The sequence below is a fragment of the Triticum urartu genome, chromosome 2A, assembly GCF_056163025.1.
Source record: "Triticum urartu cultivar PI428250 chromosome 2A, HENAU_Tu73, whole genome shotgun sequence".
NCBI classification, from domain to species: Eukaryota; Viridiplantae; Streptophyta; class Magnoliopsida; order Poales; family Poaceae; genus Triticum; species Triticum urartu.
The window spans coordinates 525,672,675-525,744,763 of NC_141874.1; the positions used below are offsets into that span (position 1 = coordinate 525,672,675).

The 72,089-nt window shown below is 48.7% G+C and overlaps 1 long non-coding RNA gene, 2 other non-coding genes and 2 pseudogenes across 3 annotated transcripts; 2 read left to right on the forward strand and 3 right to left on the reverse strand.

Annotated features, from left to right (window-relative positions):
• The first annotated feature begins 22,352 nt into the window (after nt 1-22,352).
• Nucleotides 22,353-37,262, forward strand: LOC147985732 (uncharacterized; annotated as a pseudogene).
• A 395-nt stretch (nt 37,263-37,657) lies between these two features.
• Nucleotides 37,658-37,804, reverse strand: LOC125541980 (small nucleolar RNA snoR2/U65). The gene has a single exon (XR_007297768.1). It is a non-coding gene; the product is annotated as a small nucleolar RNA snoR2/U65 (small nucleolar RNA).
• A 30-nt stretch (nt 37,805-37,834) lies between these two features.
• Nucleotides 37,835-37,981, reverse strand: LOC125541945 (small nucleolar RNA Z112; annotated as a pseudogene).
• Nucleotides 37,982-38,001: 20 nt separating this feature from the next.
• Nucleotides 38,002-38,095, reverse strand: LOC125541949 (small nucleolar RNA Z152/R70/R12). Its single transcript, XR_007297741.1, has one exon. It is a non-coding gene; the product is annotated as a small nucleolar RNA Z152/R70/R12 (small nucleolar RNA).
• Nucleotides 38,096-52,920: 14,825 nt separating this feature from the next.
• Nucleotides 52,921-54,044, forward strand: LOC147985733 (uncharacterized). The gene is made up of 4 exons (XR_015615145.1): nt 52,921-53,167; nt 53,288-53,377; nt 53,455-53,519; nt 53,597-54,044. It is a non-coding gene; the product is annotated as an uncharacterized LOC147985733 (long non-coding RNA).
• Nucleotides 54,045-72,089: the final 18,045 nt, after the last annotated feature.

A 72,089-nucleotide genomic window follows, 5' to 3' on the forward strand; every position in this document is an offset into this window, starting at 1 on the left:
CACCATGCGTCCTCTCGGACCATTGTGGCTAAAGCATACCGAGCAGGGTTTTACTGGCCAAGAGCAAATGAGATGGCAAAAGAGATAGTCGACAAGTGTGGAGGGTGCCAGTTCTACTCCAACATGTCACACAAGCCTGCATCAGCCCTGAAGACCATTCCACTCGTCTGGCCCTTTGTTGTCTGGGGACTAGACATGGTTGGTCCACTGAGAACAGGCAGAAGTGGTTTCACTCATGTGCTTGTGGCAGTCGACAAGTTTACCAAATGGATTGAAGCTAAGCCTATCAAGAATCTTGATGCTTGCACTGCTATCAGTTTCGTCAAAGGGCTAACATTCAGATATGGAGTCCCGCATAGCATCATCACTGACAATGGGTCAAACTTCGATTCGGACAAGTTCAGAGCTTTTTGCGCCTCTCAAGGCACTCGAGTCGACTACGCATCGGTCGCCCATCCCCAGTCGAATGGACAAGCTGAAAGAGAAAATGGTCTGATTCTCAAAGGACTAAAGCCTCGACTGATGCGTGATCTCAAGCATGCGGCAGGTGCTTGGGTCGACGAGCTTCCATCGGTTTTGTGGGGGCTGAGGACCACCCTGAACCGATCGACTGGAAGAACTCCATTCTTTCTGGTTTATGGAGCCGAAGCAGTTCTGCCAAGTGATCTTCTTCACAACGCGCCCCGAGTCAAGCTTTACACCGAAGATGAAGCAGAACAGGCCCGGCAAGACGCATTCGACCTCCTAGAAGAAGAGAGGGAGATGGCCATGATCAGATCGACCATCTCTCAGCAAGACTTGCGTCGATTCCACGCCCGGAATGTGAAGAGTCGAGCCTTCCAAGAAGGAGATTTGGTCCTCCGAGTGGATCAACAGAAACCACACAAGCTTGCTCCTACTTGGGAAGGCCCCTTCATCATCACCAGAGTCCTCCACAATGGAGCATATCACCTCTACAATGTTGATCACCAGATCGACGAGCCACGGGCTTGGAATGCGGAACTACTCTGCCCCTTTTACACTTAAGTTCTCCCTTGGACGAGATGTAATAAGAAAAAATTTCTGCAGTTCATTTTTACCAAAGACAAGAGCGTCCCAATAATTGCTGTCACTCTTGTTTGCATATGAAATCCCCCAGTGGGTGACTTAGCTGCGAATCCGTTTCGCCTAAGTTTGAAAAATCCTACCGAGTGGAGAGCAATCCTCCCACTCGGGGGCTTAGCTGCAGTCCAGTACTCGCCTAAGTTCTCCCACTTAGAGACTTAGCTGCAGTCAGGCACTCGCCTAAGTTTGAAAAAATCCTACCGAGTGGAGAGCAATCCTCCCACTCGGGGGCTTAGCTGCAGTCCAGTACTCGCCTAAGTTCTCCCACTTAGAGACTTAGCTGCAGTCAGGCACTCGCCTAAGTTTGAAAAAATCCTACCGAGTGGAGAGCAATCCTCCCACTCGGGGGCTTAGCTGCAGTCCAGTACTCGCCTAAGTTCTCCCACTTAGAGACTTAGCTGCAGTCAGGCACTCGCCTAAGTTTGAAAAAATCCTACCGAGTCGAGAGCAATCCTCCCATTCGGGGGCTTAGCTGCAGTCCAGTACTCGCCTAAGTTCTCCCACTTAGAGACTTAGCTGCAGTCGGGCACTCGCCTAAGTTTGAAAAAATCCTACCGAGTGGAGAGCAATCTTCCCACTCGGGGGCTTAGCTGCAGTCCAGTACTCGCCTAAGTTCTCCCACTTAGAGACTTAGCTGCAGTCAGGCACTCGCCTAAGTTTGAAAAAATCCTACCGAGTGGAGAGCAATCTTCCCACTCGGGGGCTTAGCTGCAGTCCAGTACTCGCCTAAGTTCTCCCACTTAGAGACTTACCTGCAGTCAGGCACTCGCCTAAGTTTGAAAAAATCCTACCGAGTGGAGAGCAATCCTCCCACTCAGGGGCTTAGCTGCAGGCCAGTACTCGCCTAAATTCTCCCACTTAGAGACTTAGCTGCAGTCAGGCAATCGCCTAAGTTTGAAAAAATCCTACCGAGTGGAGAGCAAACCTCCCACTCGGGGGCTTAGCTGTAGCCCAGTGCTCGCCTAAGTGTTTAAAAATCCTACCGAGTGGAGAGCAAACCTCCCACTCGGGGGCTTAGCTGCAGTCCAGTACTCGCCTAAGTTCTCTCACTTAGAGGCTTAGCTGCAGTCAGGCACTCGCCTAAGTTTGAAAAAATCCTACCGAGTGGAGAGCAATCCTCCCAATCGGGAGCTTAGCTGCAGCCCAGTGCTCGCCTAAGTGTTTAAAAATCCTACCGAATGGAGAGCAAACCTCCCACTCGGGGGCTTAGCTGCAGCCCAGCGCTCGCCTAAGTGTTTAAAAATCCTACCGAGTGGAGAGCAAACCTCCCACTCGGGGGGCTTAGCTGCAGCCCAGCGCTCGCCTAAGTGTTTAAAAATCCTATCGAGTGGAGAGCAAATCTCTCACTCGGAGGCTTAGCTGTAGCCCAGTGCTCGCCTAAGTACAAGACACAACCCAATCCGCGAGTCGACTGCTACCTTCCCCTTCGAAGATGCGCCGCAAATACAAGGTTATTCCGAGTGAAGATCAAGATCTACTCGATGAATCAAACCATTAAGATATTCAACGAGAAATCAAGATCAGATAAAGCCTAAAAGGTCCCAGACCTCAGATCAAAGTACTCAAGCCCTTGGCTCGGCGGAGTTTAACGGTTACAAATCCACTCAGCATTCTGAGGCAAATTTAAAGTGAAGCATAGAAGTTTTTCATTCCTCAGGAGGAGGACTGGAAGGGGCGACGAACTCGTCCAAGTCGATCCCGTCTGCAATACGAGTGGCAGCAGCAATAAAAGTCTCCATGAAGTCCTAAAAGTTGTGCTTCCTGGTATTGGCAACTTGGATGGCGGCTAGCTTTTCTTCTCGCGCCTCCTTGCAATGGACGCGGACCAGAGACAGTGCGACATCAGCACCACATCTAGCTGAAGATTTCTTCCATTCCGCCACTCGACCCGGGACTTCATTCAGTTGGACCATCAGGGACTCGAGGTTGTTCTGAAGTGTCGTTCCGGGCCAGAGTGATGTGTCGATCCGCAACATCGCAACCTTCAGCCGAGCAAGATAATCAACGACGCTGGTAACACGAGACTCCAGTCGGAGCACGTTCATAGCAGCCTCGTCCTTCACGAGAGAATTGGTGGGATCCAAGCCTGGCTCCACTCGACTGGTTTCCTCTTCGAAGCTCTGGCAGAATTCTGCAAACACGATTCAAGAATAAGACAGTGGCCGTACGCGGGCTCGGCAACTACAAGACAGCCGGGTTGGAATAATTACCTTCGAGCATGACGAACAACTTCTTGGCGAGTCCTCCGAGATAAGCCTCCAAGTCTTTTGCCTTCCCCGCCAGCTCACCCGCCTTGTCGTGCAGAGCCATCTTTTCTTTCTTCAGTCGACTGGCATCTCGATTAGCTGCCTCGAGAGCAGTTTTCAGTCTGGAGTTCTCCTGTTCAAGAGCTCCGACCGAAGCCAATTTCTCTTCCGCGAGCTTCGTTTTTCTCGAGGCCTCCTTCTGTGCCTCTGCAAGATCTTGATCCTTCTTCTTCAGAGCTTCCTCCAGTTTATCTGCGGAGCGTCGAGTGGAACCAACATCAAGAACGGACAAGAAAGAAAAGCCACTCGTTAAGAATGGAGAACCTCACCAGCCATACCTTTTGCTTCTTCTTGTGCCTTCTTCAAATTCTCCTGAGCAACCTTCAAGTTAAGGTTGAGCTGGATCTGCTGATTCTCCAACTCAGTATAGCGAGCTACAAGTTCGCAAGATTTCTGTAAAAAGAAAAATCAGTCGACAGACGTCCAAGATAAGTTGCTTCCAAGCAACTAAGAGACAATGATGACGTTTCTAAGACCACAGCCGAATCAAAAACATTCGACAGTAGTCTCGGGGACTACACCCAGTGGGTGCACTCAGCGTGCCCCCACTGGTTCGACCAAAAAAAACAAAGAGAAAGAGAGAAAAAGTCGACTGCCCGCAGTCGACCAGATACAGTTCCACTCGACCTGGCCTGACCAAACCGAGTGAAGAAATACAGCTACAGCAACACAATGTAAAGACTACAGTCGACTGCCAGCAGTCCACCGTAGTCTCGGGGACTACACCCAATGGGTGCACTTAGCGTGCCCCCACTCGTCCAAAGATTGGCAGACACACCCAGTGGGTGTACAGATACAGATACAAAAGATCTTCGGAAAAGAGACTCTTAAAACAGCATATCATAACAGACCAAGTGTTGAGTCGACTGACCTGGACGTTGCTCTGAAGAGCCGAACTCGCGTCATAGGCTGCTTGGCTGGCCTCCCGAGCCATCTTCACTTGCTCCATCATGATCCCCGCCTGACGTATAGCCTCTTTTGCAGCAGCCGCTTGGTCCTCAGGGACGGGGTATGCGGCAAAAAGCGAAGACGGATCCGCAGTTGACGACGAGGGCCGCACACTCGCCAGAGGAACGACGAAGGTCACAGAATCCTGAGTGGTGTCACCACCATCCCGAGCCACGGCCTCGGACGCCGGAGCGGATTGGGGGGTCTTGTCAGCCGACGTCCGCTTGTGCCTCCTCACTCTCAACGGACCGTTGTCGTCGTCATCCGGGAGATAGATAACATGAGGAGGGGCTGCAAGAGAAACATTCAATCAACCAGAGTTGCAATAAATGATCAGTCGACTCAAAGCAGAATGTCAGTAAATCGTACCAGGGTTGGAGGTAACAGCATCCTCCCTCTCTTGGTCGTCGTCCTTGGCGGAGACCTCAGAAGTAGCAGCGCTGCAAATCTCGAAAGTCAGTCAGTTGGCTCAATGAATCGACCAAGGATCTGTCCATGGTCGACGAAGGAAAGCAAGTTTTATTATTACCCGGAAATGGTAGGGACAGCTATCTTCATCTTGGGCAGAGCCTTGGGCGGCTTGGACAGTGTCGTGCATGGGTGCTTGGGGACCTTCCCAGTCGGCGTAGGAGAAGAGGTCCGAGGGCGTTTCGACGACTCCCCAACAGAAGCAGTCGCCTTGCCACGTTCCCGCGCTGGGTCGTGTGTGTGCTTGGACCGCCCCTCCGGGCGAGGGGGTTTGACCTCCTCCTCCTCCTCTTCGCTGGAGTCGACATTGTCGTCTCCCTCTCCTTCACCGTCGGACTCCCACTCACCTTGGTCGTCCCCACTCTCACCTCCGCTCGCCTCCCCTTCCTCAGTTGACTCCTGAGCCCCGTTGGGCGTCGAGTACATCTCGGTGGTCGCCTGGAAAACAATAGACAAGACGAAAGTCAATCGACCAACTCAAAGAAGACCAATGCAGAAAACAAGATTTCAGTCGGGAGCATAACACATACCTGGTCCACTTCATACGAGTTGTCGAGTGGAGTTACCCTCCTGGCTCCTCGGGGGTTGTCTTTGTTCCCCGTGATGCTCGACAGCCACCCCTCCAGCATCTCGTCGGTGACCTCCTCCGGGTGGATCCGAGTGGTGTCATCGAGACCCGAGTACAACCACATCGGGTGGTCACGGGCCTGGAGCGGTTGGATGCGCCTCTGGAGGAAGACCTCCAGCAGGTCCATCCCAGTCACACCCTCACGGACAAGCTCAACCACTCGACCGGCCAACACTTTGACTTGGGCCCTTTCCTCCGGCGTCACTTTCAGAGAAGCGGGTTTTTTAGCTCGGTCGAGGGAGAAAGGAGGAAGACCAGTCGACTGTCCTGGGGTCGCCTGGTCCTGACAGTAGAACCAGGTCGCCTGCCAACCACGGACTGACTCCGGGAAAGTAATGGATGGAAAACAGCTCTTCCCCCTCGTCTGGATCGCCAAGCCCCCGCACAACTGCATCACCTGCGTCCTCTCGTCACTCGACTTGGCCTTCTTGACCGATTGAGAACGGCAGGTAAAGATGTGCTTGAAAAGTCCCCGATGGGGGCGGCAACCCAAGAAAGCCTCACACATGGAAATGAAAGCGGCAAGGTATACAATGGAGTTGGGAGTAAAGTGGTGGAGCTGCGCTCCGAAGAAGTTCAAGAAGCTCCGGAAAAAAGGATGGGGCGGCAGAGAAAACCCTCGGTCGATGTGGGTGGCTAGGAGCACGCACTCACCGTCGCGGGGTTGAGGTTCGATCTCTCCCCCCGGAAGACGCGCGGCTTCGTGGGGAATGACTCCCCCCTCGACCATGTCGTCGAGATCCTCTTGCCGGAGCACCGACGGCATCCAGTCGCCCTGGATCCAACCTTTGGGCAGAGCGGTCCTGGAGGAAGATCCGCCCCGAGCAGACCTCTTCCCTTTCCCCTGCGCCGCCGCCTTCTTCGCGCGCTCCAGAGCGGAGGTCTTGCCCTTCGTCATCGTCGCCGGCGAAGTCTTGCACGGGCCTGCTGCGCTGGGGCGAGAACGGGGGTGGCGGAAGGACTTGCGAAGGAAGAGAGGAAGAAGAAAGGAGGAGAAGAGGGCGCACGGCTTGGAAACCACGAGCCGGCGATTTATAAGGGACCGCTCCCGAGTGGCTGACTGGTAGGCCCAAACTATCCAATCAAATCCTGCAGCGGATGCATGCGCAGTACGTGCCGAAAAAGGCGACGCGGGGATCGAGGAGCTTCCGCTTTATCGCTTCCGATTACTGCGGCCGCTCCCGTCCCGCGCGCTTCCCAAAATCCGAAATCCCACGACATCCGCGGGCTGCAGAACAACTTGTCAAAATGGAAGACCCCGCCGTGCCGACGCTCAGTATGTCACAAATAAAGAAATTCACTCGACGAAAGGCCTGGAATGGATCAACGCGACTGAAAAAGGTTGGCAACGTCATCCGTGACGATTGACCCAAAACGAGGCACTCACGTAGCCCAAAGAGCCAGTCGGAAAGTTCTCCAACTCTTTCCCCACTCAAAACCTCGATCCATTCGGGGGCTAATGATGAAGCTACGTACCTAGGGTAGGGGCACGGACCCGTCCAAAGAGCCCTACCCAAGGACGTCCCTAGAGGAAGTCACCTTTCAATCGACTTGAAGGTATCCCACTCGACGGATTCAAGACACTCGACCAAGAAGCTATCACTCGACCACGAAGCCAGCCACTCGACGGCCAGAAGACCTAAAGTCACTCCGCAGGCAAATGGTCGGCTATTGAGTAGTCTTTATGGTCATTGTAGCACTTTATTAGGGGCGTTACCAGTAACGCCCAACCTTAAATGTACCTTAAAACCTGCATTACTGTGGGCAGGAGAGGGCCGGCGAACTCTATATAAGCCACCCCCCTCCTCAGTATGAAGGGTTCGCACCCCTGTCATTCACACGCCAGTAATCCAGTCGACCGCCTCCGGGCATCGAGACATAGGGCTGTTACTTCCTCCGCGAAGGGCCTGAACTCGTACATCTTGGTGTGTTTACAACTTCCCAATAGCTGAGATCTAGCCTCTCCATACATACCCCCCTACATCACTATCAGAGTTAGAACCATGACAGTCACATCGGTGTCAAACGCATGAAGAAGCTCCATACAGATGGACTTTTGGAGTCCCTTGATTTGGAATAATTTGACACGTGTGAACCATGCCTCATGGGTAAAATGACCAAGACTCTGTTCTCCGGAACAATGGAGCGAGCAACCAACTTATTGGAAATTATACATACTGATTGCGGTTCAATGAGCGTTGAGGCTCGCGGTGGCTATCTTTATGTTCTCACTCTCACTGATGACTTAAGTAGATATGGGTATGTCTATTTGATGAAACACAAGTCTGAGACCTTTGAAAAGTTCAAGGAATTTCAGAATGAGGTAGAGAATCAACGTGACCGAAAGATAAAATTCTTACGATCAAATCGTGGGGGAGAATATCTAAGTCATGAATTTGGTACGCACTTAAGGAAATGTGGAATCATTTCACAACTCACGCCTCCTAGAACACCTCAGCGTAACGGTGTGTCCGAATGTCGTAATCGCACTCTATTGGATATGGTGCGATCTATGATGTCACTCACTGATTTACCGCTATCATTTTGGGGATACGCTCTAGACACAGCTACATTCACTTTAAATAGGGCATCGTCTAAATCCGTTGAGACGACACCATATGAATTATGGTTTGGGAAGAAACCTAAGCTCTCGTTTATAAAAGTTTGGGGATGCGATGCTTATGTCAAGAAACTTCAACCTGAAAAGCTCGAACCCAAGTCGGAAAAATGCATCTTCGTAGGATACCCTAAGGAAACCATTGGGTATACCTTCTATCTCAGATCTGAAGGCAAGATCTTTGTTGCCAAGAACGGGTCCTTTCTAGAGAAAGAGTTTCTCTCAAGAGAAGTAAGTGGGAGGAAAGTAGAACTCGATGAAGTAATGCCTCTTGAACCGGAAAGTAGCGCAGCTCAGGAAGATGTTCCTGTGGTGCCTGCATCGACTAGAGAGGAAGTTAATGATAATGATCAAGGTACTTCAGATCAAGTTTCTACTGAACTTCGAAGGTCCACAAGGACACGTTCCGCACCATAATGGTATGGCAACCCTGTCCTGGAAATCATGTTGTTAGACAACGGTGAACCTTCGAACTATGAAGAAGCAATGGCGGGTGTCGGTGTCAAAACCGGCGGATCTCGGGTAGGGGGTCCCGAACTGTGCTTCTAGGCCGGATGGTAACAGGAGGCAAGGGACACGAAGTTTTACCCAGGTTCGGGCCCTCTTGATGGAGGTAAAACCCTATGTCCTGCTTGATTAATATTGATGATATGGGTAGTACAAGAGTAGATCTACCACGAGATCGGAGAGGCTAAACCCTAGAAGCTAGCCTATGGTATGATTGTTTTTCTCTGTGTTGTCCTACGGACTAAAACCCTCCGGTTTATATAGACACCGGAGAGGGTTAGGGTTACACAAAATCGGTTACAATGGTAGGAGATCTATATATCCGTATCGCCAAGCTTGCCTTCCACGCCAAGGAAAGTCCCTTCCGGACATGGGACGAAGTCTTCAATCTTGTATCTTCATAGTCCAGGAGTCCGGCTGAAGGTATAGTCTCTGCAAAATAAGTTTCCACATATGGCCATAGAGAGAATAATATTTACACAAATCTAATATGCTGACGTATTCCGTAGTGCGACATCGCACCATGGCCAAGCCTTTATTCGAATCGTTTTATTATCCCACCTCAGCGCGTCATGCGAGGCGGTTTCCTTGGCACGTCCTGTTAAAGCAGAGATCGTGTCCCCTTATTCCGGGATTCTCATCAATACGGGCGTGGGTAACCCAACCGCTTCTAGGACTCCTAGACTATAGGCAAGTCCAAACGGCCACGGAGAGGACGCTTGATATTCACCCTCTTTATAAAGGGACAAGGCTTTTATTTTTTCCCTTCCATGCTCAATCGAATCCTTCCCCCACCTCAAGCTCAAACACCCAAAGTTCAGGTCAGGTGCTCCGAACCTTCAATCATGTCCGGATCTAGCCTTCAAGGCCGATGGGTGCCTTCCTCCGTCACGGAAGAAGACATCAAAAAGTTGAGGGAGGCCAGATATCTGACCGTCGAGGTTGTGCATCGGCTGCCTGCCCGAGGGCAGGCCATCCCCTCCCCCAAACCCAACAAGAGCGTCGTGTTCGTCTCCCACTTCCTCCGAGGTCTAGGCCTTGCTCTGGATCCTTTCGTCAGGGGTTTGATGTTTTATTACGGGCTAGACTTCCATGATCTAGCTCCGGACTCCTTTCTTCATATCACGACATTTATTGTCGTGTGTGAGGCCTTCCTCCGGGTTACCCCTCACTTTGGCTTGTGGCTCAAGACCTTTGAAGTAAAGCCGAAGATGATCGAGGGGCAACATGCAGCGTGTGGAGGTGCCTCAATATGCAAGATGACGGGAGCTCCATGGCCCAAAGGTTCCATTCCAGAGGTGTCTGAATTGTGGCAACAGGAGTGGTTCTACATCACGGCTCCTAGAAGTGCCAAGTGGGCGCCCGCCCCTGTTTTCCGCTCGGGCCCTCCACCACAACTGATGTCATGGATCAGCTGGGGTCTAGCCAAGGACGTGCCTATACTGCAAAGCCGCATTCGAGATCTCTTCAATGGAGATTTTAGTTTGGTGGCGGTAATACAAGTTATGCTGGTTCGTCAAGTCCAGCCTTGCAAACGCCGGCCCCTTCGCTTGTGGGAGTTCAATCCCGAGGGACCGCGTGTCATCCAAAATTTCCTCAGCCTGACGCACGAGGAGATGTACAAGTCATTCTTTGGACCTCAGGTAGAGTGTCCGGAAATCATCGAGGACGTGGGCCTGAGCAGTAACCGCGCCGCCGAACAGGTAAGGAATCTTCTGGCCGAACATACTATCTCTCATTTGTTACGAAGTTATTTCTGAGAGTTTGCTTTTTGACCAGGACTGGCTAACAAAGGCGAAGTTGATTCGGTGTTCGGCCCCCCTCCCTGAGGGTTTGGACAATCCGGTATTGGAAAAGATGCTCCAGGTTGCACCTTGCTTGGAGCCCTTGAAGGAAGATACTGGGAAGGATAATACGGGCGGACGTGGGCCCCCAATGCTGCCCATTCTAACCGAGGGAGCGAGCGTCTCCATGAAGGAAGACAACCGGAGGAGGAAAAGGACTGCGCCCGAGGATTCGGACGCCGAAGCTTCCAAACGGGAGAAGAAGTCTCCCATAGAGGGTCCTACATTGGGGGTGCTTTTGCCACACAAAGTCCGCGGGGGGATCAATTCCCCAGCGAGTCGTAAGTGACCCGAAATACTTTAATAGTACAGGTATGCCATATTTTTCTTCTGAGAAAATAACCACCGCATATATGTTTGCAGTTCGGGCCTTAGTCCCTCTCAAGTGAGCTCATCTTCGGGGGATCTTCTTCCAAAGATGATGGAGAGCGAAACGCCCCCTTTGGACTCCTCCGCTCCGGAAGCGGGTGACCCCGAAGTGTCATCGCGGAGGGCCTCTCCGGGTCTGGTGAGGCCAGAAGATAATCCCATTGACCCCCGAAGCTCCCAGTGTCCGGCTCCCGAAGAGAGCGGAAAAAGGAGTCCGGCACCGTCTGGTGTCCGATCAGATGTTCTGACTGAGTTGGTGGGGCGCGCGGCCATCTCAGATGAACACCGTGTGCTGATGAATACGGTGATGGAGAGAATCTCGTCCGCCGAAAGCGGATTGCATGAAGCTTTTATGAGTCTACTGACAGGCTTTGAGGTACATAAAATAATGTATGATAGTCCTGCACATGCTAGGTGTGCCCTGTGTAGATAGTAGCCCCTGAGACTCTGGTAGTCGTCGGAAACGACGATGAACAGAGGATCATATTCCCAGGTAATAGCCATACTGCCTCTATGTGCAGGTGATGGAAGCTCCGGTGGCTAGCCGGACTAGCGAGTTTGCCCATTTAAAACGGCAGTTGGATGCGGCAGATGCCGACATCGAGCTTGTTAACAAAAGGCTTGACGAGGCACAGGGTAAGTGTCATTATCTGGTAAACGCCACATAGTAAGAGCAGCATGATGCCAGTATCTTTAATATGTTGTGACTGCAGATGGAGCTGCCACTGTTGAAGCCTCGCGGGCAGAACTTGCCCGAGCCAAGGAACAAGCGAGGTTTAGTAATGCGGCTGCTTTGAAGGCGGCCGAAGAGTTGAAAACCAAGAAGGCCGCGCATGGTGAGAGCCGAGATAAGATGGCCAAGATGGCCATAGAATTAAAAGTCGTCGCCGACCATTGCCGGGTTCTTGAAAAGGAAAACCTAGCGAAGGCATCGGACCTTGAGAAGGCTGTTGCGATGAGAAAAGACATCCGCTCTGCTATGAGGGCGAAAAAGGAGGAGCTGCGGGAAGCCGGGGATATTGTAGCTGGGAAATCCTTTATGTTGCGGAGGAAGTTCGGAGATCCACGGTATGCCTCCCTGTATCGGCTGTGGAGTTCGGAGGATGTGTATATGGATTTGGCGGCGAGCGCTGCCGATGCGGCCAAGTACTTCCAGGGTCAGACGGATAGTGAAGTGGACCAGCTGTTTTGGACACAATTCCATTCTCCCGAGCGTCCGCTTTCATTGACTGACCAATTAGCCGAATGGGCCGAACTGAATAGGTTGTCCGTACTCGCCATGAGGTCTGTTGTGGATCAGCTATGGCCGGAAAGGCCAAAACTGAACAACTATTTCAGCTTGGTGCGGCAGCTCCTTGACATGGTGCCGCGCATTAATGCGATGAAGAGGTCGGCGTGCATAGAGGGCTCACGGATGGCCTTTGCCCGTGTTAAAGCATACTGGGCGGAGATGGATGCTACCACTGTTGCAGCGCGGGATTCGGCCATAGGTCGAATGGCTGCTGAGCACTACTTTGAAGAAGTTCTTGAGGGTGCTCGTTTGATAGAGACCCAGTGCTCAAAAATATTATGTTTGAGTGATATGTAATATCATTGTAAGCAAAATGCTTTTATAAATTTTTATATGGCTATTTTTATACTTTTGCCGGAAAGTAATATGATGCCTCCTGGGCGGCCATTTATGTATACATATGTATAACCTGAAAGATTGCGGCCGTCGGCTTCAACCCCACGCATATAATGTGGAGGTGCTCGCAAAAAACACGCGTTCACACTTAACCCAACGTCTTGGTCCTATTAAGGAGGTAATAGCGGAGTGAGCGAGGCAACCGGACTATAATGCTTTAGCACTTTCACTTAGCCATAGGAGTTTGACAGTGGGGCTACTAGATAGCCCCTGGTGGCTCCGCACTTTCCCGATCCCGGGGTGCGTACATGCCTGGCCGGAAACGGCCCTTCGTTAAGGCGGAGGAATTCTAACATTCCAATAGGTCATCGAGTGGTTGACCAGTCTCACGCTATATCATGACAGCCAGTTTTCGGCTTTCTCTACTGAGGTGCTCGTCCGGATGAACCAGGGCACAATCGCAGTAGTTCTCCTGGTGCTACCTTAGCCGGTAAAGCGTAACGTAAGGCACCAAAACACAGGAGCCAGGCAAACCCAACATTTGACCAAAGACAATGATTCGGAGCTGATGCATATAAGGCCAAACTCGCGACGCCGAACACTCCTTAAGGTATTCGGTCTTTGTGGTATAAATCAGGCCTAAATAATGGCCTTTGTAAGAAGCCCCTTGTGTCCAGGTACGTGCATTGTTCTGGCGTGTCACATGCCAAGACGTCAGTATCCTTCTCAACGGTGGATATGTATCAACAAGAGACAGTAAAAAAGGTTTACGCAGGGTCTTAATCTAAAAATAATCCTTGGAGCGGGTCCCTGCTGCACGTCTGCGCCTGTGTCTCCGTTGTGCCGTATCCTGGACGGGTGTAGCACGATGATCGTCTATAAAAGAGAGGAATTTAGGTGAAAAAGTTGTCGTGTAAAAAGATAGTTTTTAAAGAAACCATGTATAATTCAAGATGAGAAAAACTTGCCACTTGTCTGCGCGCGTTGAGCCCCTTGTATTGACAAATAGTGGTGTGACCACTTATTCGGTATAAATAGCGGCGCCGGACTTGATTAGTTGTGTCTGAGGTCTTGACGACCTATTGGATGCTTTCGCTGGTCCGGGCGCCTTTAGTGTGCGGCTGCCAGGGCAGCCGCACTCTCTTTGGTGCGCAGAGATCGCTTGATATTTCCGTTCACTGAAATGATGCCACGTGGACCGGGCATCTTGAGTGTGAGAGAGGCGTAGTGTGGTATTGCATTAAAGCGAGCGAAAGCTTCGCGTCCGAGCAGTGCTTGATAGCCACTTTGGAACGGAGCGATGTGGAAGGTTAAATGCTCGCGACGGAAGTTATCGGGGGAGCTGAATATAACTTGTAGTAGGAGGGAGCCCGTACAACGAGCCCCTGGGCCTGGCGTTACTCCTTTAAAGGTTGTATTGCTATGGCGAATTTTTGTTGGGTCTAACCCCATCCCGCGGATTGTATCCTGATATATTAGGTTTAGATTGCTGCCACCGTCCATCAAGACTCGTGTGAAGTGATATCCGCCAATTACTGGGTCTAATACCAGGGCAGCCCATCCTGCGCGTCAGATACTTGCTGAGTAATCGCGATGGTCGAAAGTGATCGGTTGAGACGACCAGTGGCAGGACTTCGCGGTGACAGGCACTTGGGTATATTTTCCTGGGAGTGCTGCGTTGTTTTTTCCCTTGATCACGTGTAACACGTTTACTGTTTTGACTTCTGGTGGAAATTCCTTTTGTTCCCCAGTGTCTTGCTTGGGAGGCTCGTCCTCGTCTACACTTGGTGTATCCTCCCCCTTGTGTACGGCGTTGAGCTTGCCGGACTGCTTGAAGACCCAACATTCTCTGTGGGTATGATTAGCAGGTTTACGAGGGGTACTATGGATCTAACATACTTGGTCTAGAATTTTGTTGAGGCTGGACAGTTCATCCCTGGTGCCATTAGAGGGCGGCTTTTGCTGACCTGGCTGAGAGCTTTTGAATCCGGTGTTTACTGCCGTGCCCTTCATGCTGTCTTCTTTATTCCGGCGTTTGTTATTGCTGTTGTGCGTGATTTCCCGTTTCCATCTCTAACTTCAGATATACTGGGGGTCGCTGGTGCTGCATCTGGCTAGCCAGCTGTCCTCACCCGCGCAAAAGCGGGTCATGAGGTTTGTTAATGCAGCCATCGTTCTCGGCTTATTTTGGCCGGGGTGTTTGGTGAGCCATTCGTCACAGACGCTATGCTTAAAAGCTGCCAAGGCTTCGGCGTCCGTACAGTCGACAATCTGATTCTTTTTAGTAAGAAACCTGTTCCAAAGCTTTTGGGCTGACTCTCCGGGCTGTTGAGTTATATGACTCAAATCGTCCGCATCCGGGGGTCGGACATAAGTCCCTTGAAAATTTGCCCGAAAGGTGTCTTCGAGCTCTTCCCAACTTCCAATGGAGCTTTCGGGGAGGCCTTTAAGCCAGTGATGAGCTGGCCCTTTGAGCTTGAGGGGTAAGTACTTGATGGCGTGGAGATCATCTCCTCGAGCCATATGGATATGACGGATGTAGTCCTCAATCCAGACCCCAGGGTCTGTTGTTCCATCGTATGTCTCTATGTTTACGGGTTTGAATCCCTTTGGAAATTCATGGTCCAGCACCTCATTGGTGAAACATAGGGGATGTGCGGCACCCCTGTGGCTGGGTGTACCGCGTTGTTCGGATGTTTGTTGTGTTGCATTGTATGCTGGGGCGCGCTTGTGTGATCTATAGATGGATCTTGTTGCGCCGTCCTTTGGGTGCGAGCCCTCGCATGGGTCGCGTGTTGTATTGTGAGTGGCGTTGTATGCCGCTCTGTGTTGGTAGAGGGGTCGTCTATCTAGCCAGGTGGCTGCTTTGATATTTGGTTATGGGGGGTCTGAGGCCTCCTCATCGAATTCAGGTAGCAGCTTCCGTTTTGGGTAGCTCTTGGAGGGGCGATTGTCGCCGTACCTCGCTGCTGTGTTGAGTATTTTACTCCATCTGATTTGGAGTGTGTCTTGCGCAGCCTTGAGCCTTTGCTTCTGCTTTTTAAGACTCCTCGCGGTGGCAACAAGACTTTTACCGGCGTTCTGCTGCTCCGGGTGCCTGTCCGGCGTTATGTCGTCCGGACCATTATCCTTGATAGAATTTGTTTGTACGGTTTGATTATCCGGATTGCCATTGTCCGGCAGCGGTTCGCCCTGCTCCAGCGCTGGGTCTATGTGATCGTTATTTCTGTCAAGGCGGGATTTGGGGTGGCGCTTGCGTCGCCGCTTTGACTGCTTCTCGAGGGAACAAGCCTTTGGTGCGTCCTTCCGCTCCTTGTCGTCATCTTTTGGTGCGTCCACCATGTATACGTCATATGATGAGGTGGCTTTCCAGGGCCCAACAGGCGCTGGTTCTTCATCGTCTCCTTCATCGGCGTCCATACCGTCGATGTCTTCGGAGTCAAAGTCGAGCATGTCGGTTAAATCGTCGACAGTGGCTACAAAGTGGGTTGTGGGTGGGCTTTGAATTTCTTCATCATCCGTATCCCAACCTTGCTGATCGTAGTCCGGCCAGGGCTCTCTTGATAAAGAGAGAGACTTTAGTGTCTTCAGAATATCGCTGAAAGGCGAGTGCTGAAAGATGTCCGCGGCAGTAAACTCCATGATCGGCGCCCGATCGGATTCGATTGGCAGGGGCACGGAGGGTTCGGAGTCCGGAGAGGAGTCCGGCTCCTTGGAGTCACGAGTCTCGCGGAGTGCGGGGCTGGTGTTCGGCTCGATCGCCGTCGGGATCGCAGCCCCCGAGGCAGCGGCCCACCACCCATCCTCGATCGGCGCAGTTGGCTCTGAATTAAGGGTCGAAGCCGATGCGGGTGCGGCCTCCAGGGCACTGTTCGGCGGCAGAGCTAGATCATGCTCGTCGTGACAATGCGGCGCGCTCGGCAGTGGCTCGGATCCGTCGAAGATCAAGTCCCCGCAGATGTCAGCCATGTAGTTTAAACTTCCAAATCTGACCTAACGGCCAGGGGCATAGCTTTCGATCTGCTCCAGATGGCCAAGTGAATTGGCCCACAGTGCGAAGCCGCCGAAGACGAAGATCTGTCCGAGGAGGAAGGTCTCACCCTGGACTGCATCGCTATTTATGATCGTAGGAGCCATCAAGCCTAACGGCGACGACACAGAGGAACTCTCAATGAAAGCACCAATGTCGGTGTCAAAACCGGCGGATCTCGGGTAGGGGGTCCCGAACTGTGCGTCTAGGCCGGATGGTAATAGGAGGCAAGGGACACGAAGTTTTACCCAGGTTCGGTCCCTCTTGATGGAGGTAAAACCCTACGTCCTGCTTGATTAATATTGATGATATGGGTAGTACAAGAGTAGATCTACCACGAGATCGGAGAGGCTAAACCCTAGAAGCTAGCCTATGGTATGATTGTTGTTCTCTGTGTTGTCCTACGGACTAAAACCCTCCGGTTTATATAGACACCGGAGAGGGTTAGGGTTACACAAAGTCGGTTACAATGGTAGGAGATCTATATATCCGTATCGCCAAGCTTGCCTTCCACGCCAAGGAAAGTCCCTTCCGGACATGGGACGAAGTCTTCAATCTTGTATCTTCATAGTCCAGGAGTCCGGCTGAAGGTATAGTCCGGCCATCCGGACACCCCCTAATCTAGGACTCCCTCAGTGGTCCCAGATTCCAACAAATGGCTTGAAACCATGCAATCCGAGATAGGATCCATGTATGAAAACAAAGTATGGACTTTGACAGACTTGCCCGATGATCGGCGAGCGATAGAGAATAAATGGATCTTTAAGAAGAAGACGGACGCGGATGGTAATGTTACCATCTATAAGGCTCGACTTGTCGCTAAGGGTTATCGACAAGTTCAAGGGGTTAACTACGATGAGACCTTCTCACCCGTAGCGAAGCTGAAGTCCGTCCGAATCATGTTAGCAATTGCCACATACTATGATTATGATATATGGCAAATGGACGTCAAAACGGCATTCCTTCACGGCTTTCTTAAGGAAGAATTGTATATGATGCAGCCATAAGGTTTTGTCGATCCTAAGAATGCTAACAAGGTATGCAAGCTCCAGCGCTCCATCTATGGGCTGGTGTAAGCATCTCGGAGCTGGAACATTCGCTTTAATGAAATGATCAAAGTGTTTGGGTTTATGCAGACTTATGGAGAAGCCTGCGTTTACAAGAAAGTGAGTGGGAGCTCTGTAGCATTTCTCATATTATATGTGGATGACATACTTTTGATGGGAAATGATATAGAACTTTTGGACAGTATTAAGGCCTACTTGAATAAGTGTTTTTCAATGAAGGACCTTGGAGAAGCTGCTTACATATTAGGCATCAAGATCTATAGAGATAGATCGAGACGCATCATAGGTCTTTCACAAAGCACATACCTTGATAAGATATTGAAGAAGTTCAATATGGATCAGTCCAAGAAGGGGTTCTTGCCTGTGTTGCAAGGTGTGAAATTGAGCTCAGCTCAATGTCCGACCACGGCAGAAGATAGAGAAAAGATGAGTGTCGTCCCCTATGCCTCAGCCATAGGGTCTATCATGTATGCCACGCTGTGTACCAGACCTGATGTAAAACTTGCCGTGAGTTTGGTAGGACGGTACCAAAGTAATCTCGACATGGAACACTGGACAGCGGTCAAGAACATCCTGAAGTACCTGAAAAGGACTAAGGATATGTTTCTCGTATATGGAGGTGACGAGGAGCTCGTCGTAAAGGGTTACGTCGACGCTAGCTTCGACACAAATCTGGATGACTCTAAGTCACAAACCAGATACGTGTATATTTTGGATGGTGGACAGCAAGCTGGTGCAGTTGCAAGCAAAGCATCATGGCGGGATCTACATGTGAAGCGGAGTACATGGCAGCCTCGGAGGCAGCGCATGAAGCAATCTGGATGAAGGAGTTCATCACCGACCTAGGAGTCGTACCCAATGTGTCGGGGCCGATTACTCTCTTCTGTGACAACACTGGAGCTATTGCCCTTGCCAAGGAGCCCATGTTTCACAAGAAGACCAGGCACATCAAGCGTCGCTTCAACTCCATTCGTGAAAATGTTCAAGATGGAGACATAGATATTTGCAAAGTACATATGGATCTGAATGTCGCAGATCCGTTGACTAAACCTCTTCTGCGAGCAAAACATGATCAACACCAGAACTCTATGGGTGTTCGATTCATCACAATGTAACTAGATTATTGATTCTAGTGCAAGTGCGAGACTGTTGGAAATATGCCCTAGAAGCAATAATAAAATGATTATTATTATATTTCCTTGTTCATGATAATTGTCTATTATTCATGCTATAATTGTGTTATCCGGAAATCATAATACATGTGTGAATACATAGACCATAACATGTCCCTAGTGAGCCTCTAGTTAACTAGATCATTGATCAATAGATAGTCATGGTTTCCTGACTATGGACATTGGATGTCATTGATAATGGGATCACATCATTAGGAGAATGATATGATGGACAAGACCCAATCCTAAGCATAGCACAAGATCGTGTAGTTCATTTGCTAGAGCTTTTCCAATGTCAAGTATCATTTCCTTAGACCATGAGATCGTGTAACTCTCGGATGCCGTAGGAGTGCTTTGGGTGTACCAAACGTCACAACGTAACTGGGTGACTATAAAGGTATACTACAGGTATCCCCGAAAGTATCTGTTGGGTTGACACGGATCGAGACTGGAATTTGTCACTCTATATGACGGAGAGGTATATCTGGGTCCACTCGGTAATGCATCATCATAAAGAGCTCAATGTGACCAAGTGTTTGGTCACGGGATCATGCATTACGGTACGAGTAAAGTGACATGCCGGTAACGAGACTAAACGAGGTATTGGGATACCGACGATCGAATCTCGGGCAAGTAACGTATCGATTGACAAAGGGAATTGAATCCGGGATTGATTGAATCCTCGACATCGTGGTTCATCCAATGAGATCATCGTGGAGCATGTGGGAGCCAACATGGGTATCCAGATCCCGCTGTTGGTTATTGACCGGAGAGTCATCTCGGTCATGTCTGCGTGTCTCCCGAACCCGTAGGGTCTACACACTTAAGGTTCGGTGACGCTAGGGTTATAGAGATATTAGTATGCGGTAACCCAAAAGTTGTTCGGAGTCCCGGATGAGATCCCGGACGTCACGAGGAGTTCCGAAATGGTCCGGAGGTGAAGATTTATATATAGGAAGTCCAGTTTCAGCCATCGGGAAAGTTTCGGGGGTAATCGGTATTGTACCGGGACCACCGGAAGGGTCCCGGGGTCCACCGGGTGGGGCCACCTATCCCGAAGGGCCCCATGGGCTGAAGTGGGAGGGGAACCAGCCCCTGGTGGGCTGGTGCGCCCCATGGGCCTCCCCCTGCGCCTAGGGTTGGAAACCCTAGGGGTGGGGGCGCCCCACCTGACTTGGGGGGCAAGTCCCCCCCTTGGCCGCCGCCCCCCCTTGGAGATTGCATCTCCTAGGGCCGGCGCCCCTCCTTAGGGGTCCTATATATAGTGGGGGGGAGGGAGGGCAGCCGTACCCAAGTCCCTGGCGCCTCCCTCTCCCCTCGTAACACCTCTCTCTCTCTCTTGTTGGAGCTTGGCGAAGCCCTGCCGAGATCACCGCTGCTTCCACCACCACGCCGTCGTGCTGCTGGATCTCCATCAACCTCTCCTTCCCCTTGCTGGATCAAGAAGGAGGAGACTTCTTCCCCAACCGTACGTGTGTTGAACGCGGAGGTGCCATCCGTTCGGCGCTTGGTCATCGGTGATTTGGATCGCGACGAGTACGACTCCATCAACCCCGTTCTCTTGAACGCTTCCGCTCGCGATCTACAAGGGTATGTAGATGCACTCCCCTATCCCTCGTTGCTAGATGACTCCATAGATTGATCTTGGTGATGCGTAGAAAATTTTAAGATTCTGCTACGTTCCCCAACAGCAAGGAGGGAGGCCGGACGGCCCTGTAGGGCGCGCTAGGAGGACGAGTCCTCCTCCTAGTAGGAGTAGGACTCCCCTCTTTCCTACTCCTACTAGGAGGGGGAAAGGAAGGGGGAGAAGGAGAAGGAAAGGGGGCGCCCCCTCTTCCTAGTCCAATTCGGACCAGAGGGGGAGGGGGCGCGCGGCCGGCCCTGGCCGGCCCCTCTCTCTCCACTAGGGCCCAACAAGGCCCATTAACCCCCGGCGGGTTCCGGTAACCCCTCTGGTAAAATGTAGGCTTCCAATATACCAATCTTTATGTCTCGACCATTTCGAGACTCCTCGTCATGTCCGTGATCATATCCGAGACTCCGAACTACCTTCGGAACATAAAAACATATAAACTCATAATACCGATCGTCACAGAACTTTAAGCGTGCGGACCCTACGGGTTCGAGAACTATGTAGACATGACCGAGACATGTCTCCGGTCAATTAACCAATAGCAGAACCTGGATGCTCATATTGGTTCCTACATATTCTACAAAGATCTTTATCGGTCAAACCGCATAACAACATACATTGTTCCCTTTGTCATCGGTATGTCACTTGCCCGAGATTCGATCGTCGGTATCTCAATACCTAGTTCAATCTCGTTACCGGCAAGTCTCTTTACTTGTTCCGTAATGCATCATCCCGCAACTAACTCATTAGTCACATTGCTTGCAAGGCTTATAGTGATGTGCATTACCGAGAGGGCCCAGAGATACCTCTCCGACAATCGGAGTGACAAATCCTATTCTTGAACTATGCCAACTCAATGATCACCATCGGAGACACCTGTAGAGCATCTTTATAATCACCCAGTTACGTTGTGACATTTTGTAGAGCACAAAGTGTTCTTCCGGTAGTCGGGAGTTGCATAATCTCATAGTCATAGGAACTTGTATAAGTCATGAAGAAAGCAATAGTAGTAAACTAAACGATCAAGTGCTAAGCTAACGGAATGGGTCATGTCAATCACATCATTCTCCTAATGATGTGATCCCATCGATCAAATGGCAACTCATGTCTATGGCTAGGAAACTCAACCATCTTTGATCAACGAGCTAGTCAAGTAGAGGCATACTAGTGACACTATGTTTGTCTATGTATTCACACATGTATTATGTTTCTGGTTAATACAATTCTAGCATGAATAATAAACATTTATCATGATATGAGGAAATAAATAATAACTTTATTATTGCCTCTAGGGCATATTTCCTTCACTAGCCATCCAAAAATGGTTCGTACTCGCCGTTCTCTGAAGCCGATCACTGCTGGGCAGGAGAATTTTGCTCCTGAGCATGCCATGAAGGATGACAACCAAGGCCCACAGATCAGCGCTGGTGGAAAGGGATAAATCTTGCTGACATGGAAAGAGGGTCGGGGGGAATACGACCTAGCTTTGCGTGAACACTACGGGCAATTATGGGGGCCTCTCAATCCTGATCCCCCTCCCATCCTTGTCTGGATTAGGAGAGACTTAAACCTAGCCCACTCGTTCGCCGCCGCCGACTGCCACCCGGCCTCGGGGGCGATCCCACCACCCTACTACACCCATCATCCTCAAAGGCATAGATCTGAAGCTGCATGAAGAAATCAGAATCATGGCGGAAGCGCAAGGGAGAGGATGTGGCCGCGAGAGGGGAGGAAACCCTAGAAACAACAAATAGGGAGGCCAAACATTAGGGGATCTTGGAGCTCCACCCCCAGGTAATTGGCCCAAGTTTGATTCTCAATATGGACCTCCCCCTCAATTTCAATTTGGCTTTGAATTCCCTGGAGGCCCCCCGGATCCCACCCCCATGGTATCCAAGTGGATACTTCCCTCCTCCATAGATGAACTAGTGGAGAGGTCCTCCTGGTTCTTGGGGTGGTAGACAGAATCCAGAAGCAGGTTCATCTGACAGGAAATTTGACAACCAACAACAGAAGGGGCAACTGGGGCGGAATCTTGGGAAGCAGGGCAATCAAGTTTTTGATCAGAAGCAGCAAAACTAAGTATAGGAGCAAGGATTCAGTACTTTTGTGGGTGGCAACCAACAGAAGAAGGGAAGAAACATGAACAAGGCAAAGCAACCTGTCAACAAGTTTGATGAGCTGAATGCTACAGAATATGCAGATGTCATCTGCAATAGTTATGAGGAGCCTGGACACCACAAGACCAACTGCCCCAAGCCACCTGCCTGTTACATCTGTAAAGTGGTGACACATAAGGTAGAGGACTACCCAGTGATAAAGAAGCCAAGGAACCCAACAAAATTTGTTGGCAGTGGAGCCCCCGGGCTTGAATATCACCAAATTGATGTCCCTGGTGTGAATGAACAACACACTGGAACTAAGAGGAATATAGGGATGGTCTTTATGGAATCAGGACATGTTACAAACAAGGAGCTGGCTCACAATTTCTCTCTGATTTACAAAACCAATTGGCCATGGCAGATGGGGGTGCTTGATGATTGGGCTTTCTTGGTAAAGTTTCCTCCTCACATCCCAGTAGAAAGTGTGGCCAGATGTCCTCTCTTTAGCCTGCCTGAGATAGAAGGAGTCACAGTGAATGTGGAAGTGTGGAAAGGAACCCTAGAACACCATAGTGAATTGCAGAAGGTTTGGCTTCAACTGGATGGGGTTGCACCAGCCTGGGCTGAGTGGGGAGTCTTGGAGCAGTTTGCATCTGTTTTGGGGACCCTGATTGATGTTGATTGGCAAGGAAACTTCAAATCATTCTTTGAGGTAGTCAAAATCAAGATGAAATGCAAGGATCATACAAAAATCCCCCCTGAAAGGCTGTTTGGCATAGGAGACAAACTGTTCAGGATTGGTATCATTGTAGAACCACCAGAAGAAGACCCAGAAATGGATGATCTGTTAGAAGATGAACTAACTAACAAAGCAAATGGCAACAAGCTGGAGAAATCCAAAAAGGAGGAAGAAAATACCAATAGAGAAAAGGGAAACATTGGAGGAGGATCCACTCCCTCCCTCCAAAGCAACAAATCTGCTAACAGCACCTCAAGCCAGAACTCCAAATAGAAAGTGTTTGACTATCTCAAGAAGCTACAAGACCCACGCAGTATGGAGCAGAGCTACAACATCCTGCAGGGGATGGAACTAGAAGAGGATGAGGATGAGATGGAAGACCTGCTAACTGAAGATGGTGAAGCTATAGCTGGAGATGAAGAAGAGGTGATTTTCAGTCCTCAGCTCAACACAGGAAATGCTTTCAACTCTCAGCCTTCACATGATGAGACAGTGGCGCAGCATGAGACCAAAGAAGGGAAAAGCAAATGGGGCCCAGTACAGGCATTCAAGAAGAGCAACAGGGTTGAAGTGGGGGGCGGATCCATGTTAGAAATTGTAGTCAATACAAAGAAAGTGCAGAATTTGGAAGTCTCGAAGAAAGACATTCAAGGTACCATTGTTAAAAACTCTTTTGAGCTCTTTAGTAACCCTAGTTTCCTTGAAGTAGCTGAGAAAATAGGGATAGAGATAGATACTAGCTACAATGTTCCTGTAGAAACTAGCTCTGGCAATTCTCTGCCTTTGTCTGAAGGACAAAATGCAGAAAAAACTAGTAAAAATAATTCTGAATTGCACAATGGTACTACTGATAAACAAAAGAGCAAGATAGATAATAAAAATAGTTTGTATCAAGTTGAGGAGAGGCCTGAAGGGCCCCCAGATATCACTAGCTTAATTGACTACCCTAGACTCACAAAAACCTCTTCGGCAAAGGGACCTGAAGGGCTCCTGAGGGAGTCCTGGATTAGGGGGTGTCCGGATGGCTGGACTATACCTTTAGCCAGACTCTTGGACTATGAAGATACAAGATTGAAGACTCCGTCCCGTGTCCGAAAGGGACTTTCCTTGGCGTGGAAGGCAAGCTTGGCGATACGGATATGAAGATCTACCATTGTAACCGACTCTATGTAACCCTAACCCTATCCGGTGTCTATATAAACCGGAGGGTTTTAGTCCGTAGGACAACATACACATCAACAATCATACCATAGGCTAGCTTCTAGGGTTTAGCCTCCTCGATCTCGTGGTAGATCTACTCTTGTACTACCCATATCATCAATATTAATCAAGCAGGACATAGAGTTTTACCTCCATCGAGAGGGCCCGAACCTGGGAAAATCTTCGTGTCCCTTGCCTCCTGTTACCATCCGGCCTAGACGCACAGTTCGGGACCCCCTACCCGAGATCCGCCGGTTTTGACACCGACATTGGTGCTTTCGTTGAGAGTTCCTATGTGTCGTCGCCGTCAGGCTCGATGGCTCCGACGATCATCGATAGCGATGCAGTCCAGGGTAAGACCTTCCTCCCCAGACAGATCTTCGTCTTCGGCGGCTTCACACTGCGGGCCAATTCGCTTGGCCATCTGGAGCAGATCGAAAGCTACGCCCCTGGCCATCAGGTCAGATTTGGAAGTTTAAACTACACGGATGACATCCGCGGGGACTTGATCTTCGACGGATTCAAGCCACTACCGAGCGCGTCGCACTGTCACGACGAGCATGATCTAGCTCTGCCGCCAAACAGTGCCCTGGAGGCCGCATCTGCATCGGCTCCGATCCTTAATTCAGAGCCAATTGCGCCGATCGAGGATGGGCGATTGGACGCCACCTCGGGGGCTGCAACCCCAACGGCGATTGAGCCAAACACCAGCCCCGTACTCTGCGAGACTCGTGACTCCAAGGAGCCGGGCTCCTCTCCGGATTCTGAGCCCCCCGCGCCCCTGCCGATCGAATCCGATTGGGCGCCAACCATGGAGTTCACTGCCGTGGACATCTTTCAGCACTCGCCTTTTGGCGATATCCTGAAGTCATTGAAGTCTCTCTCTTTATCAGGAGAGCCCTGGCCGGACTACAGTCAGCAAGGTTGGGGTACGGACGATGAAGAAATTCAAAGCCCACCCACCACCCACTTTGTAGCCACTGTCGACAACTTAACCGACATGCTCAACTTCGACTCCTACGATATCGACGGTATGGACGCCGATGAAGGAGATGATGAAGAACCAACGCCTACCAGGCCCTGGAAAGCCACCTCGTCATATGACATATACATGGTGGACACCCCAAAAGAGGGAGATGGCGATGAAACAGCGGAGGATGACCCCTCCAAGAAACAGCCTAAGCGCCGGCGTCAGCGGCGCCGCTCAAAATCCCGCCAAAACAAACAAGGTGATTCCAGCACGGGAGATAATAATACTTCGGAAAGCGCCAAAGAAAACCCCCTCCAGCAAGATTTAGAGCAGGAGGATGGAGAAACCAGCCCTCATGAGAGAGCGGTAGAAAGATAGGTCGAGGACGATAATTATATGCCTCCCTCCGAAGACGAGGCAAGCCTCGACGACGACGAATTCGTCGTGCCAGAGGATCCCGTCGAGGAAAAGTGTTTTCAACGCAGGCTTATGGCCACGGCAAGAAGCCTCAAGAAAAAACAGCAACATCTTAGGGCTGATCAAGATTTGCTAGTCGACAGATGGACTGAAGTCCTTGCGGCCGAAGAGCATAAACTCGAACGCCCCTCCAAGAGCTACCCAAAGCGCAGGTTGCTACCCCAATTAGAGGAGGAATCACTTGATGCGGCCGACCGACCAGCTCGTGGTCGCGACAGAGAGGCCTCTCGGACCTCCACTCAAGCCGCACCCCGTACCAAGGCACGGGAATATGGCCGGACTTACGAGACATGTTGGAGGATAGGGCAAGGCAAACAAGATCGATCTACGGATCGCGTGGGCGCCCCACGGCTCGAGACGGTAACCGTCACGCCGGCCACAAATTTGGCGGGGCCGAACACAGTAGACAAGGCTCATTGGAGCTACGTCACGATATAGCCCAGTACAGAGGCGCCGCACACCCACTCTGCTTTACAGACGAAATAATGGATCATCAAATCCCCGAGGGTTTCAAACCCGTAAACATCGAATCATATGATGGCACAACAGATCCTGCGGTATGGATCGAGGATTATCTCCTTCATATCCACATGGCCCGCGGCGATGATTTCCACGCCATCAAATACCTCCCACTCAAGCTTAAAGGACCAGCTCGGCATTGGCTTAACAGCTTGCCAACAGGATCAATCAGTTGTTGGGAGGACCTGGAAGCCGCATTCCTCGACAATTTCCAGGGCACTTACGTGCGACCCCCAGACGCCGATGACCTAAGTCACGTAATTCAGCAGCCAGAGGAATCGGCCAGGCAATTCTGGACACGGTTCCTAACAAAGAAAAATCAAATAGTCGACTATCTGGACGCTGAGGCCCTAGCAGCCTTCAAACACAATATCCGTGACGCGTGGCTGGCCCGGCACCTTGGACGGGAAAAGCCGAAATCTATGGCAGCACTCACGACACTCATGACCCGCTTTTGCATGGGAGAAGACAGCTGGCTTGCTCATAGCAACAATATGACCAAGAACCCTGGTAATTCGGACACCAGGGACAATAGTGGCAGGTCGCATCGTAATAAGTAGAAGTGCCGCATGAACGGTGACAATGCTGAGGATATGGCAGTTAATGCCGGATTCAGAGGCTCTAAATCCGGTCAGCGGAAAAAGCCATTCAAAAGGAATCCTAGGGGCCCGTCCAGTTTGGACCGTATACTCGACCGCTTGTGCCAGATACATGGCACCCCCGAAAAGCCGGCCAATCACACCAACAGGGATTGTTGGGTGTTCAAGCAGGCAGGCAAGTTAAATGCCGAAAATGAAGACAAGGGGCTACATAGCGATGACGACGAGGAGCCCCGGCCGCCAAACAACAGTGGACAGAAGGGTTTCCCCCCACAAGTGCAGACGGTGAACATGATATACGCAACCCACGTCCCCAAAAGGGAGCGGAAGCGTGCGTTAAGGGACGTATACGCGGTAGAGCCAGTCGCCCCAAAGTTCAACCCATGGTCCTCTTGCCCGAACACCTTTGATCGAAGGGACCATCCCACTAGCATCCGTCATGGCGGATTCGCCGCATTGGTCCTAGACCCAATTATTGACGGATTTCATCTCACTAGAGTCCTTATGGACGGCGGCAGCAGCCTAAACCTGCTTTACTAGGATACAGTGCGGAAAATGGGCATAGATCCCTCGAGGATTAAGCCCACCAAAACGACCTTTAAAGGCGTAATACCAGGTGTAGAGGCCAACTGTACAGGGTCAGTCACACTTGAAGTGGTCTTCCGATCTCCGGATAATTTCCGAAGCGAGGAGTTAATCTTCGACATAGTCCCATTCCGTAGTGGCTATCACGCACTGCTCGGGCGAACCGCATTCGCTAAGTTCAATGCGGTACCGCATTACGCATACCTTAAGCTCAAGATGCCAGGCCCTCGAGGAGTAATTACGGTCAATGGAAACACCGAACGCTCCCTCCGAACGGAGGAGCACACGGCGGCCCTTGCAGCGGAAGTTCAAAGCAGCCTCTCCAGGCAGTTCTCCAGTCCGGCCACTAAACGACCGGACGTCGTCAAGCGCGCCCGGAGTAACCTACAACAAGACCGCCTGGCACGATCCGAGCAGGCGTAGCAATGCGGCCCCAACCCCAACCCTCGCAAAAAGGCGACGCTAGTACTTCGCGTACATAACTACGCTCTAGAGATACCATGGGCACAGGGGGAGGGGCACCATCACGGCACGCCCAAAACACGGCTTAAACCGTACCAGGGGCTGCCGATTTTTTAATTTTCTCTTACTTTCAGGACTTCATCCTTCGGAAGGCCTGTTCGGCAGTTCAATTGCTGCACAAATGATGCAAGAACCAGGGAAGCAGACAAGCCACGCCGCACTATGGAACTCCCAGGTGGTCTCTATCACGAGCAGAATACCCGTTTCGCATACTATTCCGCAGCTTGCCCCTGGAACGAACATGTTAACTAGTCCAACCTTCCACTTATAGAATTACTTGTATCGTTCTGCCTTGATTGCACACCTTCTTAATAAACAATGCATAGCTTTCGTCTATTTTTGCATTACCTTTTTTCTTTATATATGTTCCTTAACGACATGTTGCACCCGTACACATTGGTATGGCCAAAATACGCCAGGGGCTTTAGTACCCCTCAATATGGTGTGAGAAGTCCGAACACTTTAACAAGTGCGGCACCCCGAACTTATAGCATTATATGCATCGGCTCCGAATCATGTCTTGGGTCAATAGTTGGGTTTGCCCGGCTCCTATGTTTTGGTGCCTTACGTTCCGCTATATCGGCTAAGGTAGCACTAGGAGAACCACTGCGATTGTGCCCCGGTTGAGCTGGGCGAGCACCTCAGTGGAGAAAGCTAAAACTGACTATCATGATGAAGCGAGAGCTGGTCGCTGTTCGAGAGGTTTTTTCGAGTCCCTAAAGACTTATGCCGCTTAGGGCGAGGAGCCGGCTCTGTCCGGCCAAGGCGTGGATAGCGCCCCGAATTCGGTCTTCCGAATACCAGGGGCTTCGCTGAAATTTAAAATTATAGAATTCTATGGCTAAGTGAGAGTGTTCACGCATTATAGTACGATTGCCTTGTTCGTTGGGCTGAGCGCCTCCCACGAAGGACCCAAACATGGGAAAAGGAGCGCTCAGGTTTATCCCCTAACACCCCAGCACTAGCGGCACGGGGGCAGAAGCCGACGACTCGCCATCTCTCAGAATTGATAAACAGCCGCACAGAAGGTAATATTTTAAATTCTAACAGCATTGCTTAGCGCATACAAACAATTTTTCAGCGCACAGGACAAAACGAGCAAGTTTCACTCAAAAATCACATCCCTAGAACATTCATCCGCCACAAGGCGGGCACCCTTCAGAACATCCTTCTAGTAATTCTCGGGCTTGTGATGCTCTTTCCCCGGCGGTGGCCCGTCCTTCACAAGCTTCTCAGCATCCAGCTTGCCCCAGTGCACCTTAGCACGGGCAAGGGCCCTACGGGCACCCTCAATGCAGACGGAGCGCTTGATGACTTCGAGCCTTGGACATGCCTCCTCCAGCCGCCGCACCAGCCCGAAATAGCTCCCAGGCAGAGCCCCTCCAGGCCACAGCCGAACAGTGAGGCCCTTCATGGCCTGTTCGGCCGCCTTGTGGAGCTCGACTAGTTGCTTCAGCTGGTCGCTCAGGGGCACGGGGTGTCTGGCCTCAGCGTACTAAGACCAGAACACCTTCTCCATCGAGCTGCCCTCCTCGGCTCGGTAGAATACGGCAGCATCAGATACACTCCGGGGAAGATCTGCAAATGCTCCTGGAGAGCTCTGGATTCGGGTAAGTAACAAGTAACTCACGTTTATGTGTTTGCTTTGCATAAAGAATGCCTTACCTGCCGCTATCTTCTTCACCTCATCCAACTCCTGGAGGGTCTTCTGGGATTCGGCCTTGGCAGATTTGGCATTTTCAATAGCCACCGCGAGCTCGGACGCTTGCGTCTTCGAGTTAAGCTCCAAACTCTCATGTTTTTCCATGAGAGCCAGGAGATCTTGCCGCACCTTGCCAACCTCGGCCTCATATTTCTCCCGCTCGGTGCGCTCCGAGGCCGCACTCTTCTCGGCCTCGACCAGCGCTTGCTTAAGGGTCGCCACTTCAGACGTGGCCCCTACATTAGCCACGATAATCCTGTCATTCTTTGCAATTGCACCTTTTTATATATATTTTTAACAAAGTATTTCTTACCTTCATTGTCCTCGAGCTGCTTTTTGGCACGTTCGAGCTCTTGCTCGGACCGCTCGAGGTTCTGCTTTAGCGCGTCCACTTCCACAGTCAGTGCAGCGGATGCAAGAAGGGAAGCCTGCATATGCATATTGACTCATTTTTGTTAGACTCCTGCGAATTCTATTTGATCCTCTATTCGGCTTTTCTTCCCGAACGCCAAACAGAGCATCAGGGGCTACTGTCGATGCGGTACTATTATTTATTTACACATTCTTTACTTACCTCAAAGCCTGTCAAAAGGCTAGTACAAGCTTCAGTCAGTCTGCTCTTGGTGGACTGAACCTTTTGGACCACCGCACTCATAATAGCACGGTGCTCCTCGTCGATGGAGGCGCCTTGGAGCGCCTCCAACATATTGTCCGATGCCTCCAGTTGGACGGGGGCCGCTGGCACGGTGGACTTGCTCCTCTTGGAAGGAGGTCCCCCGCCGGACTCTGGAACCTTTGAAGGTTCCGGAGTGGTGTCCGGCCTAGAGCTGGACTTGGAGCCCCGAGGGGTTTCATCCCCTTTGCTCCTGGAGTCCGGGAGGTCGCCTTGCGGTGCCTCCAGGACCACCTCCTCCCGGCTTGGAACCTGTTGAGACAACACTTCGGTGCCGTCCGTAGGGCGGGGGGGAGGAAGCCGTCGGAAGCGAGTTCACATCCGACGAGTCCAGTGAGCCGCTCGACGACGCGTCGAGCCGGTCTTTGGGTGGGATGCATAAACATATCCGACATGAGGGAAAGCTGTGCAATAAACGAATACTATGAAGTACTATGTTATCTGGATACTTACGATTTGGCCAGGGGCTTGGCCCTAGGCGCCCACTCCTCTCCGCCGTCGTCGGCCTCGGTGGAGCAGTCCGGAGGAAGGGTTTTCCCCTTCTTGGACCCTTCGGCCTTCCCAGTTGGGGCGGCCTTTCTTTTCTTCCCTTCCCCCCGCTGGAGGGGGAGGGGTCTCTTCTTCCTCCTCCTCGTCTTCGTGGGAGGAGTGCGTCTTGGATTCGTCGGATGATGAATCCGACACCTCCAGACGTCGGGCACTCTTTCGAGTCCCCGTGGCCTTCTTCTTGACCTTCTTCTCCGGCACCACATAGGGTGCCGGAACCAGCAGCTTCGCCAAGCGAGCATCCGCTGGGCCTTCTGGCAAAGGAGCCGGACAGTTGATCTGTCCGGATGTCACCTGCCAATCCTGTCAAAGGTAAGGGAGTTTAGATCCCGCATGGAGTCAAACTATGAAAAACTGATACCCTGTAAAAGGAAAAAACAGCTTACCGCGAGAGCGTGACGCTGCGCACTGACGCGATCCTCAGTAGCGGATGCGGGAGCCTCGGCGCCCTTGAAAAGCATCTTCCAGGCATCTTTGTACGTCGTGTCGAAGAGCCTGCTCAGAGTCTGGTGCTGCGCCGGGTCGAACTCCCACAGGTTGAAAGCCCGTTGTTGGCACGGGAGGATCAAGCGGATGAGCATAACCTGGACTACGTTGACAAGTTTGAGCTTCTTGTCCACCAGGGTTTTGACACATGTTTGGAGTCCGGTTAGCTCTCCTTTTTTACCCCACGACAGGCCCGTCTCTTTCCAGGACCGGAACTCAGGGGGTGCGACCCATTCGGCGTCGCGCGGCTTGGTGATGTAAAACCACCCCGATTGCCACCCCTTCAGGGTCTCCACAAAGGAGCCCTCGAGCCAGAGGATGTTGGCCATCTTGCCCACCATGGCGCCTCCGCACTCCGCCTGGCTGCCGCGCACCACCTTTGGCTTGACGTTGAAAGTCTTGAGCCAGAGCCCGAAATGGGGGCGGATGCGGAGGAAGGCCTCGCACACGACGATAAACGCCGAGATGTTGAGGACGAAGTTCGGGGCCAGATCATGGAAATCCAGGCTGTAGTAGAACATGAGTCCCCGGACAAATGGGTGGAGAGGGAAGCCCAGTCCGTGGAAGAAATGGGGGAGAAACACCACCCTCTCATGGGGCCTAGGGGTGGGGATGAGCTGCCCCTTATCGGGGAGCCGGTACGCGATGTCGTTAGACAGGTATCCGGCCTTCCTCAGCTTTTTGATATGACCCTCCGTGACGGAGGAGACCATCCACTTGCCTCCCGCTCCGGACATGGCTGGAGAAGGTTGAGGTTGGGAGTGCGGACTTGGGCGCTGGAGCTCGAGTGTGCAAGAATGGATAGGCGAAGGAGGAAGAAGGCGTAGGTGAAAAGGTGGATCTTTATCCCCATATATGGGTGGACACAGCTACATGTCCCCACTAGCCTGATAAAACTCGCTTATCTCCAAGCGCCGTAATCGATGGTGCGGTTGGGTTACCCACGCCCGTATTGATGAGAATCCCGGAATAAGGGGACACGATCTCTGCTTTAACAAGACGTGCCAAGGAAACCGCCTCGCATAACGCGCTGAGATGGGACAGCAAAACGGTTCGAATAAAAGCTTGGCCGTGGTGTGATGTCGCACTACGGAATACGTCAGCAGATTAGATTTGTGTAAATATTATTCTCTCTATGGCAATATGTGGAAACTTATTTTGCAGAGCCGGACACTATCTTTGTGTTCAAAATCTTCTATGAAGCACTTGGAGGAGGAACCCGCCTTGCAATGCCAAAGACAATATGCGCGCCGGACTCGTCGTCATTGAAGTCTGGTTCAGGGGCTACTGAGGGAGTCCTAGATTAGGGGGTGTCCGGATGGCCGGACTATACCTTCAGCCGGACTCTTGGACTATGAAGATACAAGATTTAAGACTCCGTCCCGTGTCCGGAAGGGACTTTCCTTGGCGTGGAAGGCAAGCTTGGCGATACGGATATGAAGATCTCCTACCATTGTAACCGACTCTATGTAACCCTAACCCTATCCGGTGTCTATATAAACCGGAGGGTTTTAGTCCGTAGGACAACATACACATCAACAATCATACCATAGCCTAGCTTCTAGGGTTTAGCCTCCTCGATCTCGTGGTAGATCTACTCTTGTACTACCCATATCATCAATATTAATCAAGCAGGGCGTAGGGTTTTACCTCCATCGAGAGGGCCCGAACCTGGGTAAAACTTCGTGTCCCTTGCCTCCTGTTACCATCCGGCCTAGACACACAGTTTGGGACCCCCTACCCGAGATCCGCCGGTTTTGACACCGACAGCTCCCTACCCAAGAAAACCTCATAAACCAATGTATTTCACCTGATACCCCCTCGGGATTGAGTATAATCCCTTGTGGGCACATGGACCAGAGTGTGTTGTGGAGTCTAGTCTCCAAAAAAGGGCGGGGCAAGCACCCTAGGAAACGCATGATGCAATGAATGCTTTATTCTGGAATATTAGAGGGATAACAAATCCAGGGGAAAACCCTGCATTATTGATTCCTTAGCTAAACATAGACCTAGTATAGTGGCTTTTCAGGAAACAAAGAAAGATAAACTTTCTACTTCCTTTCTAAAGTCTATTAGTGGTGATAAACCTTACAGTTGACATCACCTACCTGTTGAAGGCACTTCAGATGGTTTATTAGTGGGAGTAGATGTAGATGTTTTTGATATTATTAGTTGGAAGTCCCTCAAATACTCTATCTCATGCAATCTAATGCATAAGACAAGTGAAAAAACTTCCAGGTTCATAGCAGTTTATGGATCACCATATGATGAGGGCAAGGATGAATTCATCTCTGAACTCCATAGTTTGTTCATTGATGATCACCAACCCACTATTATTGGGGGGATTTCAACTTGGTTAGATATCAGAAAGATAAGAATAATGGTAAGATCAACCATAGTTGGAGTGAAAAATTCAATGCTTGGACAGAAATTTGGAGCCTATTAGAAATTAAAATGTCTGGTAGGCAATTTACCTCAGCAAATAACCAGGATAGTTTGGTCATGAGCACTATAGATAGGGTTTTTTGTACCACCGAACTAGATGCTTTATTTCCATTAAGTATTTCTCAAGCTCTCCCCAGGGCTGGTAGTGATCACACTCCTATTCTGTGGGACTCTGGCATAGATAGTACCCCAAAAAGCTCAAGCTATAAATTTCAGAAATGGTGGTTACTTAGGGATGAATTTAAAGAGCTTGTCGAGAAAAATTGGTCAGATCTTGTCAAAAGTGCCACCCCCATTCACATTTGGCAGGAGAAAGTGAGAAGATTTAGGAAATTTAGTAGGGGATGGAGTAGAAATGTAGATGCCGAGATTAGGAAAACTAAAGAGGATCTAACAGAAGAATATGACAGACTTGATATTAAGTCAGATATTGTGTAGCTTTCTGAGGCAGAGAATTTGAGGATGAAAGAACTCCTACCTAGACTCCATAACCTATGGATTGTAGAAGAAGTTCAAGCCAGACAAAGATCCAGGGATAGAGGTATCCTTGAAGGGGATAGGAACACTAACTATTTTCAGGCTGTAGCAAACTAGCTAGAGGAGAAGAAAAACCCTGATTAGTAAGCTAGAAGGGCCTAATGGCACTGCTACTGATGTCAAAGGCATGTTGGATATAGCCACAAACTTCTATAAGTACCTTTTTAAGAAAGAAGATAGAAAAGGGTTTGGAATTAATAGTAATTTCTTTGCTGATGAGGAGAAAGTCAGTGACTTAGAAAACCAAACTCTACAAAAACCTTTCTCTTAAGGAGAAATAAAGGAGGCCATCTTTGGATCATATCCTTATGGAGCCCCTGGTCCAGATGGTCTATCATTTCTTTTCCTCCAAAACTTCTGGAAAGTAATTAAAAGAGATGTGATAGCCATGTTTGATGATTTCCATAAAGGGGATCTGGACCTTTATAGGCTAAACTTTACTGTGTTGACTCTTGTCCCAGAGGAAAAAGAGGCTACCAGCATGAAAAAATTTAGGCCTATTAGCTTAATTAACTGTATCTTTAAAGTATTCACCAAGGTACTCACAAATAGATTAGTTGTGCTGATGAATAGGCTTACTTCTAGCAATAAATCAGCCTTTATTAAAGGTAGGTTCATCCTGGAAAGTGTGGTCACGGCACATGAGGTGCTGCACTCCATTGCTAAATCTGGCAACCCAGGACTGGTACTGAAATTAGACTATGAAAAAGCATTTGACAAAGTTAACCTAGATTTCCTTATTGAAATCCTAGAAAAAAGTAACTTCAACCCCCTTTGGGTAATTTGGATCAAACAAATCACTCATATGGGGTCTGTTGGAGTGAAAATTAATGGTATCGAAGGCAACTAATTTCTTACAGGAAAAGGCCTAAGGCAGGGGGACCCATTGTCCCCTCTACTCTTTAATTTGGTTGTAGATGTCCTGAGCAAGATGCTTTCCAAAGCATCTTAAGACAAACTAATTAGTGGGTTATGTTCTGAATTAATCCCCAATGGGGTCATCTGCTTGCAATATGCATATGACACCATCCTCTTCATGGAGAAAAATGAACAGAACCCAAATAATATGAAAATGTTCCTCACTTGCTTTGAGCAAGTCTCATGCATGAGAATTAACTACTCAAAGAGTGAGATCATTCCAATAGAGCTTTCTCCTGAAGAAACACAAACCTTTGCAGATATATTAAGATGTAGAATAGGGACCTTCCCAATAAAATACTTGGGGATTCCTTTACACTATGATAAACTTAGGAGAGACCACTAATAGATAAAATCCTTAAAAGGATGGTTGGATGGAGAGGCAAGCTCTTCTCTTATGCTGCTAGACTGATCTTGATTAAGACTTGCCTAGCCAGTGTCCCCATATACCTCCTCTTTTTTTCAAATTCCCCAAATGGGCTCTTGACATGATCAATAGTCAGATGGCCAATTGTTTGTGGAATGATTTTGAAGGAAATAGGAAAATTAGCCTTGCCAATTGGCATCTAGTTTGTATGAGCAAAAAATATGGGGGCTTAGGAGTGCCTAACATCAGAGATGTAAACCTCTGCCTCCTTGGGAGCTGGGTAAAAAGATACATCAAAGATGAGGGCAAGCTTCGGAAGCAAATAGTAGATAGGAAATGCATCAACAACTCCCCTAATATATTTGCTAGTAAACCCCAGCACCCCTCTAGATTTTGGCAAGGTGTCATGTGGGCTGCTAAGGCCTTGAAATTTGGATATAAATGGGTGGTAGGAGATGGGAAGAATATCAGATTCTGGGAAGACATCTGGTTTGGTACATCACCCCTCTCAGTCCAATTCTGGCCTTTGTACTCCATATGCCACCAGCAATGCTCAACTATAGCTGAGATCTGGGACAATAATGAGATTAAACTCACTTTTAGAAGGGTTTTTACACCTGCTATGATGGAGCAATGGTATGCCCTAGAACAAATCATTGGGAGCACTCTGCTTCAAGAGGGGGTGATTCACTTGTTTGGCAATATGAAGCTAAAGGGGAATACACTACTGTCTCCCTTTATAGCATCATAAATTTCAGGGGGGTCCAACCTGTTTATATCCCTGCGGTGTCGTCAATAAAAATCCCACCTAGAGTCCAGGTCTTTTTATGGATGTTCTCCCACAACAAATTGATGACTAAAGACAACCTAGCCAAGAGAGGTATAGAAAAAGCTCCAGAGTGTGTGTATTCTCTGAAAAAGAATCCATTACACACTTATTCTTTGAATGTGTGGTGGCCAATCAAATCTGGGCAAGGGTCTCAGATTTTTTGGGTATAGAAATAGGAACTAATTACTTGTCCATTGCTAGATTTTGGTCTGCTAATAAGAAGCATATTCCTTTAAATTCAGCCTGTGCATGTGTTCTATGGAATATGTGGAAAAATAGGAATTCACATGTCTTTAAGAATGCTATATGGACTGATATGAAACAGGTTTGGAGGAGAATGCTAGGACATGTCAGGAGATGGCTGATCTTGTTCGAAGGACCTGCCTTGGCAAAGATGGAGACATTTGTTTAGAAAATCTCCTCCATCCTAGAAGCTCCTTTCCAGATTATGACAGGGTAGCTGCTGGTGAGAAGAGCACTGAAGGTGGCTTCAATCACTCCCTCCTTCTCTCTCTCCTAAAGATCAATGGCGCTCCAAAACCAGAGGATCCAAACTATCAAATCTCTCCACCAAGAAGCCCTCTCACGAGCACCTGCAAGACGACGCTGCTCAGCTCGGTCACCCCTCTAGAGCTGGGTGGATCACTAGTAAAACCATGGAAAAAGCTCAAGAGTGTGCCTATGACGGTCACGGTGAAGGAGACGACACCACTGGGGCTTGCCTAGCGTGCTATGCGACGCTGGGGGTAAAAGCATGGAGGAAAGGGACAAAACTTCAGTTTGAGCAGAGAAGAGAAGGCATGGCTATTACAAATTTGGGCAGAAGTTTGTAATAGGATTAAAATATCTTTCTAAACCTTTAAGTTTAGAGCTGATCTTGCTGATTGATCGGCTGATCAGCGTTTTTTTTTCTTTATTCTCTAGTTCGTCGGTGGACATGCAAGGCATGCTTGTTTTTGGTGTTACTTTCCTGGTCTCATATATAAAATGGAGTCGGGGGGCTCAAAATCCCAATTTTCTCAAAAAAAAATTTAAAAAGTATATCATCACAACCATTCATTTCATCTATTTTCAATCAAGTAAAACCACAACAAATACAGTATAATGAAGTATGCCAAGCAAGGTGTAATCACAAAAAACGGCTCTGTGTACCGACTGAATCACAGCCACAGGTTCGTATCAAATGTGAGATGTCCTACAACTCGTTGTTGGCACAATGTAGCATCTCCGGTCAACACTTGTGGCCACAGGAGCCGTGGCATCAGGCCCAAGAAAATAAATTATAAAGCATCCCAAAAGTCCCTGAGAGACCCGTTTAAAATCCCGTGCACAGCTAAATCAAGCAGGTGCAAATGGGTACCACTGATACAGGGATGGAGACTTGCAACAGCAGAGAAGCAGCTGCTGTTTACAGTGTAATACGACACTTCTTAGTCCAGGGAGACGGAATTGGGTGGAACAAGGCAATGCTCACTGGAAAGATAAGTCGTTTTTGGTTTGAAGGCTCACGGTGACAGCAGCCACCACTGCCGAAAACCTATATGGATAATCATCGCATCAAAAATAACTTTTTGACCACAACCAACATTAAAAAAATCTCTTTGCGTGATATTCTGTCGGAAAGGGCCCGGAAAATCATGGAGTAATCAGACCCGGGTGAGTTGAAAGCCGACTAGGATTTCAATCTAGCAAGATGGCAAGATGATTTGCCGATTGGCTGGAATGGTGAGTTACTAAATCCAGACAAGAAGTTGATCTTGCAAGAAACACTGAACAAACATTCAAATCGATCGCTGCATCAGGTTTTTCTGCACATGGGCTAGCCTTACCCAACAAAAATCTAGCACAAACGTTTTGTGAAGGAAATTCATTAATAAGTTCGTATAACATTGACAGGGATAGGGTTGAACAGTGAAAAAATGGCACCTAAGAGAATTTCGTGTTGTAGTTCCATGTAATTAAACCGAAGTCATTGCATTGGAATTGTTTGACTAAGTATAATTACATTGCATTTGATTTGGCATCTGTCAGCATCTTACCTCAGTAACTTGCCCTGTTTCTTTTTCTTGATTTTGATCTAGTGATACCAGATAAACACATCCAAAGCCAATGAAAGATAACTATATTCAAATAACAAAACTAATACCAAGATATGAGCGACCAAATCACCAAAAAAAAAGACAAACCAGCCTCGACAGCATCAAAGATATGTATGGGCAAGTTGAATGCACAAACCATCTCGAATAATGGTCTGTGATGACATGGCACCATTAACACGGGATTACTGTAGCTTAATAAACAAGGTGTTACACCTTCTTCACAAGCTTTAAGACTTGCTCGCACACCCTCCGAAAGTAACAAGATAAGGTTGTTTGAGAATGAATCCCTTACTCTTGTGCTTGGAAAGATAATCTTCTCAACACTCAAACTCTCAAGATTTGGCTATGGATTTGGAGAACGTTTGAGTGGATTCCCTTTGAAGCCAACACAATGAGGTGGAGTTCTCTATTAGAACAAATGACAGGAGTGTTGTTTGCTTTGAGTTGAACTAGTGGGATATGTGGTGGTTCCTTTATACACATCGCGAAGGCTTTGACTAGTTTTGCTCGGTAGCTCCGAGTTGAAAAAAAAGTGTAAACTTTAGGTTGCATCGATAGGTCTAAATGAATCCGATGGTTTTGCTCGCGATTTTCTACATGATGATAGAAGGTTTGCTATGCTGCTTCGGTGGCTCTGAATGGAATGTTGGAGGCTTCGATTAAACTAGGGTTTGAAACAACGGCTATATTTTGTTATATCGGTGGCTCCGAGTGAAAATGGTTCGATGGCACCGAATGAAGTTGATTAAGTTGGTATAGTAGAAATTCTTCAAGGAGTTTTGGAGTTGATCTTTACGCACATGGATAAAGAGCTCATTGTCATATCCTCATTCCCATTTGATAGTATCAACATGCCTATGGACTCAATGTGATCCTGGACTAAAAAGAAAATGAAGAATCATTTGGCATGTCCAACACTTGTGTTTAAACTTTTTTAGGGATCACCTTTCATTCCTACGATGTTCATAGAAAGATTTTCTCCTGTGATATACTTGAAGTACAATTAGTACTCCAAGATATATTGGCACGAATTATCAAACGTTCCGGGCGTGGGAGCCTAGGCTTGACAGGATTAGCAGTGGCTAGTGCAATTGCTCATCGGGCTAGGGACCGCCAACTTAGGTTAATACGTGGTGTCAATTATGTTGCGCTTCACCCCAAAAAAACATGTATGTTGTGCTGTTAAAGTTGGACCCTCTCTTGTCAAATTGTATCTTGTTGGAAAGGCTAAGTGTCACACAATCAATAAAAATATTCTCATAGTCATATCATTTAGCATTTTTATTTATAAAACATCAAATATGGATAATAGATATATTCTCTAGAAATAAAATTGTCTTAAAGCGTCTCCAAGATAATGTAAAATAGCAGTCGTAACCAAAATAATATATGATTTGGGACACTCCCGGCTAAAAAAATGATTACAAATGCACAATACATGGTACAAAAAAGTTTACATTTCGTTAACCAACATGTGGTTCGATGGTTAGAGGGCAGCGGCATTCTTAGCCCACCAAGGTTCAAGTCTTAGTGGAGGAGACGTTCTCGTCGACAACGAGGCGTCTACGGCGACTTCGTAAATCTCAAGATAGTATGCAGGATCAGTCTCTCGAAGGTGCTCATAATAGTAGGGTGCGTCTGTGTGCATTCATAAAGGTGAGTGTATGCGTGTATGCATAAGCGCTTGCGTCTCTACTATGTTAAAAAAATACATTTCACCCAAAAGTTTGCTAAAAGTGTTCATATTTACCACCTCTAGCGGCCGCCCTAAAATAAGAAACGCCTCGACACACCCCGCAAAAAAAATTAAAGAAACGCCTCAGGAACCCAACCACCCGCAAAATTTTCCCCTGCCCGACCATCGCAACCCCACGTCGATTCCGACAAATTGTTGTCGCCGCATGCCGCCGCCGCGACTTCGTCGGTCGTCCCTAGCCCTGCGGCCACCCGACAACTTGGTACGTCCGTCGCGTCCCGGTGATAGCCACAGCCAATTCTAGCCGTTCCTCGCCCCACCGCAGCAAAACCACCGCCGCCCATCGACATAGATCGCCGCCACGACCACCACCGAGCTATCGATGCTCACCTGGAAGATACCAACACCATTCCTTGCTATACCGGCGACCATCTCGGCCCAACGACCTCAACCGGCCAAAATCAAACTGACGCCCAACAAGTGCGCATCCTTTCCTCCCCAATGACGCCCAACAAGTGCGCATCCTTTCCTCCCCAACATCAGATCGCGTGTTTCATTTTTTTTCCAATTTTCGGGGCACCAACTCATCCAGAAAAGCAGAAACATTTGTTATACGCAAAAATCATCTCTCCTTGCCTAAAACCATTTTAACGCATAATTTTTTTCTGCCATTTTGTCGAGCATGCTCTTAGCTCACCTTGCTTCACCTAAAACACTTCCTCCAATCCATATAAAATTATACTCCCTCCATCCCAAAATAAATATATCTATCTTAATACAACTTTGTGCAGTGGATCTCACCCGTCAAGAGGGCTTTCAAGAGGTCTATTTTCAGTCGGACTATGTGTCCGTTATTAATTCTTCAACTATGGATCTACATATTCTAGCTAGATCTTGTGAGTCCTCTAATGACTATTTTTCATGTAACTCCGGATTGTATCCTGAGGCACTCATTCTTAATTATCCTTGATCAATAAAGCAAGATATTGCCTAAAAATTTTGTACTAGAGTTAGTACAAAGTCTAGACACCTATTAAGACGAGGGGAGTAGTAAAAACACAAATAATATAGATCAGGGGGGTGAACAAATTAATTTGTTGTGAGACATAAACACATAGGAACATCCCAATTTTACAAATATAAAAGACACAACACTTCAAATTTACATGTAGAATTTCACAATAAAAAAGTGTAAAATTATTAAACAACAAAGAAACTGTAACCTCGTGTCCTTAAAAAAAGATGGCTCACATGGCCTCCCATGATTCCCAACTCAGAAATTGAATTATTAATAAAATTGAAAAAATGTGTAAATTTCCTTATCATCGCCATCGCATCTGGCTGAGTTCTCTGGATAGTTCCATCTTACAAAAGAATGGCTTCTGGTCGTCTGAACAGTCCAGCTGGGCATGGCTGAGAGATCCATGCAATTAGTAGCATCAACTAAAATTCAGCTCGGTTGAATTATCGCGTCTTGGATCGTTTATTAAGTTTCAGACTAGTAAATATGCACGTGCAACGCACGTCTTGCCTAATATTATAACCATACATTCACAAATATAACATGTGTTCGAATATTTTAATATATACTACATTTGGATTGAAATAAGTGAACAAACACACTAAAACATGTCTATATACATCCGATTCACAAAACATGGTTTAGAACCCATTATGTAGACAAAGAAGAAACAAAATAAACATAATAGGAATTGAACTTTGTACGGGCCTTTGCCCTTTTCTTCTTGTATCTATAAAGTTCACATGTAGTTCTCCTCCATGATTAAAAAAAGACACAGAGAAATAATTAAATAACTCATGAAAGCCCGAAACTCGTCCAACATGATCTTCAACTTCTCAAAGGACATGAAAGGATGACTGTAATCTCCAACTCATTTTTGGCGATGGTCTTAAATGTAATTAGTACCGTAGTGCCAACCTCATGTCATGTCTCGTGAGGAACTTCTTTCATCCTTGCTTGAAGAATAAGCGATCGACAAGTGATGTGTCATACTCGGTCCTCCTGAAGCTCTCTTTGCCCAACCTTAATCTCGCCAACCCATGCTTTGGGGTGTTCAAACAAGAGGCAACTTCTTTTGGAATTTTCTGGGTGCCCCATAATGTACACACACACACAAAATATTAGGTTGGCCATTCTGGGTGTCTAAACAAAAAGACCAACTGAGAAAATGGTGAAAACATACATACCATCATCTGTAGTTCTGCGTTAGTCCTAGTGAAGCGGTGTATGAAGAATGGTCATGTGACCTATGGTGGAGCGGCAATAGGTTGCACAAGTTAGCAATGGCATAATGACAATTAGCTAATTGAACTATGTATGACAAAATATAAGACAAAATGGGGAAAAGACACAACAAATATATCCCAAAAAAGGACCAGCTACTATGTGAACTGAGTTTCAAAATAATTGACAACTCTAAAACTTTCAGCTAGAATACCGATTAATGGACATATAGCAACAAAAAAAATGCAAGTTCTAGGATAGGTGAAGAGCATAAAGCTCGGTCACAAATTCCTATGTGTGTCAATCTAGTTTGGAACACCCTACTCTGAATTTCCATCAGAGCAAGAGCACAGCTATGTTTCCACAAAAATCTTCTCAAGCTAAAATCTGCCCCTTAGAAAGCGGCAAGTGGCCAGTGGAAACACATATCATAGCTGATCAACAAACATGTTATTTTGTCTATGAATACATTCAAGCATCAATCGAATGACAAATTTACAATACGGAGAATAACAAGACTGGTAAATGAATAGTGATTTCTCTTAGTTCCTTTGAGGCTCATCTGGTTTGACAGTCTGACAAATGAGCAGTTCATCAACATCAGTAATACCAAACCCATATCCATCTCATTGTCCTTATGCAAGAACAGGGAGCATGCCAACTTACCTCAGGGAGAGAGAAAAAAAGATGCAAGTCGACGGAAAGTTCCAGTTGATGCTGATGGAAATGGGCTTGATCTCCTTCAGTACAGTGGAGATAGCAGTGCCAATTCCAACACATGCATCATCCATATTGTACACCGATGCCTACAATTTATGGAATGAGATCGTATCATTGAAAAAAATAGACTGAAGAAAGAATACAGTAAGGATTGATTGTTTTTGAGGGAATATGACTAAAAACACTAATTGACAAAGAGAAAAATAAAATAAAACAAGAGGGTCTGAAGACTGATATATAATAACTAAAATCCCAGGGCTGAGAGACTGAAGAATGATGCATTTGTTGTCCCAACACTTTTACATCCAGTCAAGGAAGTGTTCACATATCTAGATACAACAGATGGATTTATTGGGCACCGAGTTCTAGCAACAGAATGGCTAACATATTAAAGAAAGTATTGTGCTGAAGTGGATTTTTGGAGGCAACATGTGAACACTTATTTACTAAGTTATAACTGTTCACATTTTCACATATAATATTCTATAAAGAAGTGTTATATATGTTGATTAGGTACAAACTCCATACCATGTTACTCCTCCGATAATCTTCGGGAAACAACAATATTTGTAATATCTTGAAATGGTGTACATGCTTGTATATCAATGGACCTTGCTAAATGGAGTTTTCCTTGCCTTCCTTCATAGATGATTTTTTTTACAGATGATCGATCGTGCAGAAATTAAATCAAGCTCCTGCATCAAACAGTATATCATCAAAAAAAATTGGTACGAAATTACATGGCAGCATATATGATTGTACAGAAAAAGAAACCGAAAACATCTGTAGGCATAAACACAAAAAATTGGTGGTCGGGATTTATGCATAAACACAAAGACTTGGTAGTCAAAATTTAGGATTTCCGTGTCCCTCCTACAGGCAACCACCAGTACCAAGGTTGCCGTCGCTGGTCTTTGCTCCTCCCCTGCGTGTCGATCTGTAGCAATGGTGTCGCTGCCATGACCTTCCCTTCCATAAATCCAACTTGTCATAGCCAGATTCATGTAGATCGAGGCCACCAAATCCTGATTTGTGCAGATCGAGGTTGTGTTCACCAGATCCATGCACATCGAACTCTCCAAAGGCCTCTTGACAATGGTATAAACAATTGTCCCTTTTTGACTATTTTTCTGGTGCACAACATTTAGATATATCCTTGTTGTCAAAGTGAAAGTGCAGATAATGCCTCTTCTGTATGCATTCCTAACAGCTTAGACTGGCCTTGTTATTCTCCTTATAATTATAAGGAATCTATTTAGTCTTGCAAGTTTCTCTTTTCCAACATACAACCGCGCTGTTATGAATATTTACTTGCTTCATATACCATACATTTTCTTTTTCGTAATGCAACAATTGTTTGTGCTGTAACTAACATATTTGAAACAAAAATTATTGTTTTCCAGGCATCCATTACATTTTTATCACACTAATAATCTTTTTTGTTGCGTGTGAACAAAAAAATGGATATAATTTAAATATCTATGTGAGAACAGTGTCATTAACTACTTCTTTTTCACACTGGATCAATTATTCCTTGTCAGAAAAATTTCAACATGTATCACTGGTATTGCTGCAGAGTTCATTTCTATACTGGAAAGCATGAATTCTAAAGGGTAAGCATGCATTTCCTTACCTGCCCTGCTCTTGGCCATCTATGAGCCGCGTGCTTGCATTGGATCGAGGCCGCGCCACCCCACCTCAACAACCCATGGCTGCTATTTAGGTGATTTCTCTGCCTAATTTTTTGTTTGTCTAGGACGTAATTTTTTGGTTGATTCATTCAACTTTATAGGTGCATAGAATCGATGCGCTCAGGGCATTAACGGATTTCTCCTCAATTGGAATGCTCAGACTATCAAAATAGAGAATGAAAAGCTTTGTAAGCATAAACACAAACACTTCGTGGTCAGATTTTTCTTTTGGGGATTATTCTATTTATGCTAGATCTGAGCCATGAATCAACAAAAAGAATGCCTATGCCCCAGCGCAAGGATCCCAGCTCATTCCACGGGATGGTGTAGTGCGCAAGATAATTTTAATCTTCTATCTGCTTCAAAGGAAAAAACGTATGAAACTACTAACCTTTCTCTGGCCAGCGGGCTGAGGGCATGGGATGGTGTTGGGCATGTCCAGCGGGAGGAAGGAGGAGCTCGTATCAAGGAGCATGACGACAGCAGTACGGAACGCGTCGCCTTCACGCACGCGCCCTCCACCATGCAGCCACGCCCAGCACCCAGCGCCGCGTCCCTGGCCGCCCGTTGTGTCCTGCGCTGCCGCCGATGGTCGAGGGAGGAAAGGGACCCCGCCGCCGACGACAAAGGCCGAGCCCGCTGCGTCCCGCGCTGCCGCCGATGGTCGAGGGAGGAACGGGACCCCGCAGCCGGCGACGAAGGCCGAGCCCACTACATCCCGCGCCGCGGCCGCTGCTCGATGGAGGAGAGGGACCACAACGTCCCATCGACGTAGGTCAAGCTCGGTGCACCCCGCTCTGCTGCCGCTGCTCGAGGGAGGAGGGCCGTGCGTCGCCAGCCGTGTGGGTTTTATTTTAGGGAGGGCGGCGGCAATAGGTGCGAGGAGGCAGGGGCGAGAAGAGATGGGGCACCCGATTTCATTATGTTTCTTTAGCTAGCGATCAGAATTGCGTGATTACAGGGGGGCTCAGGACTGGTTGGCAGAATATTCCTGCGTGGGTGGAGTATGGTCAGTCATTGAAAATTGCTAAGTCCACCTCATAGAGTTATTAGATCAATCATGGCTGTTAGATTGAGATTTGTGGGACTAATCGTGTGGTGCTGATCGGTCCGTGCGGTGTTGTGGACAATTTGCTGGGTGCACTTAAGAAAGTTCTTGTTTGATTGTTTAATAGTAGTGGAGAAGCATATGTTCCAAAGAGGAACAACAGTCACAAAACACATTCAACGGAAGAGGGATGCACAGACTGCAGACAGTAGGTTCTCAAGCCGCTGTCTGCAGACCTCTTGTCGTAGTAAACAAGGACTAAGCACTTTTTTCCCTCTTTGCAAATATTGGTCGACAATCAGAAGGTGGGGAAATCGGCTTGGCTCAGACATCAAGAAAGGAATTAGCAGCATTAGCTCTCAAGCCAGGCAGGACTAAAGCTCTTAGACGGCATCTGTGAATGTTAAACAAGCCTTAGTTATATCATCACAGACGAGCCCATTTTCGATTGCAGCTCTGATCGACGGAAGAGATGGCGATTCCCCTCGCCACGACCACCTCCACCTACCGCCACCACCACTGCTGCCGCTGGGCACCCCTGCACCTGCCACCACCACCACCGCCGCTACGCGCACGCCTGCCGCCGCTCCCATACTCTCAGTAGCGCCTCCCCGCAAGGCCGCGGACGATGAGGCGTCTCAGATCCACGGATCTGGGCGTCCCTGCGTGCGAAGGGAGGATCTCAGCAGAGGAGAAGGAGATGGAAGAGGGCCACCGCACGAGGATGGAGAGGACGATGTGAAGGCCAGGGCGCAGGGACACCCCGAGGAAGCTGGTGACGCGGAATTGTGTGGAAGCGACGGCGGAGGAGTTGGCCCGGATGATCCCCATGGATTCCTCCTCTCCAGAAGAGGTAATTTCCTGGGCAAAAGCGGAGATGCACTCGCACCTCCCGGAGCAGAGGGCGAAGTGGCGAGCGTTTTGGTCTCTGCAGAATTGAGCTCAACGTCGAGGAGCTGTGTCTCCACCCCACCATTGGAGCAGAGGATTGCGGTCTCACTGGATACAAAGCATCTGAGGTTTGAATTCGCCACTCCTCTCCGATGGGCAGGAGACCAGAACACAGCTCGACGCTGCCTCGAATTCGGTGCAAAAATCAATCCTCTTGGCCATCCAAAAATGGTTCGTAGTCGCCGTTCTCTGAAGCCGGTCACTACGGGCAATTGTGGGGGCCTCTCAATCCCGATCCCCCTCCCATCCTTGTCTGGATCAGGAGAGACTTAAACCTAGCCCGCTCGTTCGCCGCCGCCGACTGCCACCCGGCCTCAGGGGGCGATCCCGCCACCCTACTACACCCATCATCCTCAAAGGCATAGATCTGAAGCTGCATGAAGAAATCAGAATCATGGCGGAAGCGCAAGGGAGAGGGTGTGGCCACGAGAGGGGAGGAAACCCTAGAAACAACAAATAGGGAGGCCAAACATTAGGGGATCTTGGAGCTCCACCCCCAGGTAATTGGCCCAAGTTTGATTCTCAATATGGACCTCCCCCTCAATTTCAATTTGGCTTTGAATTCCCTGGAGGCCCCCCGGATCCCACCCCATGGTATCCAAGTGGATACTTCCCTCCTCCATAGATGAACTAGTGGAGAGGTCCTCCTGGTTCTTGGGGTGGTGGACAGAATCCAGAAGCAGGTTCATCTGATAGGAAATTTGACAACCAACAACAGAAGGGGCAACTGGGGCAGAATCTTGGGAAGCAGGGCAATCAAGTTTTTGATCAGAAGCAGCAAAACTAAGTATAGGAGCAAGGATTCAGTACTTTTGTGGGTGGCAACCAACAGAAGAAGGGAAGAAACATGAACAAGGCAAAGCAACCTGTCAACAAGTTTGATGAGCTAAATGCTACAGAATATGCAGATGTCATCTGCAATAGTTATGAGGAGCCTGGACACCACAAGACCAACTGCCCCAAGCCACCTGCCTGTTACATCTGTAAAGTGGTGACACATAAGGTAGAGGACTACCCAGTGAGAAAGAAGCCAAGGAACCCAACAAATTTGTTGGCAGTGGAGCCCCCGGGCTTGAATATCACCAAATTGATGTCCCTGGTGTGAATGAACAACACACTGGAACTAAGAGGAATATAGGAATGGTCTTTATGGAATCAGGACATGTTACAAACAAGGGGCTGGCTCACAATTTCTCTCTGATTTATAAAACCAATTGGCCATGGCAGATAGGGGTGCTTGATGATTGGGCTTTCTTGGTAAAGTTTCCTCCTCACATCCCAGTAGAAAGTGTGGCCAGATGTCCTCTCTTTAGCCTGCCTGAGATAGAAGGAGTCACAGTGAATGTGGAAGTGTGGAAAGGAACCCTAGAACACCATAGTGAATTGCAGAAGGTTTGGCTTCAACTGGATGGGGTTGCACCAGCCTGGGCTGAGTGGGGAGTCTTGGAGCAGTTTGCATCTGTTTTGGGGACCCTGATTGATGTTGATTGGCAAGGAAACTTCAAATCATTCTTTGAGGTAGTCAAAATCAAGATGAAATGCAAGGATCATACAAAAATCCCCCCTGAAAGGCTGTTTGGCATAGGAGACAAACTGTTCAGGATTGGTATCATTGTAGAACCACCAGAAGAAGACCCAGAAATGGATGATCTGTTAGAAGATGAACTAACTAACAAAGCAAATGGCAACAAGCTGGAGAAATCCAAAAAGGAGGAATAAAATACCAATAGAGAAAAGGGAAACATTGGAGGAGGATCCACTCCCTCCCTCCAAAGCAACAAATCTGCTAACAGCACCTCAAGCCAGAACTCCAAACAGAAAGTGTTTGACTATCTCAAGAAGCTACAAGACCCACGCGGTATGGAGCAGAGCTACAACATCTTGCAAGGGATGGAACTAGAAGAGGATGAGGATGAGATGGAAGACCTGCTAACTGAAGATGGTGAAGCTATAGCTGGAGATGAAGAAGAGGTGATTTTCAATCCTCGGCTCAACCCAGGAAATGCTTTCAGCTCTCAGCCTTCACATGATGAACAGTGGCGCAACATGAGACCAAAGAAGGGAAAAGCAAATGGGGCCCAGTACAGGCATTCAGGAAGAACAACAGGGTTGAAGTGGGGGGCAGATCCATGTTGGAAATTGTAGTCAATACCAAGAAAGTGCGGAATTTGGAAGTCTCGAAGATAGACATTCAAGGTACCATTGTTAAAAACTCTTTTGAGCTCTTTAGTAACCCTAATTTCCTTGAAGTAGCTGAGAAAATAGGGATAGAGATAGATAGTAGCTACAATGTTCCTGTAGAAACTAGCTCTGGCAATTCTCTGCCTTTGTCTGAAGGACAAAATGCAGAAAAAACTAGTCAAAATAATTCTGAATTGCACAATGGTACTGCTGATAAACAAAAGTGCAAGATAGATAATAAAAATAGTTTGTATCAACTAGAGGAGAGGCCTGAAGGGCCCCTAGATATCACTAGCTTAATTGACTACCCTAGACTCACAAAAACCTCTTCAGCAAAGGGACCTGAAGGGTCCCTACCCAAGAAAACCTCATAAACCAATGTATTTCACCTGATACCCCCTCAGGATTGAATATAATCCCCTGTGGGCACATGGACCAGAGTGTGTTGTGGAGTCTAGTCTCCAAAAAAGGGTGGGGCAAGCACCCTAGGAAACGCATGATGCAATGAATGCTTTATTCTAGAATATTAGAGGGATAACAAATCTAGCGAAAAACCCTGCATTATTGAGTCATTAGCTAAACATAGACCTAGTATAGTGGATTTTCAGGAAACAAAGAAAGATAAACTTTCTACTTCCTTTCTAAAGTCTATTAGTGGTGATAAACGTTACAGTTGGCATCACCTACCTGTTGAAGGCACTCCAGATGGTGTGTTAGTGGGAGTAGATGTAGATGTTTTTGATATTATTAGTTGGAAGTCCCTCAAATACTCTGTCTCATGCAATCTAATGCATAAGACAAGTGAAAAAACTTTCAGGTTCATAGCAGTTTATGGATCACCATATGATGAGGGCAAGGATGAATTCATCTCTGAACTCCATAGTATGTTCATTGATGATCACCAACCCACTATTTTTAGGGGATTTTCAACTTGGTTAGATATCAGAAAGATAAGAATAATGGTAAGATCAACCATAGTTGGAGTGACAAATTCAATGCTTGGATCGAAATTTGGAGCCTGTTAGAAATTAAAATGTCTGGTAGGCAATTTAGGTCGGCAAATAACCAGGATAGTTTGGTCATGAGCACTATAGATAGGGTTTTTTGTACCACCGAACTAGATGCTTTATTTCCATTAAGCAGTTCTCAAGCTCTCCCTAGGGCTGGTAGTGATCACACTCCTATTCTGTGGGACTCTGGCATAGATAGTGCCCCAAAAAGCTCAAGCTATAAATTTGAGAAATGGTGGTTACTTAGGGCTGAATTTAAAGAGCTTGTAGAGAAAAATTGGTCTGCCCCTGTCAAAAGTGCCACCCCTGTCGTGGAATTATCACGGCAGATGTCCTACCGAAAGGACTTAGTCGTAGGGCCATCGCAACTAGGAAGCTTAAAGGGGTTAATCGGGACAAAGGACACGAGAGGTTTTATACTGGTTCGGCCCCTTACGGTGAAGGTTTCAATGACCAAGGAGCGAATCCGCTAGCTTGGCTATCGATCTGCTATTTCTTGTCCTAAGCCGCCGCCGGGTCGTCCCCTTATATATACGGGTTGACGCCTGGCGGCCTACAGAGTCCTGGCCGGCTCATAAAACGTATCCGGCTCGGTGACTTCTTTTATATGCCTTTCTTTACAAGTCTTCCTTTACATATGGCGGTTTAAAATATTGGGCCTTAAGCCGCCTCTGGGCTTAGGCCTTCTACAAGTCTTAATAAACTATCACCTTGAACGTTTACTGGGCTTCTTCTCGTAACCCGCCATTGGGGTTGACCCGGCCCCTCCTAGGCGGGTCATACCTGGTAGCTATATCCCCAACATTATGCCCCAGGTTGATTTGAACTTTGTTCTTTGTCAATCTTCAACACTTAGACGAAATCCATCTTCCTCTCTTTGTAAAAACTCTGTAACCCGCCATGACGTCATCTTCTGAAAACACGAAAGCCTGCTATGACGTCATCTTCAACGGATCTTTATCTTTTAATGTCTTCTGAGAATCAAGGCGTCCGTTTAGCTGGATAATCATTATTTTGGTCTTTCTCAATTTTTGCGCCTGCATATTCATTTATCCCCTTATAAATAGGCTTGGCTGGTCTTTCCCCTTTCTTCTTCTTCCTTCCATCTTCTCGCCACCTCTCTGCCTCTCGAGCTTCGCCGTTGCCACAGTGCCCGCCGTCGCCTCTCAACGTCGGCCGCTGCATCACCCTGAGCTTGTCCCGAGAACCGCGATGACCCTTCATAGAAGCTCTACATTCATAAGTTCCTATCTTTCCGCGCCCTTAGATCTGTTTAGGGTTACGAGTTCATCGGCGTTCTTCGCCATTCATCATAGACCTCCTTGAAGTTCCTTCTCCGTACCCTCTTTTGATCCAGAAGAAAAGTAGAACTTATGTGGTAGTAGTTTTACGCCCATTTTAGATGCTAGTAGGTCCCTTTCCTTTGTACAGATACCTTCTTAAAGCTGATGAACTCCTCCGCTGTCGTCTTTTAGGTCTAAATTTATTTTTCTTTTCTAACCTATTTTGATCCAGAATAATAGCAATAGCTTGGGAAACTTGTTTGTCTCAACACTTAACCAATTCTGTTTCTGGCTTCTTTCGAATGTCTTTAGTCATGGCGGCTTATCACGCTGGCTCACTTATCCTTTATATGGCATTAGCCCTTTCTTAAGCCGCCATTACTCATTTGTACCATTATCATTTAACTTTTAATTTCACCATCGAATATAACCGGCATATCACTTTCTTTTCAGTTTGTCCTTTGCTCATCATGCCGTCAAAAGCACCAACGGTCTGCAACTGGGTCCCCTCCACGGTAACTGAAGATAACTTGAAAGAATTTGTCACCATTGGATTTTTGCCAGAGAAAAACATTATGTCTTATCGTGCTCCTAACCCGGACGAGGAACGGCCTAATCCCAAAGACGGTGAAGTTATTGTGTTCACTGACCATATGAATCAGGGTTTTTCACCACCCAGCTCAAAGTTCTTCAGAGACGTTCTTTATTTTTTCAAACTTCACCCTCAAGACCTTGGACCCAATTCCATATCCAACATCTGCAATTTTCAAATTCTCTGTGAGGTGTATCTTCAAGAAAAGCCGACTGTGGAACTCTTCAGAGAGTACTTTTATTTGAACCGCCAGAATGAGTGTACCAACGGCCCTAGCTTGGAACTCGGTGGAATCTCAATTCAGCACCGATAGGGCGCCGTCTTTCCCTTAATAGTCTTACCGAGTCATCCCAAAGATTGGAATCAGACCTGGTTCTATTGCCAAGATACGTCACCAGCCAATGAAAAACCACTGCCGGGTTATCGTGCGGATCGTCTGGATTCCAAGTTTGTGCTCCCTGATAAACTTACTGCTGCTGAACGCAAGAAGCTTATTCCATCTATTAAAAGGATTCAAGCTTTATTGGGGAATGGCTTAACCGGAGTGGATCTGACCCGTTGCTGGATCTCATGGCGGGTCATCCCTCTAAGTCGTCGATCCAAATTGATGTATGAATATGGTGGAGGCCCAGATGACTCTCTGCGTCACAGCTCTGTACAACTAACCGAAGAAGATATTGTTGCAATGTCAACTATCCTTGTGAACAGCAAATATGAGGAGTGTAGTAAGGTTGGGTTAAACCCCTTCTGCAAACTTAACCCGGCACCAGAGGTGAAAAAACCCTGACCCCTTTCTCTTTTTGTGTTTTCCTCGGTAGTTTTAAATACTTGCATGGCCTTTTATCCTATTTATTTCTTTACAGGCCAAATCTGACTTCTGGAAGGCCAAATATGACCATGAAGCTACCAAGAAGGCTAGAAATGTTGCCATAGCCGCCAGGAAGACGACCCGGAGGTCCAAGAAGAAGAGGAGCACTGCCTCAGACCTGTTAAAGCTTGATGATGTTACTGAGTCGGAGGTAGCCCTTGACTCCCTTGGCCAGTTTTTTAATAACCTTATTGACACTGACTATTGCCAGGATGACACGGGGTCCAGCCAGGCCGTAGAAGAAGAGGTAACTATTTCCTCCGACTCAGCCCATTTGCCAAGATAGAAACTTCGACTAGTAACCCGAAAAGTAAGGTTTTCGCACCCTTTGGCTTATTTGGACCCTCATTTTCTTTTGAAAAAGCAGCAACATGAGAGCCACCGTCAGGCCCGGAATAATGACGATGATGAACCGCCTTCCGTTTTACAACAAACTCCTCAAAAACGCTAGAATGAGGTTTATTTCATCTTTGTCTTTTGCTTCCATTCATGGATCTATTCCCTTGCATTACTAACTTTATTTTACCTTTGCAGGAGGTTTCTCGCTCTTCTGGCGACTCATCTCAGACTCAATTTCTGGCTTTCAAGACTGCCCCTAGGTAAGGAAAATCGTCTTTCCTCTGCATCTTTAAAACTGCATTATTATACTAACTGTCTCATAAAAAATCTTTCTCAGTGGTCAAGCGAAGTCCAAAAAAGCTAAGGTTATTAAACCGGCAGAAGACCCAAGAAATCTTGCACCTGAACCGGCAACATCAACTCCTCCCGCTCAATCTGAAGTGCCAGAAGATCCGGCTGTCCATGCTCAATCGGACCCTCCTGAGCCGTCAGCTGATGATACCATTGTTAATCCCTCTACTGTCAGACCATCGGGTTCAGCTAACCCGCCAACGTCTTCTAATCATGACATTCTGATCACTGGCAGCAGATTTGTTCTGCCGGGTAATCTGACTGTGCTAGCCAGGCATTCTGCCAAACAGGAGGTCTTAGAAAGGCAGAAAGTACAGTTTGATATCTCTCACTACACTCATCTGAATGCTAGTGACATACTATCCGGCTACCTTAGTCATGTGCATTCCAGCCGTGAGTCGGAAATTGAGATGGTCGAGCAATTGCAGCTAAAATATGAGGTATGTTTTCCGGCTTACTTATACTCTGCCAGCCCCCAAGTCTTCAGATGATGACCCTGAATGATCTGTAGACTTTATGATATAGGTTGATACTTTGTCACTAAGCTTTCTGAAAGTCCAATAGAGTAGCGTAAACTTCACCTGTAGTCCCCAAGGGCCGGCTCAATTTATCATAAATGATCCGGTACTTAACTTCATAATTGTCTTTTACTAGTCCCAATAAGTATTGCAATCCGGCTCAATCTTGAGAAACTTTCTGAATATCATGCATTAGCCCCCAAGTTCCAAGTGTTGTTACTTTGTAAAACACTTGGGACTTGAAACATAGAAGAGTCATAAAAAATTGCTTTGGCAGACATTAGCCCCCAAGTGTCAAGTGGTATTGCGGTGCAAAGTACTTGAGACTTGAACCCTTATAACTTCTAATTTAGGCCTTGACACACCTGTGTATGTTTTGTAGAACGCCCTATCTGAAATGGGCTCCCAATTAACTCATGCAAAGACCCGGCTGGCGGATCAAGAGGCAGAAATCAAGACTGCTAACTCTAAACTCCAATTGAGTCTTTCTAAGATAGAAAAATTGAAGACCAGCTTGACTGCAAAGAAGAAATCTTGGGCTGAAGAAAAGACGCTGCTGGTACAACGTGCTGAAACAGCTGAGGCGGCTCTTGAGGAGGTTACCACGGAGCTCACCGGCTTAAAGGACTGTGTGTCTCAAATGGTCTCCGCCATCTTTGGTAAGTCATCTGTATTAATCATGTATACCTTATTTTGACCAGGAATATAAGCCGCCTACTGAGCCTTTGCTAAAAACACTCGCAGGTCCACGAAGCAAAAATCTGAGCCAAGACAGTGTGACTAAGCTAAAGGCAGTTTATACCTTGGTGGAGCAATTGTCTACTGGTGCTCAACAAGCACTTGCTACTATCTCCCCTGCCAACCAAGGTTCCAACTGGTTGAGTGACATTTTGAAGAAATTATCAATCTTACCCACCAGGTTTCAAGAGGTAAAACGATCATGTGCCAGAGCCGGAGCCCTTACTGCCGTGAGCCACTCCAAAGCTTGGGTGCCACATCTAGACCCGGTGGATGTGGCTAAGGGGTGCCCTACAGTGAAGGAAGACGGGACTCCATTTGAGCAAGAGGACTTTATTGCATGTGTGAGGGGAGTTCGACCTCAAGCTACCATTCTTGGAGAGGATACCAACATCAATAAATATCAGCCGGGTTTTGATATGGAGAATAAGAAGATGGAGACTCCCTCTTATAAGGTGATAGACCTTATCCCGCCGGTTCGTCAACACACTTTTGCTCCGGAAGTTGACCCGGTCGGCCTGATTAACGATGAAGCAGAGTTCATTGCTTTGAACGACTTTGACTGGTCCAATCCCAGCTTCCAGCCAATAGAAGGAGGTGAATCGGCGAGGGGGGAATCATAACCATCTTGCGGGCTCTCAAAGCCTTGTAATAGATTAGTTTGAAAACTGCATATTTTGCCTATGCCATCGTGCATAAGATGTTGCATATGACTCTTTGCCCATGATGTCAATGCATGTTATGCGTTACATCATGGGTTACATCTGTAATGTTTTAACTCTTTTCCTGTAAAAATGAAAGAGCTGGCCTGGTGGTTTAGCACCGAACGGGTCAAAAATACCCGGTATATGACTAATGAAATTATCATAGTAGAAAAGCCAGAACTAGATGTAAAATAAACATGGCTGAAACACAGAGAAACCTGTTCATGAATGACACTGTCATACATGTGTTCTTTGAATCTGGACTGTCGGTTTACATGACTCGGATGATGAGGTTGATGACCCAATCTTTTTGAGAAGTCAATGCTTCCATATACCTGATGACTATCATGCCTTGGCGGCTTATTGTCAAATAGTCAAGCCGGCTTAAATAAAAACCATACTGATAGTTTAGATTTGAGACAATAAAAACCAGTAAGACATATCAGATTTCAAACAACATAAATTTGGGGGTTTCTGATTCGAATACGATCAGTAAACCGGACCAAAGGGGTTAAGCTAAGATTTGAATACGATCATATAGCCCCCAGTGGCTTTGGCATTGCGCCAATCAAGAGGGTACCAACAGCTATGTTCTCTTTGGTTCGAATATGACCTATGTTTGAACAGGAGGCCCCCAAATGACCTTGAGAGGTTTTTATCGACCCTGATTTGAATACGATCCAAGTCGGACCCAAAAGGGGTTAAGCTATGATTCGGATACGATCAAGAAGCCCCCTAATGAGTTTGGCTTTGAGCCGATCAAGAGGGTTACGACAGCTATGTTCTCTTTGGTTCGAATACAACCTATGTTTGAATAGGAAGCCCCCAAGTGACCATGAGGTTTACAGCTAGATTCAAATATGATCATAAGCCGGACCAAAAAGGTTAAGCTAGATTCAGATACGATCAGCTCCTTAATAGTCATTTAAATAATGAAAATAGTAAAGATATATGATCCTTGAAGAGGAAAAAGACAGAGGGCCTGCTTTATTACTTATCATAATATATACAACGTCAAAGTATGTACATGACGAGAGCCGGTAGCTCAGGTGTAGTATGGCTGAAGCTTAGCAATGTTCCACGACCGGCGGGTTTCCTCCTCCGACTTATGTGAGTCTTTGTGCTCTCGAACGTCAATGAGGTAATATGACTCGTTGTTTAAATTCTTGCTGACCACAAAGGGTCCTTCCCAAGGTGGGGATAGTTTGTGGGCATCAGACAGATCCTAGATGAGCCGGAGCACCAGGTCACCTTCTTGAAAGGTCCTGGACTTAACTCGGCGGCTGTGATAACGGCGCAGGTCATGTTGATAAATTGTTGATCGAGCTGCCGCCAAGTCTCTCTCCTTATCTAAAAAGTCAAGCGCATCCTGTCGGGCTTGTTCATTATCAGCTTCAACGTAAGCCGCCACGCGAGGTGAGTCATGACGGATGTCACTAGGCAGCACTGCTTCCGCTCCATAAATCATGAAGAAAGGTGTATAACCTGTAGACCTGTTAGGAGTGGTGTTGATACTCCACAACACCGAGGGTAATTCCTCTACCCAACAACCCGGCATCCGTTGTAAGGGAACCATAAGCCGGGGCTTGAGACCTTTTAAGATTTCCTTATTTTCTCTCTCAGCTTGACCATTGGATTGAGGGTGAGCTACTGAAGAAACATCAAGCTAAATATGCTCACGTTGACAAAACTCCTCCATAGCACCTTGGGACAAATTAGAGCCATTGTCAGTGATAATGTTGTGTGGAAAACCAAAGCGAAAGATCACCTTTTTCATGAACTGAACCGTTGTGGCTGCATCACACTTGCTCACTAGCTCGGCCTCAACCCATTTTGTGAATTTGTCAACTACCACTAAAAGATGTGTCTTTTTATCTTTGGACCTTTTGAAAGGTCCAACCATGTCAAGTCCCCAAACTGCAAACGGCCAAGTGATTGGAATCATCCGCAACTCTTGAGCCGGCACATGCACTCGTCGTGCAAATTTTTGACATCCATCACACCTATTGACCAGATCCTCCGCATCAGCGTGAGCCGTTAGCCAGTAAAAACCATGACGAAAAGCTTTGGCCACAAGAGACTTTGACCCGGCGTGATGACCACAATCCCCTTCATGGATCTCATGAAGTATTTCTTGACCTTCTTCAGGAGAAACACAACGCTAAAACGCTCCGGTGATGCTGCGATGATACAACTCTCCGTCAGAAATCGTCATTGACTTGGACCACCGGGTTATCTGTCGGGCCAGTGTCTCGTCCTCTGGCAACTCGCCCCGAGTCATATAAGCCAGGAACGGCACTGTCCAAGCTGGAATGACATGGAGAGCCGCCACCAACTGTGCCTCCGGGTCAGGAATGGCCAAATCTTCCTCTGTAGGTAACTTAATAGACGGGTTATGTAAAACGTCTAAAAAGGTGTTAGGTGGCACCGGCTTACGCTGAGATCCCAACCAGCTTAAGGCATCGGCTGCTTCGTTCTTTCTGCGGTCAATGTGTTCCACTTGATAACCCTTAAAGTACCCTGCAACAACGTTGACCTCGCGGCGATAAGTCGCCATGGGAGGATCCTTGGAATCCCACTTGCCTGACACCTGCTGAGCCACCAAATCTGAGTCACCTAGACACCGTGCCCGGCTCAAACTCATTTCCTTAGCCATTTGAAGACCGTGAAGCAAGGCCTCGTACTCAGCTACGTTGTTAGTGCACGAAAACATCAATCGTAACACATAACAAAATTTGTCACCTCGAGGAGAGGTTAAAACAACTCCAGCCCCGAGCCTTCCAATTGTCTAGACCCGTCAAAGTGAATTGTCCAATATGTGTTGTCTGGCTTCTCCTCCGGTATCTACAACTCTGTCCAGTCATTAATGAAGTCAACCAGTGCTTGAGACTTGATTGCAGTACGTGGCACATATTTTAAACCATGAGATCCAAGTTCAATGGCCCACTTGGCGACTCGTCATGTGGCTTCTCTATTTTGAATAATGTCTCCTAGAGGAGCAGAGCTAACCACAGTAATTGGGTGACCCTGGAAATAATGCTTGAGCTTCCGGCTTGCCATGAACACCCCATAAACAAGCTTCTGCCAATGTGGATATCTCTGTTTAGACTCAATGAGCACCTCACTGACGTAGTAAACCGGCCGTTGAACCGGATGTTCTTTGCCAGCCTCCTTGCGCTCTACAACAATGGCCGTTGTCGGTGTCAAAACCGGCGGATCTCGGGTAGGGGGTCCCGAACTGTGCGTCTAAGGCGGATGGTAACAGGAGGCAGGGGACACGATGTTTTACCCAGGTTCGGGCCCTCTTGATGGAGGTAAAACCCTATGTCCTGCTTGATTTATTCTTGATGATATGAGTATTACAAGAGTTGATCTACCACGAGATCGGAGAGGCTAAACCCTAGAAGCTAGCCTATGGTATGATTGTATGTTGTCCTGTGGACTATAACCCTCCGGTTTATATAGACACTGGAGAGGGTTAGGGTTACACATGGTCGGTTACAAAGGGGGAGATATACATAACCGTATTGCCTAGCTTGCTTTCCACGCCAAGTAGAGTCCCATCCGGACACGAGACGAAGTCTTTAATCTTGTATCTTCATAGTCTAACAGTCCGGCCAAAGGATATAGTCCGGCTGTCCGGAGACCCCCCAATCCAGGACTCCCTCAGTAGCCCCTGAACCAGGCTTCAATGACGATGAGTCCGGCGGCAGTATTTTCTTCGGCATTGCAAGGCGGGTTCCTCCTCCGAATACACCACGGAAGAATTTGAATACAAGGATAGTGTCTGACCCTGCAAAATAAGTTCCACATACCACCGTAGAGAGAATAATATTTCCACAAATCTAATCTGCTGACACGTTTTGGCAACATGACATCATGCAATGGCTCGGCGATTATTCGAACCGTTTTTCTTTAACCAGCCCCGCACATAATGCGAGGCGGTTTCTTGACACGTCTTGTCAAAGCAGAGATCGTGTCCCCCTTATTGCGGGATTCTCATCAATACGGGCGTGGGTAACCCAACCGCGCCATCAACCACGGTGCTTGGGGGATAAGTGAGTTTTACCAGGCTAGTGGGGCGCATAGTTTCGTCCGCCCTTATAAAGGGATAAGGTTTAACCTTTTTCTACCCACGCCTTCTTCCTCCTTGCTCATCCATTCTCGCGCACTCGAGCTCCAACGCCCAAGTCCACATCTTTCTCCTCAACCTTCTCCAAACATGTCCGGAGCGGGAGGCAAGTGGATGGCTTCCTCCATTACAGAGGGACACATCAAAAAGCTGCGCGGAGCCGGATACTTAGCCGCGAATATCGCGCATCGGCTGCCCGCCGCGGGGCAGATCGTCCCTACCCCGGAACCTCATGAGAGGGTAGTTTTCCTCCACCACTTCCTCCGCGGACTGGGGTTTCCCCTTCATCCATTCGTCCGCGGTCTCATGTTCTACTATGGGCTGGATTTGCATGATCTGGCCCCGAACTTCATCCTCAACATTTCGGCATTCATCGTCGTCTATGAGGCTTTCCTCCGCATCCGCCCCCACTTCGGCCTATGGCTAAAGACCTTCAATATCAAGCTGAAGGTGGTGGGCGGCCAACAAGCAGAATGCGACGGAGCCATGGTGGGTAAGATGCCCAATGTTATATGGCTTGAAGGCTCCTTCGTGGAGACCATAAAGGGGTGGCAATCAGCGTGGTTCTACATCACCGAGCCGCACGACACCAAATGGGTGGCTGCCCCCGAGTTTCGATTCGGATTTCCTACACGGCTCACTTCCTGGAAAGGGAAGGGCTTGTCGCGGGGTTCATCGGTGGAGCTGGACGGACTCCAGAAATGTATCCTGAACATGACAAGCAAGAAGCTCAAGCTTGTCAACATAGTCCAGGTCATGCTCATCCGCCGGATCCTCCCGTGCCAACAACGGGACTTCAACTTGTGGGAGTTCCACCCGGCCCAGCACCAGACTCTGAGCGAGCTCTTCGACACGACGCACAAGGACGTCTGGAAGGTGCTATTCAAGGGTGTCGAGGTCCCTCCCTCTATCACCGAAGACCGCGGGCTAAGCGCCGAGCGCATTCGGTGAGTTCTATACATCCGGTAGGATATTTATTTCCCCTAGCTTAACCATGTCCGGGGTCTGATCTCCATGCCTTTGACAGGACTGGGTGGAGATGTCGGGGCAGATTAACTGTCCGGCCCCTCTGCCCGAAGACACTACGGAAGCTCTCCTGACGGAGATGCTGACTCCGGCTCCTTACCAGGTGCCGGAGAAGACCAAGAAAGCCAAGGGAACCCGAAAGAGCTCCTGGCGCCAGGTGTTATCGGACTCATCGTCCAATAACTCCGCGATGCACTCCTCCCCCGAAGACGAGGAGGAAGATGAAGATGTTCCCCCTCCAGTCGGGGGAGACAAGAAAAGGAAGGCCGCCCCTACTGGGGGGCGAAGGGTCCAAGAAGGGAAGGACTCTCCTTCCGGACTACTCCACCACCGCCGCTGAAGGCGAAGATGAGTGGCTTCTCAGGGCCAAGCCCCTGGCGAAGTCGTAAGTATTCGGATACCAGAGTAACTCATAGCATTCCTTTGTCGCACTGCTTCTCATAACACCGAATTATGATTGTGCAGACCGCCCCGAGCCCGTATCGATGTATCCTTGTCGGACGGCTCCCTGGGCTCGTCGGATATGGATAGCGATCCACTTCCGACCGCCACCTCACCTTGCCCTACGGACAACGCCGAGGTGTTGTCTCAAGAGGCACTGGGTCGAGGGGAGACAGTCTCGGAGGCGCCTCAAAGCGACCTTCCGGACTCCGGGAGCAGGGGGGCAAAGCCCCTGAGGGCTCCGAGTTCAGCCCTCAGCCGAACACCGCGCCGGAACCTCCAGTGGTTCCGGACTCGGGCAGGCGGCCTCCTTCCAAGAGGGGCAAGACACCTGTGCCGGTGACCTCTGCCCATCTAGAGGCACCGGACAATCTGCTGGGAGCGCTACACAGCGCTTCCATTGACGAAGAGCACCGCACTATTATGAGTGCGGTGATCAAGAAGGTTCAGTCCGCTAAGAACGGACTGACTGAAGCCTGTGCCAGCCTTCTAACAAGCTTTCAGGTAAGTATTTAAAATATAGGAAAAATATTACCGCATAGACAGTAGCCCCTGATGCTCAGTTCGGTGTTCATAAAGAAAAGCCGAATAGAGGATCAAACAATATCGCAGGAGTCTAACATAAGTATGTCGATATGTGTATGCAGGCTTCGCTGCTGGCCTCTGCCGCACAGACTGCGGAGGTTGCCGCATTGAAGCAGGACCTCGAGGGGTCCAAGAAAGAGCTCGGCCTTGCCAAGAGGCAGCTCGAGGAGAACAAGGGTAAGTAATACCCTGTCTATATATATGTATATATATAATACCCTGTCTATATAAATTTGCCAGGGGCCACGACCGAGGTGGCGACCCTAAAGCAAGCGCTATCCGAGGCCGAAGACAAAGCGGCCAAGGAGCACCGAGCAGGAAAGGTAGGAGGCACGGGTGGGCGAGGTGCAGCAAGAGCTCCAAGCTCCCGTGTCGAAGCATGAGGCGCTGGAGCGTGACTCGAAGACGCGAGAGTCCGAGCTTGCCGCGGCCCTCGAAAGCGCGAAAAATGCCAAGGCTGAAGCCCAAAAAGCCCTCCAGGAGATTAAGGCGATGAAGAAAATAGCGGCGGGTAAGGCATTCTTTATGCAGAGCAAGCATGTGAAAGTAAATTACTTGTTACTTACCCGAATCCGGAGCTCTCCAGGAGCGTTCACAGATTTGCCCCGCGGCGTGTCGGATGCCGCGCAGTTTTACCAGGCCGAGGAGGGAAGCTCAACGGAGAAGTTGTTCTGGTCTCAGTATACTGGGGCCGAACACCCGGTGCCCATGAGCGACCAGCTAAAGCAGCTGGTTGAGCTACATAAGGCGGCCGAACAGGCCATGAAGGGCTTTATAGTCCGGATGTGGCCTGGTGACGCCCTTCCCAACAGCTACTTCGGCCTGGTGAGGCGGCTCGTGGATGCCTGCCCACGGCTGGAAGTCATCAAGCGGTTCGTCTGCATCGAAGGTGCACGCCGGGCTTTCGCCCATGTGAAGGTGCAATGGGCCAAGCTGTATGCCGTGAAGCTGATCAAGGAAGGGCCTCGGGCAGGCAAAGAGCATCGCCACCCCGAGATGTACTATGAGGGTGTCCTGAAGGGTGCCCGTCTCGTAGCGGACGAGTGTATGAAAGATGTAATATTTGAGTAGACTCGCTCGTGTAATCCTGTATCTGTGAAAACTTGTTCATATGCGCTATGCAACGCTTGTTTGAATTTAAAATATTGCCTTCTGTTTGGCTATTTATCAAATCTGAGAGATGGCTAGTCGTCGGCTTCTGCCCCCATGCCACGAGTGTTGGGGTGTTCGGGATAAACCTGAGCACTCTTGTTCCCATTTTTGGGTCCTTCGAGGGAGGTGCTCAGCACAACGAACAAGGCAATCGGACTATAATGCATTATCACTCTCACTTAGCCATTGAATTCTATAATTTTAAATTTCGGCGAAGCCCCTAGTATTTGGAAGGCCGAATCTGGGGTGCGATACACGCCTTAAGCCGGACAGGGCCGACTCCTCACTCTAAGCGGCATAAGTCTTTAAGGACTCGAAAACCTCTCGAACAACGACCAGTCTCTCGCCTTATCATGACAGTCAGTTTTAGCTTTCTCTACTGAGGTGCTTAGCCCAGCAGAACCGGGGCACAATCGTAGTAGTTCTCCCAGTGCTACCTTAGCCAATACAGCGGAACGTAAGGTACCAAAACATGGGAGACGGGCAAACCCAACTATTGACCCAAGACATGATTCGGAGCTGATGCATATAGTGCTATAAGTTCGGGGTGCCGCACTGTTGAAAGTGTTCGGACTTCTCACGCCGTATTGTGGGGTATACTTAAGCCCCTAGCGTATTGGCCGTACCAGAGTGTACGGGTGCTGGATGTCATGAATGAACATATATATATAAAGAAGAATGCAATAAAAGCCTTAATGCAATGCATTGTTTATTAAAAACGTGCGTTAGAACAGAATGATACAGGTAGTGCGATAAGCAAAAAAAAGGACTATGTCCCCTCCAAGGGCAAGCTGAGGAATAATATTAAAGCAAGTATTTCACTCATTATCGTAATCCACCTGGGAGTTCCGTGGTGTGATGTAGCTTTCTGCCTCCTTGGTTGCTGCATCATGTGTTCGGCAATCATGCTGCCGGACAGGGTTTCTAGAGATTAATGTCCTGAAAGAGAAAAATAACCAAGCGGGAAGCCCCTAGTGCGGTTTAAGCCGCGTATTGGGGCGTGCCATAATTGTGCCCCCTCCCACCTGTGCCCATGGTATTTTTAATGCGTAATTATGTACGCGTGGCACGAATTTCGCCATTTGGCTGGGGCCGGGGTGGGGTCCGCATTGCTATGAAAGCTCGGGACGTGCCAGGCGGTCTAGTTACCGATTACTCCGGACGCGCTTGAAGTTGTCCGGGTCCTTAATCGCCGAACTAGTGGATTGCCTTAAGAGGCTGCTTTGTGCTTCTGCTGCGAGGGCCGAAGTGTGCTCCTCCATGCGGAGAGAGCGCTCTGTGTTTCCATTGACTGTGATGACCCCCCGAGGTCCTGGCATCTTGAGCTTGAGGTATGCATAATGCGGTACCGCATTGAATCTTGCGAATGCGGTTCCCCCGAGCAGTGCATGATAACCACTGCGGAACGGGACTATATCGAAGATTAACTCTTCGCTTTGGAAGTTATCCGGGGATCCGAAGACCACTTCCAGTGTGACTGAGCCTGTGCAATGAGCCTCTACACCTGGTATGACGCCTTTAAAGGTCGTTTTTGTGGGTTTGATCCTTGAGGGGTCTATACCCATTTTGCGCACTGTGTCCTGGTAAAGCAGGTTCAGGCTGCTGCCGCCATCCATAAGGACTCGAGTGAGGTGAAATCCGTCAATGATTGGGTCTAGGACCAGTGCGGCGAATCCGCCATGACGGATACTAGTGGGGTGGTCCCTGCGATCGTAGGTGATCGGACAGGAGGACCATGGGTTGAACTTTGGGGCGACTGGCTCCAACGCATATACGTCCCTGAGCGCACGCTTCTGCTCCCTCTTGGGGATGTGGGTTGCGTATATCATGTTCACCGTCCGCACTTGTGGGGGGGACCTCTTCCGTCCTCCGGTGTTTGGCTGCCGGGGCTCTTCCTCGTCATCGCTATGTGGCCCCTTATCTTTGTTTTCGGCATTTAACTTGCCGGCCTGCTTGAATACCCAACAATCCCTATTGGTGTAGTTGGCTGGCTTGTCGGGGGTGCCGTGTATTTGACACGAGCGATCGAGTATGCAGTCCAAACTAGACGGGCCCGGAGTGCTTCTTTTAAATGGCTTTTTCCGCTGACCGGATTTAGAGCCTTTGAATCCGGCATTGACTGCCGTATCCTCGGTATTGTCACTGTTAATGCAGCGCTTATGTTTGTTGCGACGTGACATGTCATTGCCGTCCCTGGTATACGAAGTACCACGGTTCTTTGATATGTTATTACTGCGAACCAGCCAGCTGTCTTCTCCCACACAAACGTGGGTCATGAGTGTCATGAGGGCTGCCATAGATTTCGAATTTTCCTGTCCAAGGTGCCGGGCGAGCCACTCGTCGCAGATGTTATGCTTGAAAGCTGCTAGGGCCTCTGCATCCGGACAGTCGACGATTTGATTTTTCTTTGTTAGGAACCGTGTCCAGAATTGCCTGGCCGATTCCTCTGGCTGTTGAATTATGTGGCTCAAGTCATCGGCGTCTGGTGGTCGCACATAAGTTCCCTGAAAGTTGTCGAGGAATGCGGCTTCCAGATCTTCCCAACAGCCAATGGACTCTGCTGGCAAGCTGTTGAGCCAATGCCGAGCTGGTCCTTTAAGTTTGAGTGGGAGGTATTTGATTACATGTAGGTCATCACCGCGGGCCATGTGGATGTGCAGGAGGGAATCCTCGATCCATACCGCAGGATCTGTCGTGCCGTCGTATGATTCTATATTTACGGGTTTGAAACCCTCTAGGATTTGATGATCCATTACTTCATCTGTGAAGCATAAGGGGTGTGCGGCACCTCTGTACTGGGCTATATCGCGACGCAGCTCCAATGAGTCTTGCCCGCTGTGTTCGGCTCGGCCGGATTTACTTTTACTGTATCCGGCGTGATGTTTACCGTCTCGCATAGTGGCGCGCCCTCGTGATCCGTAGATCGATCTTGCATGTTATGCTTTGTCCTCCAATAGTCTCGCAGGTCTGGCGTATTTCCCCATGCCTTTTTATTTGAATGGCGTCGAGGTGTAGGCTGAGCTTTTGGCTGGAATGCCTCTCTATCGCGGGCACGAGGTGGTCGATCAGCCGCGTCATACGCTTCTTCCTCTAGTCGGGATAGCAACCTGCATTTTGGGTAACTCTTGGAGGGGCGTTCGAGTTTATATTCCTCGGCCACGAGGACTTCAGTCCATCTGTCAGCTAGCAAATCTTGATCAGCTTGAAGCTGCTGCTGCTTTTTCCTAAGGCTATTTGCCGTGGCTATAAGCCGGCGCTTGAAGCGCTCTTGTTCGATGGGATCCTCTGGCACGACGAATTCGTCATCGTCGAGGCTTGCCTCGTCTTCGGAGGGGGCATGTAATTATCATCCTCCGCCTCTCCATCTGCCGCTCTCTTTGGAGGGCTGGCCTCTCCATCCTCCTGTCCTAGATCGTGCTGGAGGGGATTGTTGCCATCTTCGTCACTATCCGGAGTGTTATTATCTCCTGTGCCGGTATCACCACTTTTGCTTTGGCGGGACTTAGAGCGGCGCCGCTAACGTCGGCGCTTGGGTTGCTTCTTGGAGGGGTCATCCTCCGCTGTCTCGTCACCATTGCCTTCTTTGGGTGTGTCCACCATGTATATATCGTATGATGAGGTGGCTGTCCAGTGCCCTGTGGGCAGTGGTTCCTCTTTGTCTCCCGCATCGTCGTCCATACCGTCAATGTCTTCGGAGTCGAAGTCGAGCATGTCGGTTAGGTCCTCGATAGTGGCTACTAAGTGGGTGGTGGGTGGGCAGCGAATTTCTTCGTCATCCGCATCCCAATCCTGCCGGACATAGTTCGGCCAGGATCCTCCTGACAAGGAGAGAGACCTTAATGAGTTCAGTATGTCGCCAAAGGGCGAGTGCTGAAAAATATCCGCGGAGGTAAACTCCATGATCGGCGCCCAATCGGATTCGCTAGGAACAGGCGTAGGCGGTTCGGAGTCCTTGGTCGGAGAAGGATCCGGCAGTCTGACAACACGGCTCTCGTGCAGGGTAAGGTCGATGTTCGGCTCAATCGCCGCTGAGGGTAAGGCCTCCGTGGCGAGATCCATCCACCCGTCCATGGATGGCGCAACTGGCTCCGAGTTGAGGGTCGGAGCAGCTTCCGGTGCGATCTCCTGAACACTGTCTGATGGTAGAGCTAAATCGTACTCATCGTGATTGTGTGACGCACAAGGCAGAGGCTCGAATCCGTCGAAGATCAAGTCTCTGTGGATATCGGCCGTGTAGTTTAGGCTTCCAAACCTGACCTAGTGGCCAGGGGCGTAACTTTCGATATGCTCCAGATGGCCAAGCGAGTTGGTCCACAGTGCGAAGCCGCTGAACACAAAGATCTGTCCGGGGAGAAAAGTCTCACCTTGGACTACATCGCTATCGATGATAGAAGGAGCCATCAAGCCTAACGGCGACGACACAGAGGAACTCCCAATGAAAGCACTAATGTCGGTGTCAAAACCAGCGGATCTCGAGTAGGGAGGTCCCGAACTGTGCGTCTAAGGCGGATGGTAACAGGAGGCAGGGGACACGATGTTTTACCCAGGTTCGGGCCCTCTTGATGGAGGTAAAACCCTACGTCCTGCTTGATTTATTCTTGATGATATGAGTATTACAAGAGTTGATCTACCACGAGATCGGAGAGGCTAAACCCTAGAAGCTAGCCTATGGTATGATTGTATGTTGTCCTGCGGACTAAAACCCTCCGGTTTATATAGACACCGGAGAGGGTTAGGGTTACACAAGGTCGGTTACAAAGGAGGAGATATACATATCCGTATTGCCTAGCTTGCCTTCCACGCCAAGTAGAGTCCCATCCGGACACGAGACGAAGTCTTCAATCTTGTATCTTCATAGTCTAACAGTCCGGCCAAAGGATATAGTCCGGCTGTCCGGAGACCCCTCAATCCAGGACTCCCTCAGCCGCACTGACAGCACGTGAGTTAGCAGCCACGTACAACAACAATGGCTCTTTCTCAACCAGAGCAGCAAGAACCGGTGGCTCAGTGAGCTGTTTCTTCAGATCCTCAAAGGCAGAGTTAGTAGCGTCACTCCAGACAAAGTCATCCGCCTTTTTCATCATTTGATACAACGGCATCGCCTTCTCCCCTAACCGGCTTATGAACCGGCTTAAGGCCGCGACGCGACCCGCCAACCGCTGAACGTCATTGATGCACACTGGTTTAGCCAGAGATGTAATTGCCTTAATTTTCTCCGGGTTAGCCTCAATACCTCTGTTAGACACGAAAAAACCCAAGAGCTTGCCAGCTGGGACTCCAAAAACACACTTGGCCAGGTTAAGCATCATCTTGTAGACCCGGAGGTTGTCAACGGTTTCCTTTAGATCAGTCACCAAGGTTTGCTTTTCTTTGGATTTTACCACTATATCGTCCACATAAGCATGAACATTACGCCCAATCTGATTGTGAAGGCAATTCTGCACACACCGCTGATAAGTCACCTGGGCACTCTTAAGCCCAAAAGGCATAGACACATAGCAAAAGGCTCCGAACAGAGTGATGAAAGCTGTCTTCTCCTGGTCCTTAACTGCCATCTTGATTTGATGATAACCCGAATAGGCATCCAAAAAACTCAAACGCTCACAACCCGTCATAGCATCAATGATCTGATCAATACGAGGGAGAGCAAAAGGGTCAGCCGGACAAGCCTTGTTCAAATCGGTGTAATCCACACACATATGCCAGGTGCCATTCTTCTTGAGTATAAGCACCAGGTTAGCCAACCACTCTGGGTGAAAAACTTCAACAATGAACCCGACCGCCAAGAGCCGGGCCACCTCTTCTCCAATGGCCTTGTGCCTTTCCTCGTTAAACCGCCGAAGAAACTGCCTAACCGGCTTAAACTTCGGATCAATATTAAGAGTGTGCTCAGCGAGTTCTCTCGGGACACCCGGCATGTCAGAAGGCTTCCATGCAAAGATGTCCCGGTTCTCACGGATGAACTCGATGAGCGCGCTTCCTATTTTGGATCCAAGTTGGCACTAATGATGAACTGTTTGGATGAGTCGCCAGGCACAAAATCAAGCATCTTGGTGTCATCGGCTGACTTGAATTTCAACACGGGTTCATCCTCCGTAGTTGGCTTCTTCAAAGACGTCATGTCTGTCGGGTCAACATTATCTTTATAAAACTTTAACTCCTTTATTGCACAAACAGACTCAGCATAAGCGGCATCACCCTCTTCACGGCTATTTTCTGGCTTCCATGTACTGTGATGGTGCCTTTATAACCCGGCATCTTGAGCTGCAGATACACATAACACGACGGGGCCATGAACTTGGCATAAGCCGGCCGTCCAAACAAAGCATGATATGGGCTTTTGATCTTAACCACTTCAAAATTTAACTTCTCATCCCCAAAGGCTACTTCCAGCTCAATCTTACCAACTGGGTATGCCGACTTACCAGGCACGACACCATGAAAAACAGTGTTGGATTGTTTAAGACTCTTATCAGTCAACCCCATCCGACGAAATGTCTCATAATAGAGGATGTTGATGCTACTGCCCCCGTCCATGAGCACCTTAGTGAACTTATATCCACCAACTTGGGGTGCCACCACCAAGGCCAAGTGACCCGGATTATCAACCCGGGGAGGGTGATCTTCCCTACTCCACACAATAGGCTGTTATGACCATCTCAAATAACGTGGAATCACCGGCTCAACAGCATTTACAGCCCTCTTATGAAGTTTCTGGTCCCTCTTGCATAAACTAGTGGTAAATACGTGGTACTGCCCACTATTCAACTATTTTGGGTTACTCTGATACCCGGGCTGTTGCTGCTATTGCTGCTGATTACCTTGGCTGGATTGCTGATTATAGCCAGCTTGGTTACCCGGATGGCACTGGTCGTGAAAACCGCCTCCGCCTAAACCGGCGCCCGGGCCATGAAAGCCGCCTCTGCCTGAACCGCCACCAGGTCCGTGGTTACCATCGAACATGTTGGAATTTTTAAACGCCTTCATGATCATACAGTCCTTCCACAGATGGGTAGCTGGCTTCTCCCGGGTGCCGTGTCTCGGACAAGGTTCATTTAGCAGCTGCTCGAGGGTAGGACCTGACCCGCCTGGCCGAGGAGGTGGCCTACCCTTGCGTCGTTGGTTGTTGCCCTATGTATTGGTGTTAGCCATGAACTCGTCAGCCTTACGTTTATTACCTCCCTCATTCGCCGGGTTATGCTGGTGACCCTTGTCGTTGTTCTTCTTCTTTCCCTTCCATGTCTTCTCTTCATCAGACGCGGGATCCTTGGTACTGTCAGAATCAGCATATTTGACTAGAGCCGCCATCAACTGGCCCATGTCATTACAATCATGCTTGAGCCGCCCCAGCTTCTGTTTCAGAGGTTCAAAATGGCAATTTTCTCCAACATTAAGACTGCAGAGGCGGCATCCATCTTATCAGATGAATGTATTGTCTCCTTGACCCTGCGCACCCAATGGGTCATGGACTCACCTTCCTCTTGCTTACAATTAGTCAGGTCCACGATTGACATAGGTTGCTTACATGTGTCCTTGAAGTTCTGAATGAATAGGGCTTTTAACTCCTCCCAGGAGCCGATGGAGTTGGGTGGCAACCCTTTCAACCAAGTGCGAGCTGTTCCATCCAACATCATAGTGAAATACTTAGCCATTGTTGCATCGCTGACCTCCAACAGCTCCATCGCCATCTCATAACTTTCGATCCATGCCCCAGGCTGCAAGTCGGCCGTGTAATTAGGCACCTTACGGGTCCCCTTAAAGTCTTTTGGCAAGCGCTCATTAGGTAGAGCCGGCACCAGGCAAGGGACACCTCCTATTCTTGTGGCCAGTCCTACCTCAACAGAGGTTGCTGGATAAACCGGAAAAGTCTGATGAGCCGCCTGCTCAGCTGCCATTTGAACCGCCCGCTCAGCCTCTTGACGGATCCTCTCCTGATCCACCAAGTTAAGGGCTCCATCCTGCGCCGGCTCATGCCTGCGTGGTTGGTTACGGTGTTGAGCATTGCTTGACATAGCGGCCGAGTCCATATGCCTGCTATAGCTCGGGCTCCGGCTTGGCCGAGGGGTTGAATTGATTCTGTCTCGGCTATAAGAGTACGCGTCATGTTGTGCCAGAGCCGTCTAAAGAAGTTCTCTCAACCTTCGTGTCTCGATTGCTGTCGGAGAGTCGCCTTCCAACGGGAGAGCCGCCAAACGAGCCGACGGAGCGATGTGATTCTCCAAAGGGTTAGAAAAGTGACCCGGTGGTATTGGTGTGTAATGAGGTGGAGTGGTATTCATACAGGGTGGCTCCATGGCCCGCGGTTGAACCGGTGCCCCGGCCCCGGGTGTTGTGATCCGGTTTGCCTCCGGCGGGTTATTTGGACCAGCCTCGGGTGTGTGGAAGAGGTTCCTAGGATTGTAAGCCAGAGGCAGACGTGACTGAGTTTTCTGGTGCCTTCTCCTCATGACCTCGTTTGATGCATTCAGATCCACTGAGAGCCGGAAAGTCTCCGCTTGAAGCTGCTGAGCAGGAGCATCCAGAGCCACCCGTTCTGCAGCCATCCTGACCTCTTCTGCTGCTAAGTTTTCTTTGGCCTGCGCCACCTCTTCGCGTAGTCGTGCCACCTCCGCATCATGTTGAGCTTTATCTGCCGGCTCAACCGCAGTAGTCAACAGGGCCGTCATCCTATCCATGAGGTCCATCAGTACCTGAGCCGGTGGGCGCGCGGGGTCTCCTGGCCCGGCCGCTGCCGACCCGGTGGTTATTGCTGCAGCTGCTGTGGAATTCTGACCGGGCTGAGTGCCAGCCATGAAGACTTCGGCTCAGTTCAGCGGCTCAGAGAGGTCTGGAATACTGCTGCCATCAGAACAGCCCCCAAAGCACGCCATCTTGTAGCTGATACAAAGAATCTGTCTCGCCCGAGGACGACTCACCGTCAGAACAGATGGCCGTCTCACCGCCATCCACTGATCCTTCAGAGAATTCACCTCCATGGATTCAACCCACGAAGGCATGCCTCACGGCAGGCTGAGCCCGGGCGGATCTCGCGCGCTGAGCCGTCTGGATGAGGTTGGTGCAGACGTCCGGCTCAGGGCCCGACTCGCCGACCCGGCCGATGAATACATGGATTCTGCCAAAGGGGACCCGGTACCCATACTCAATTGAGCCGGCCTCAGGGCCCCAGCCTTCGTCGTCGATGTA